This window comes from Eriocheir sinensis, chromosome 41 (assembly GCF_024679095.1).
Source record: "Eriocheir sinensis breed Jianghai 21 chromosome 41, ASM2467909v1, whole genome shotgun sequence".
NCBI classification, from domain to species: domain Eukaryota; kingdom Metazoa; phylum Arthropoda; class Malacostraca; order Decapoda; family Varunidae; genus Eriocheir; species Eriocheir sinensis.
Window position 1 is genome coordinate 300,043 of NC_066549.1, and position 70,000 is coordinate 370,042.

Consider the following 70,000-nt stretch of genomic DNA (forward strand, 5'->3'; position numbering starts at 1 on the left):
GTGCATCTGTTTTGGCATCGTTGACTACCTGAACACGGTCCTTAAGGTAAGGTATACCAGCTGCTGGGGCTGACCAAACACTCCCGGCTCGTAATTACAGCCGATGATTTTACATTTTATTCCTTGTGGGGCAGAATTTTGGTCAGTTCTTTCCTTTTAGCTTCTCAAGCCAAGCTGTCATGTGACTGTATTACCGTGTTAGGGTATAATATTACCGCCGTCTCAAGTTACAGTATATCTTGACATACTGTGTTAATTATTTCGTTAGTTGTAAGTGTTTGAATGATAGTTTGGTGTGAAAGTTAAGTGTGATTGAAATTTAATAAATTTTTTATAACATCCGATTTCTTTCTCTCGTTCCTTTATGTTTTCGTCACGTCAGCCAACTGGACCCCGTTATACTAATCTTTCACCCATACACCAAGGTAAAGAGAATAGAAGGTAGGTTCACCAGGGGGGGGCGACGTACCTAAATTTGTCTCTTCTGCGCATGACGTCACGTGAAATATGACTGAGGGGTCCGGCCATGGAAGAGAAGTCATTCTCGCGCTCACCAGCCTCCTGACTGAGCTCCTCACTCACTCAATGGGAAACTTAGCTAAAGTGTGTTTTCTTTCAATATGCCAACTATTTGTATTATTTTTTTTTAGCTCCAAGTGACGTCATCCCGCTGCTCCGCCCCAAAACCGCCTCCTGCTCGTACCGGTCGCAGTTTTGAAGCAGAGTGACTTGACTTGATATATATAGACTTAGGTCTAGTAGTTACGCGCCTTGGGTGCGCGTATCGGGCGGGTACTGGATAAGGGGGAGAGAGAGGCTCAGAGAGCTGCGGCTGGTCGCTATTGATGTACAAAGACTACCTCTTAAATGATCCAATTCTGGGCCTGGATGATTTACATGATTATGGGCCGCTTTCACAGTCATTTGTTTGCTTTGATCGTTACCAATGGTGGCGATCGCCGATATTTCCACGTAAAACTGGCCGATGGGGTAGTGGCGGCTAAGGGGTTAGCCTAGCCCCGCACCTTACCACACACTCTCACCAGCTCTCGCTTCCTCAACAGCCGCCACTATCCCATAGGCCAGTTTCACGTGAAAAACTATAGCGTCGATCCCCGCCATTGGTAACGATCAAAACAAACAAAGTGACTGTGAAAGCGGCCCTGTGTCCCTGAATTCAAAATGTGATCACGTTGGTCTTCTGTAACTAAAAGCTCCTTGCCAAATACTGTACTTGATACATAAGAGCAGTGCTCACAAAATTATCCTGTTACAAAGAAATTATTACTTATTTATGCCACTTTTCCCATTCCATCTGCTACAGCTGAACAAAGTTTTCTACACTTAAACATATAAAATCAACTATGGGTAAGGAGAGATTGAATGGGCTTGCAAAACTATACATTCACCGTGAACTTACCAGCGGTGATCTAATTGAAAATTTTGTTACGCCTGTCACTGATATATTAAAAAAAGTGCCCCCTCAAAACTATTTTCTAGATCCGCCACTGGTTTCTAACTAGTTAGACATGTCGTAAAAGGAATAAACACTTGCATAAAATTTCATGTTGGTCGCAGACATTAGTTCTCCATCACTGAGTATATACCAGGCTACCTGTCATTCTCTTTAACTTTAAATTACACACGTTTCTTTAGACGTCCGCGCTAATATTTACCGTACCAATATGGCGGCCGGCCGTATAGGCCAGTCAAGCGCGCGGTATCTACTCTACCACAACCATATTTCACGTGACGTCACACCCTGCGCGGAGCGGCCGGTGTAAACCTACTTCCCCTTCTCTTTACCTTGCCATAGACAGCTGTGCAACGTAAATCACTTAACTACTTTTCAGCGCGGGACATAATATTCTTCTTCTTTTTCTTTCCCTTTTTTTCATCTTTTTCTTCTTCTGCTGCCTCTTCTTTTTTTAATTCATGACAGACTTGCTATTTCTCTTTGGAGGAGGAGGAGGAGGTTTGATGAAAGAGCTAGAATATTATTACCTTCCCTTGTCATTATTGGCCATATATTTAGAGTAACAATTTACTTTGTTACTTTCAGGAAGTGGAGCAGGATGCATTCTTGGAAAGTTGGTGTGGAGACTACGGTCAGGTACTCACTTCCGTTCCTCCGATTGGTATCTCCGATTCTGACTCAAGCATTGAGCCTCTTGCTGTCTCTCTAAGCCTTCCATTAAACTACCCATGCAAAGGTACTTGTGGCAGCAATGATGACGGTGGCATACCTACGAGGAAGAATACAAGTTTCAGACTGTTGCGTTGGAATAGCTGTCATGACTTGTCGCCACACCAAAGACACTGGACCCTGAGGCGACAGCTGACAGATCATTCGTTTGAGGGGAGGTCGTCCGCTGGCCTGGTCGAAGTGTACGACGGCAACCTTGGCATATCAGTGGTTCCCGTGTTTATTAGTAACTGCAATCCAGTTAACCCGAGCTGCGGTGACGCTAGTTCCAGGAATGTGTTCAGTGAAATGGGGAAGATCTATCTAAAAGGTCCTGCTTCTTCACCTCCGTCACTGACACATTACAGTAAAAACTATGTGTGCTCCAATACCACTGGAAAGTTTGATAATAATATGTTATGGGTTGGATGCAACGACAAGAGGAAAACATGTTTGGCAGATAGGCGTTCCATGTTGGGAGTTGGCGAGGCAGCAAGTCCTACAAGGAAAAGCAGCGATAAGATCATTCCAGAGGCTCTAAAAAGTAATAAAGCAATTACTACATTATATTATATATCATGATATTATACATTCATAAAATTAAATTTTGTGACAAATATTGACCATATATACATTATAAAATTATAAATTAATAACAATAGCAAAACCACTCGATTTTCATCTTGGGACACACACACACACACACACACACACACACACACACACACACACACACCGCTCAGATACCTCAGTGGATAAGGGATCTGGTCTGTCAGGCTCCGGCCTGGCAGGCTGAGGTAAAGTAACTATATAATATCAAGTCGGATCACTTCATTCCGAAAACTAGAACCAGTGAGCGCAGGGAGCGGGACACAGGAGTCACGTGGATGGGCTTGATTTCCTTCTCCAGTCGGCCCCTAACTATTAGTGGGAGTCAACGCCCGTCCCACCTACCTTCACTATACATCCAAGCGTTCATGGTTACGGAAGGAAATTTCGTCGTGTGCGATGAGTGGCTGCAAATCAAATGATCACAAACGGAAAGGAAGTATTAAGTTTCATCGCCTCCCGAACACTAATTAAAACAAAATAGATTGCAGCACGCAAACAAAATAACATAAACCTTAATTGCGCAAGAATTTGCAGCTTACATTTCAAACAAAGTGATTATGCAAGAAACATGTGAGTGTGAGGGAAGGTGTAGGGGATAGTGAGGATAAGGGGATGTAAAGATATGGGAGTGTGATGAAAGGTGTGGAGCATGAGAGAATTCGGGGGGATGAGTGAGGATATGGGGGTGTGAGGGAAGGTGTGGGTTATGATGGAAAGTGCGTTATTTTGTGACGGTATGGGAGTGTATGGATATGTGTGTACTCAGATGGCAGGATAAAGCATCTCATTCACAAATCCTCCAGAGGGCGGGGACAACCTATATAGAAGTAATGCTAGCTAAAAAAAAAACCCTGAGATGGATTACACATGTATTCCAAAAGCCTGACCATGCACCGTCTGCCCCGCCTGGTATTGTATGGCCAACTCCCTAAGGAACGTCGCAATCCAAGGGACCAGAAGAATAAATAAAAAGTTCAAATAAGAACAACTATAAAGAAATGCAACATTTTGCCTAAAGATTTTGTGACAAATGTCTTGGACAGAAAACATTCGCAAACCCTCTGCAGTGAAGGATGTAGTCATCTTCAAGAAGCATGGAACGTAGCCAGAAAAGAGAGCAGACAGAGGAGGCACATTTAGCCTTCCCGGCAACTCCGGACGTAGCATGCCGACTGTGTGACAAAGTTTAAGGATCCAGGATTAGTCTGCCCAGCCACACACGATGACATCAACGACAGTGATATACACATATATATATATATATATATATATATATATATATATATATATATATATATATATAGAGAGAGAGAGAGAGAGAGAGAGAGAGAGAGAGAGAGAGAGAGAGAGAGAGAGAGAGAGAGAGAGAGAGAGAGAGAGAGAGAGAGAGAGAGAGAGAGAGAGAGAGAGAGAGAGAGAGAGAGAGAGAGAGAGAGAGAGAGAGAGAGAGAGAGAGAGAGAGAGAGAGAGAGAGAGAGAGAGAGAGAGAGAGAGAGAGAGAGAGAGAGAGAGAGAGAGAGAGAGAGAGAGAGAGAGAGAGAGTATCATCTCTGTACCACTCCATGTCAAAACTCTGTCAATCACTAACTCGGTGGTTTTCCAGAGAATTCTGGAGAGAAGTCGAAGCAAGAGGACCATTTAGTCGAAATGGATTCCTTGCTGGGGATTCAAGAGGACGATGGGAGTGGCCCGGGATTGAGCGAGGATGAGCTGCAAGGTGAGGCCCCAAGACAAAGTTGACAAAGAATCATGTGGAGGAGAAAGATATTAAAGGTGGACAAAGAATGCATAGCTTCTCAAAAAGAGCGATGGCCTTATATGTATGTATAATATATATATATATATATATATATATATATATATATATATATATATATATATATATATATATATATATATATATATATATATATATATATCCTGACCGCAACGATCTAGAGCAGTTGGTTCAGCACCCTACTCGTATTCCCTACCGTCTTGGAGACAGGCCCAACATTCTAGACCTCTTCCTTACCTCTAATCCTTCTGCTTACTCTATCAAACTGTTCTCTCCGTTGGGCTCCTCCGATCACAACCTTATTTCTGTATCCTGTCCTATCGCTCCTGTTCATCCTCGGGACCCACCGAAGAGGCGATGCTTCTGACATTTTGCCTGAGCTCGGTGGGACGATCTGAAGAAGTACTTTTCCGTTTTCCCGTGGAATGATTACTGCTTCCAGGAGAGAGAGCCCTCTGTGTGTGCCCAGCGCATCACAGAGGTGATTGTCTTTGGAATGGAGGCATACATTCCACGTTCTTTCTCTACTCCTCATGCTAAAAAGCCTTGGTTTAATCATGCTTGTTCTCGAGCTATTAAAGATAGAGAGGCAGCTCACAAAAGGTTCCAGAGCCTTCGCACACCTTCTAACCATGAACTTTACATTTCAGCCCGGAATCGTGCCAAATCTATTCTCCGACTTACCAAAACCTCTTTCATCAATAGAAAATGTCAACACCTTGCTTCTTCTAATTCTTCCCGTGACTTCTGGCATCTAGCCAAAAATATCTCCGTCAATTTCACTTCTTCCTCTTTCCCACCTCCCCTTTACCCTGACGGGAGTACTGCCGTCTCATCTATCTCTACGACTGAACTCTTCGCTCAAACTTTCTGTAAGAACTCCACCCTGGACGATTCTGGGCATATTCCTCCTACTCATCCCCCCTCTGACTCTTTCATGCCTGTTATTAAGATTCTTAAGAATGATGTCTTCTATGCCCTCTCTGGCCTCAACTCTCAGAAGGCTTATGGACCGGATGGAGTGCCTCCTATTGTCCTTAAAAACTGTGCTTCCGTGCCGACACCCTGCCTGGTCAAACTCTTTCGTCTCTGCCTATCAACATCTATCTTTCCTTACTGCTGAAAGTATGCCTTTGTACAGCCTGTGGGTAAGAAGGGTGACCGCTCCAATCCCTCAAACTACCGCCCTATAGTTTTACTTTCCTGTCTATCTAAAGCTTTTGAATCAATGCTTATCAGAAAGAGTCAAAAGCACCTTTCCACTTCTAACCTTCTATCTGATCGCCAGTATGGGTTCCGCAATGGGCGTTCTACTGGCGATCTTCTTGCTCTCTCTTAACTGACTCTTGGTCATCCTCTCTTAGCCGTTTTGGTGAAAGTTTCTCAGATGCTCTAGACATATCGAAAGCCTTCGATAGAGTCTGGCACAAGTCTTTGCTTTCTAAACTGCCCTCTTTCGGATTCTATCCCTCTCTCTGTTCCTTTATCTCCAGTTTCCTTTCCGGCCGTTCTATCTCTGCGGTGGTAGACGGTCACTGCTCTTCCCCTAAACCTATCAACAGTGGCGTTCCACAGGGCTCTGTCCTATCACCCACTCTCTTCCTGTTATTCATCAATGATCTTTCAATAACAAACTGTCCTGTCCACTCATACGCCGACGACTCCACTCTGCATTATTCAACTTCTTTCAATAGAAGACCCTCTCAACAAGAAGTACACAACTCCAGACTGGAGGCTGCAGAACGCTTAACCTCAGACCTTGCTATCATTTCCGATTGGGGCAGAAGGAACCTTATGTCCTTCAATGCCTCAAAAACTCAATTTCTCCACCTATCAACTCGACACAATCTTTCAAACACCTATCCCCTATTCTTCGACAACACTCAGCTGTCACCTTCTTCAACACTAAACATCCTCGGTCTATCCTTAACTCAAAATCTCAACTGGAAACTTCATATCTCCTCTCTCGCCAAAAGAGAGGTCAATTTCGGATGGAGAGGTGTCTTGCTACACTCCTCTTGAAAGAGGTCAAGTCATAGGCAGGATGGAATACAGACGAAGGAAGGCTGTTCCAGAGTTTACCAGTGAAGAGGATTAATTAAAGAATGGAGATGCTGGTTAAGTCTTGCATAAGGGGCTTGGACAGTATAGGGATAAGCTTGAGTAGAAAGTCGTGTGCAGTGGGGCCGGGGCGGGGTGGGGGGGGGGGGGGTGGGGGGCATGCAGTTAGCAAGTTCAGAAGAGCAGTCAGCATGAAATTATCGATAGACGATAGAAAGAGATATAACATGGGGGCGGAATTTAAGAGGAAGAAGACTGTCAGTAAGAGGAGAGCTGATGAGACGAAGAGCGTTAGACTCCACTCTGTCCAAGAGAGCTGTGTGAGTGGAGCCCCCCCACACGTGAGATGCATACTTCCTGCGAGGGCAGACAAGGCCCTTATAATTATATGGAAAGCATCTGTGCGGGGGAGAAGAACTGGCGGAGACGATACAGAACGCCCAACCTCGAGGAAGCTGATTTAGTAAGAGAGGAGATGTGAAGTTTCTAGTTGAGATTTTAAGTTATGGATAGACCGAGGATGTTTAGTGTAGAAGGTGACAGTTGAGTGTTGTCGAAGAATAGGGGATTGGTGTTTAGAAGATTGTGTTGAGTTGACAGGTGGAGAAATTTAGTTTTTAAGACATTGAAGGACACAAGGTTCCTTTTATCCCAATCGGAAATAATAACAAGGTCTGAGTTTAAGCGTTCTGCATCCTCCAGTTTGGATTCTAGAAATTCCTGTGGAGAGGGTCTTCTGTTGAAAGAAGTTTAATAATGCAGAGTGGAGTCGTCAGCGTATGGGTAGATAGGACAGTTTGTTATGGAAAAAAGATCATTGATGAATAACAGGAAGAGAGTGGGTGATAGGACAGAGCCCTGTGGCACACTACTGTTGATTGGTTTAGGGGAAGAACAGTGACCGTCTACCACAGCAGAGATAGAACGGTCGGAAAGGAAGCTGGAGATAAAGGAACAAAGAGAAGGATAGAATCCGTATGAGGGCAGTTTAGAAAGCAAAGAGTTGTGTCAGACTCTATTGAAAGCTTTCGATATGTCTAGCGCAACTGAGAAAGTTTCACCGAAACGGCTAAGAGAGGATGACCAAGAGTCAGTTAAGAGAGCAAGATCACCAGTAGAACGCTCCTTGCGGAACCCATACTGGCGATCAGATAGAAGGTCAGAAGTGGAATGATGCTTCTGAATCATCCGGTTAAGGATTGATTCAAAAGCTTTAGATAGACAGGAAAGTAAAGCTATAGGGCGGTAGTTTGAGGGACTGGAACGGTCACCCTTCTTAGGCACAGGCTGTATAAAGGCGTATTTCCAGCAGGAAGGAAAGGTAGATGTTGACAGGCAGAGACGAAAGAGTTTGACCAGGCAGGGTGTTAGCACAGACGCACAGTTTTTGAGGACAATAGGAGGCACTCCATCAGGTCCATAATCCTTCTGAGAGTTGAGGCCAGAGAGGGCATAGAAAACATAATTCTTAAGAATCTTAATAACAGACATAAAGGAGTCAGAGGGGGGATGAGTAGGAGAAATATGTCCAGAATCGTCCAGAGTGGAGTTTTTACAGAAAGTTTGATAGAAGAGTTCAGCCATAAAGACAGATGAAACGGCGATGCGATGCTGCCGTCAGGGTAAAGGAGAGGAGGGAAAGATAAAGAAGTGAAATTGGAGGAGATATTTTTTGCTACGTGCCAGAAGTCTCTGGAAGAATTAAAAAAAAGGAAGGTTTTGACATTTCCTATGGATGAAAGAGCTTGGTATGTCGAAGAATAAATTTGGCACGATTCCAGGTAGAAATGTAAAGATCATGGTTAGCAGGAGTTCGAAGGTTCTGGTACCTTTTGTGAGCTGCCTCTCTATCTTTGATAGCACGAGAACAAGCGTGATTAAACCATATATATATATATATATATATATATATATATATATATATATATATATATATATATATATATATATATATATATGAACATCAATGTTGAAAATTATATAAACTACAATGTTCATGAATTATTTTTGATATTAAAGTTTTATTAGTTTCAACATATGAATTTCCCGCTGGCGGGCAGCTAGTATACCGTACCGTGCCCGCAAGCAGAACCGTGGACTGAAGGGATCAGGAAAACACAAACATTTGTTATCCGAGACTCTACGTTACCCAAAATAACATTGTGTATATATAATATAACAATTATATCATCGCATTGCTGGTGGTTGAGTTTTGCCATCGACAGGTTGTATGTCATCTTATGGAAAGGATTGATAAGCATGGGTCTTCTCCACACATGCAAACACACATACTTGTATCGATCACAATCACATAGACATTGAAGCTCATGAATACGTTTTACACTGCACAAACAAACAGCGTACGTTCTCGCAACACACATACAGGAATACTTAACATCCCTTACCAACACTGACGCATACACACACTAATACCTTTAATGCAACATTTATGACTGGAACAGGGTTCCTAAAAAAATATTTTATATTGCAGCACAATAAACTCATTCATAAAATAACTACACACTTCTCAACACAACTCCCTAATACTAACAATAGGCTTGATTCCATGCACACTTGCTTCCTCTTACCCTCATCAGTACACTCATTTATATTCGTGTTATGCACTAACTCTGTTGCTCTGTGCATTATTCTTCAGAATTAGTCTTTCTTTCATCCAGAAGAGTGGCCACTGGGTGCACGTGAAGGCAGTACCAACAAGCCTTTGTGGATGCCCACCAAAGAATGCTTCCACCGCGCAACGAATGAAATGGCTGTCCGGAAACTCCATCCACTACTGTCTGACGCTGGAAAGACCGCAAGCAAGGTTGTCTTGATCGCTCCGCCTGACTACCGCCTCCGTAGCTCTAGCGATGACTATCGGGGCCCAAGACATTTATCAGGAGCCTCACGTCAGTCCAGTACTCGCAGTCGTCTATCGCACATATATTCTCCGTCGTCCCAGGGCAACAGTAGTGCGGAGGACGACAGTGACACGGGAGGAGCTGAACTGTCTGAGATGGAGCGGAGTGTCCTGAGCCTCTCCCACCGAAGGAGGCAACTCAGAAAGCAAGACACTAATGCATGTCTCATCGCACCCCCAGAATTTAAAATCTCAGAAAATTTATCTAGCTACCCAAGAGCACCACATGGCATGCCCCCTTAAATATTTCCTTCATTTGAAGCGCCCAGCCCTTTGATTACTATTTCTATTTAATTAACCGGCCCCATTCCGCTCACTCGAAATGACCAAATGGAAGAAAAAAAGTTTATGACAACGATACGATACTGGCAAGGATATCTTGCCAATGTTGCTGCTGCTGCCGACGATGATAACGACATTAGTTATGATATTTTTATCATCGATGGTGTTACTGGTTATGGTGATGGGAATGGTGATAATGGTGTTAGTTATGGTGGTAAATGTGATGGTGTTAATGGTAGAGTTGGTGGCAATAAAAATGCTGGGTGTCTGTGGTGATGATTACAGCAGTGGTAGTGGTAGTGCCTGATTGTTGTGGAAGTATTGATAAAAATGATGGTAATGGTGGAGGTAAAAGTTGGCGGTGGTCACACACTGCAGACCGGGAATGACATGGTGGACAAAAGGTGGTGCGTGTTTGCCGTCCTTGGCAACGGCATTTGTATTATCCAACTGGTATCTTTTGAAATTAATTATTAGAAAATTGGCTGACACCACGCACTGTTGTTTTTGTTAATCGCCTATTTTTTGTTATCAAATGTAAATACATGTACACAAGGCAATAAAATATCAGTGCACAATTTGTGTGAAACATTAGACACAACGCAGACACACACCAGTCCTCGTCGACAGACCGACTTGGTCGGCTAGATTTCGATCGCCGATAGAGTCGGTCTGTACGCTACGAAAGAGTTTGACCAGGCAGGGCGTCAACACGGAAGCACAGTTGTTAAAGACATTAAGCGCTTCATCGGGTCCATAAGCCTTCTAACGATTGAGGTCAGACAAGGCAAAAAAAATATCATTCTTAAGAATTTTAATAACAGGCATAGTGGAGTCAGAGGGGGGATACACTGGAGGGATATGCCAATATGATTTGGCTATTCAATGTAGTGTCCATTTTTTTATTCACCCGTAGAGTACTGCAGTATTTCCTTTTGTCTGATTATGATATTATTTAAAACTTGTTTAAGTGTTTTTGATTCTAAAAGTTAGATAATTAATTCAGATATTTAAGAATGTCATATATATAAAATATGTGAACCTAAGCAAAGGTTTAAGGCATGTAATTTCTCTATATAATTACCAAACTCTTGAATGATGATGTAGGTTTTACTTGAAAGTATTGCACATCCCTTGATTACACAACAGCGTGATAACCTTAAAAGGGGGCAAGAAAACATCGTGTCAAAAGCATAGTTTTATTATATTCATCTGGTTTCATTTATGACAGGCTGAGTGGCGATGAGTCAGTTCAGATTTTTCACAAGGGAACAGAACCTTGAAGGGAGGAACGTGTACAATCCTTACACTACAGTTACACATTCCTTGATTAATGAAACAATATCCCACACCAGTTACATAGTAAATACGTGCACTAAAATACATAATACACTTAATTCGTACATATATTTCGTATATGTCGCCAAGTACAAAAAAAAAACAGGTTACTCTTAAATATCATAAACGCTTACTTCAGGTAATAACGTTGCATGGGTGTCTTTACAAAATGTTCATTGATCTCATTCTTCATGTATCACATTGATGCTTATTATCTCGTGCATTTTCCGAAAAAGGCAAATAACAAGTAGGAAGTGAAGTTATTATTTGCCGCTCTCTCGACTGGCGCACTGATTTCACCATTATTAACCTGACAACTTACATGGTATCTGGGAGTAGGCTAAGTGGAAGCCGCGGTTCATATAATCTGACAACAAACTGTGTTCGTCCGAGTCCGTCACCAAGCGTACATGGAAGGGCTTGGAGTAACCTGAGAGAGAGAGAGAGAGAGAGAGAGAGAGAGAGAGAGAGAGAGACACACACACACACACACACACACACAGAGAGAGAGAGAGAGAGAGAGAGAGAGAGAGAGAGAGAGAGAGAGAGAGAGAGAGAGAGAGAGAGAGAGAGAGAGAGAGAGAGAGAGAGAGAGAGAGAGAGAGAGAGAGAGAGACACACACACACACACACACACACACAGAGAGAGAGAGAGAGAGAGAGAGAGAGAGAGAGAGAGAGAGAGAGACAAATAAATGCATTATAAGAGCCTCTCTCTCTCTCTCTCTGACTCTCTCTGTCTCAAACTCACACACACACACACACACACTCTCTCTCTCTCTCTCTCTCTCTCTCTCTCTCTCTCTCTCTCTCTCTCTCTCTCTCTCTCTCTCTCTCTCTCTCTCTCTCTCTCTCTCTCTCTCTCTCTCTCTCTCTCTCTCTCTCTCTCTCTCTCTCTCTCTCTCTCTCTCTCTCAGGTTTCTCCAATTTATACTCAATATTCCAATCAGAAATAATAGCCCGGTCAGAGGTTAAGCGATCTGTGACATCCAAACTTGACTTGTATTGGCATATGAGTGTATACAAACAGTTTGTTTAAGATCATTAATGAACTATGTAGAGTGAGAGACAGAGCCGTGCAGGACACCATTTTCAGGTTAAGGATAGTGATCGTCTGATGGGGCTGAAAGGAAACTGAAGAAAGGGCTCCTCATCTACAACGGTTACCCGCAACAAGATATCGACGAACTGATCAGACGCCGACTCGACACCTTAAATCACCAACCACAGAAGCAAGAAACACCGAGCTTCACCCTATGCTACAAGAACATCATCCTCAACGAACATGGAATCATCATCAAGAGACAATATATGGATAAAAACACAACAATAATGACAAGAGGAGTAGTAGTAGCTGTAGTAGTATAGTTGTATAGCTGGGAGTCCGAACTGCAGAGACTGAGCGAGATCGCCAAAACAGAACCGCAGGCAGCCTACGCAGCATTTACGTACGGTGTCAAGCATAAATGGAACTACCTCATGAGGACAGTTCCTGATGTTGCTCCTTTACTAAAACCTCTGGAAGATGCTATCAGAAACACCTTCATACCGGCGATAGCAAATGGGAGATGTCCCAGTGACCAGGAGAGAAGATTGCTGGAGTTGCCGCCAAGAATGGGTGGGCTCGGCATCACCAACCCGCAAAATCTGGCTGAGTCTGAATTCGGTAACTCAATCCGAATCACAGCCTCCTTGACCGGATATATTACCAATCAAAATGAAAGGGGAGAAGACAACCCTCAAGATATTAGGTCACTAAGGAATGAAATCTCCATAAACAGAGAAGGAAAACAGAGAGACACTCTGAGTGACCTAATGAGAGAACTCCCAGAAGACACAAGGAGGAGGACAGATATTGCACAGGAAGTGGGCGCTTCAAACTGGCTAACCACACTACCTATCAGGGCAAAAGGCTTCAACTTAAACAAAATAGAATTTACTGATGCCCTTGCCCTCAGGTATGGCTGGCCAGTGGATGGGCTCCCAAACATGTGTAACTGTGGCTCACCCTTCAACCAAAATCATGCCATGACATGCAAGAGAGGAGGTTTCGTCTGCATGAGACATGATGAAGTAAGAGACGTAACAGCTCAGATGCTGAAAGAAGTATGCCACGACGTGACTGTGGAACCCATGCTGCTCCCTCTGCAAGGCGAACACCTCGCCAGACGCACCGCTAATGTTTCGAACGAAGCACGAGTGGATGTTAGCGCCAGAGGATTTTGGACTCGTGGACAAGGGCATACTTTGACATAAGGATCTTTGATCCCATGGCCCATTGCCACAGAGACCTGACCCTTGATGCAGCCCACAGAAGAAACGAACAAGAGAAGAACAGAGCATATGAAGAAAGAATACAGAATGTGGACCAGGGCTCCTTCACCCCGGTAGTATTCACGACGGCAGGAGGGATGGGACCAAGGGCGCAGAGCTTCTACGCTAATGTCACTCTCCACCACTGTGGCTTCATAGTCCATATTGGAGATGTTGGTGGCTTTTGGGCAAGAGTGTCTGGTGCCCCTGAGACATAGGATGGCCGACCTGAGCAGGGAGAACGAGAGGCGACACCTCATCCAGGCGACAACGTGGCTCCTTGGCTGATGCTTCTTTTCTGAGATTAGTTCCTCGAGGCGTGCGTAGAAGCATTGGGCCCTGGGACCCATCCCGCCGGATGTGGTGAAGACGAGGGGGGTGAAGCTGCCCTGATCCACATGTTGGATTCTTTCACCGTATGGCCTTGTCTTCTCCTGCTCGTTCCTGTGGTGGGCGGCTTCCAGGGGCAGCTCACGGTGACAGGCAGCCATCGGGTCAAATATGCGGATGTCCATGAACGCCCGCTGTCCGCGCACCCAGAATCCGCGGGTACTTACATCAATCCGTGCCTCCTGTGAGGTATTGGCCATCCTGTATCGAAGGTGTTCGCCGTCCAGGGGAAGCAGTGCCGGCTCGGTAGTGACGTCTTGGCATACCTCCCCGAGCATGCTGGCTGTCAGATCCCTCACTTCATCATGTCGAATACAGACGAAGCCTCCTTTTTTACATGTCAAGGTGTGGGTGACATCATTTGGTAATCCACATGCACAGAGATCAGGCAGTCCCCCAATCGGCCAGCCATATCTCAGAGCACTGGCGTCGACAAATTCTTGTTTGTTGAGGCTGAAGCCCTTTGCTCTGATTGGTAATGATGTTAGCCAGTTAGAGGCGCCTGCCTCCTGTGCTGTGTGTATTTTTCTACCCATTTCTGTGGACAGGTGGTGTGTAAGGCGGTCCAGCTCGTCTTTTTGGGCCTGTTGCCTTTCTTCTGAGATTTTTCTTTTAATATCTCTTATTTCTGTTTGGTCTATCTCGCCCTCTGCCTCCTGAGCGATGATCCTGTTGATGAGTGACCTGGTAAGGCTGATGGAGTTTTGGTTCTCCTTATCAGCCAGCTTCTCAGGGTTGGTGATCCCCATCCCACCCAGTCTTGGGGGAAGTGCTAGCATATCCCTCTCCTCCTCCCCAAAGCATGAGATTTCACTAGCGCCGGCAAGAATACATTCTTGACGGCATTTTCCAGTGGTCGAAGGAGTGGACTGATGTCGGGGACGGTGCGTATCAGGAACGTCCACCGATGTTGGATGCCGTGGGTGTACGCTGAATAGGCAGCGTGTGGCTCAGTCTTGGCAATGGCAGACAAAGCTTCTATTTCCTTCACCCATTCAGCTACTTTGTCTCCTACGTACTCCTTCTTATATACCTCTGTCCCGATCACTGCACCTAAGTGTCGTTGTCCGTCTTTTGTCACAATGACGCCACTTCCTCTAAAAGTTTCTGCGGCATGGTCATAATGTTCAGGTTTGACAATAAGGCCAGACTTGGTGGCGTTAGGGATGTATCCTATCTCAGGGCCGGCGGTGTTCACAGTGTCCCACCACTCTTTTAAGTCTGAGATTTTACCAGCACCTGAGAGGTCATCCGCATAAGCCACCTGTTTCACCCGTGTTTCTGCGAACGCGATTTCATTTTGGAGGACTGATAGGCCCAGGGCGTACATAGCCATGGCTATTGGATCACCCTGTGTTGTTCCCTCAGATGATTTTAACATTTTCACTTTTCCACTGTGACTATTTATGTATAAGTCGGTCGGGTATGTATAGGTGTTACTACATCTACTACTACTACTACTACTACTACTACTGCTACTACTACAACTACTACTACTACTACTACTACAACTACTATTATAGTCTGCTTCATTTCATCTGTCCACCAACAAAGCGGGAATTTTGATGGATGTGCCACCTGCGCATTTCTAGTTCGTGAATACGTGAAAATCAACTGTTGTGATAGACATTCAAGCTTATTTTTCAATAATATATTTGAATGTTTATGTATACATGAAACAACTCAGGCATTTGCATCCATAATCTAACGTACAAGCACACGAAAAGACAAGCTTGTATCAAATAACATAGTTACATCATACTCGAACGATCTATGATTTTTCAAATTTATTGATTGTGAGGGCAACTACCAACTTAGCGGGCGAACGACCGGGGCACTCCTGCCGCCCGCCCGCATCCTGCCGTTCGAAGCTGTTCAGCTACCGAGGCACAGCGAACCACCTGCTTCACTCCCGCTGCTCGTTCGCCTGACGCCGTTCGACGCCTCGGTCGACTGAACCACCGAGGCTTTTCAACCCGCTATGGGAGGCGACTTGGTGGGGGAAGTTACTGCAGTAGTAGCCATTTTTTCTTCCTCCGTATTGTCTCGCCCATTTCTTTCCGTTTAGCCTCAGTCTTTTTTTGCTTAACTTTACACGCTGTTTGTCGCATATCTTTTGGCTTTCACTTGCTTTCAAAGACGTGATGAAGGCGAGAAAACACGGCTGCATATTGAGATGTCTAACGGGAATATATATATGTATATATATATATATATATATATATATATATATATATATATATATATATATATATATATATATTTTTTTTTACAGCTAAGGAGACAGCTCAAGGGCGCAAAGAAAAAAAAAAAGAAAAAAGGCCCGCAACTCACTGCTCCCGAACAGAGGTTAAAGGAGTGTCCAAAATCAGAGGTTAATTTCGGGAGGTGTCCTGATACCCTCCTCTTGAAAGAGTTCAAGTCGTAGGCAGGAGGAAATACAGATGAAGGAAGATTGTTCCAGAGTTTACCAGCGTGAGGGATGAAAGAGTGAAGATGCTGGTTAACTCTTGCATAAGGGGTTTGGACAGTATAGGGATGAGCATGAGTAGAAAGTCGAGTGCAGCGGGGCCGCGGTAGGGGGGGAGGCATGCAGTTAGCAAGTTCAGAAGAGCAGTCAGCGTGGAAATATCGATAGAAGATAGAAAGAGAGGCAACATTGCGGCGGAATTTAAGAGGTAGAAGACTATCAGTATGAGGAGGAGAGCTGATGAGACGAAGAGCATGATTTTGAACTGAGCTGTAAGCTCAGTTATATATATATATATATATATATATATATATATATATATATATATATATATATATATATATATATATATATATATATATATATATATATATATATAACTGAGCTTACAGCTCAGTTCAAAATCATGCTAAAATTCAAAGACGTTCCTGAACGTCAGATGTCCTCAAAGGGTTAAGGACAGATCCTCTGGTATGTCCTGGTCTAATTCAGGTCTGTGTGGTCTTACATTCATGTAAAGCTCTCTCTCTCTCTCTCTCTCTCTCTCTCTCTCTCTCTCTCTCTCTCTCTCTCTCTCTCTCTCTCTCTCTCTCTCTCTCTCTCTCTCTCTCTCACCTCGGCCAAGGAGGAGGCGTCCTCATTCTTGAAATGGGTGACGTTAGTAAGCGAGAAGCCATTCCGGTCAATCTGCTGGTACTGGATGCCGCAGAAGCCTGACTCGGGCTCCACACAGATGCTGTAGTCCAAGTTGTTAAAATGTCCTACATCCAAGGGGAGGGAAAAGCTTACTCACAAAGAAAGTCATCATATTATAATCAAGTGATTCTCATTATTTTTCTTTTACAATTAATACGAAAAAAGTGAACAGTGAAGAAAAAGATGATTATGATGATAATCATAATGATGAATAAATAAATTAAGATATAGATAGAAAAATAGATATAGATATAAATAGATAAATTTACAGACAGAGATAAAGGTATATAATGTTTATAATATATATATATATATATATATATATATATATATATATATATATATATATATATATATATATATATATATACATATATATATATATATATATTTATATACCTCTTCTTGAATGTATCAATGGTATTGGCACCCACAACATAACTGTCAAGCCTATTCCATTCATCCACCACTCTATTGGTGAGCCAATTCTTGCCTATGTCTTTGTTGAATCTGAATTTGCCTAATATAAAATCATTGCTACGTGTCCTATCTGGCTCTTTTACTACCAAAACCCTATTGACATCCCCTTTATCAAAGCCCTTCATCCATTTATAGACTTCGATAAGGTCTCCTCGCAACCTGCGTCTTTCTAGAGCAATGGTTCTTAACCTTTTCAGAGGCGTCGAACCCTAACGAAAACCTCCGCACAGTAGGTGAACCCCTCGAGTATGAAGAAAAAAAATCATACAAAAATGCAGAAAAATGGCTTCAAAATTCGCGTATATTTAGATAATACAAAAAATAAATATTTTAATTAATACAAAAATGAAAGAAAAACTGGCTTAAAATTCAATTGCAAAAAAATTGCAGTGTGTTTCAGAGAGCTTTCGCCGAACCCCTGATACTGGCTCACCGAACCCCTGGGGTTCGGTCGAACCCAGGTTAAGAACCGCTGTTCTAGAGAGTGTAGATTTGAATGCTCAAGTCTATCCTCATAAGGGAAGTGTCTCACACCTTGAACCATGCTTTTTAGCATGAGGAGTAGAGAAAGAATGTGGAATGTATGCCTCCATTCCAAAGACAATCACCTCTGTGATGCGCTGGGCACACACAGAGGGGTCTCTCTCCTGGAAGCAGTAATCATTCCACGGGAAATCGGGAATGACATCCTCAGGTCGTTCCACCGAGCTGAAGCAAAATGCCAGAAACATCGCCTCTTCGGTGGGTCCAGAGGATGTACAGGAGCAATAGGACAGGATATATACTTACCTGTATAATACAGGATATATGCTTACCTGTATAACCAACTCTGATGTCACAGTCTGAGGCGTGGCTGATGGTGGAGAAGTCACACCAACGGTCTTCTGAGTAGCATCCCACGCCATCAAAATTAAAGCTTTTAAACTCATCAGTGATGCCTTGGTAATACTGCAAACAACCCACAGGTGCTGATGGGAGAAGGAGATTTAGAGTTAGAGTGGCGTGGAGGAGCATGAGAAGGAAGACGTCATCACCAGAATCCCAAGCGACTCCGCAATGATTACTACGTCAGCATAAACAAGGTCAGTGACCTTGATATTGCCAGCAGATGCCGCACAATGACTCTGATCCACAACTCTGCCTAATAAGGAGTGCCTATACGCGTTAAAAAGTGACTGGACAGAGAAACAGCCTTGCCTCACTCCCGCTGTCACTGAAAAGAAGCTGGGTATATAGTATGGATTCCTTCATATTTCACAGCACCCTCATTCCGAAATCATAGGCGAGTATATAGATTGAAAGTCCTTGCAGGAATCCCACGGACTTGCAGGAGATAGCAGAGTGACTATCGATGCACAGATTCAAGCGCTCTCTTGAGATCGACAAAGGCTGTAGGCATCCCATGTTGAAACTCGTCGGCGCTCCACGAATACGCAAAGCGGTAGGATACAGTCAGCTGTCGACTTACCAGTCATGAATCTAAAATGATCAGGTGTCTCCAGCCAGGATGCTGGTTAGGCATGTGCATGAACAGCTGATGGGCACTCCAGGTCATTCCAAGAGTATGTGAGATTCCTGCAAGGATAATTGACCTAACGACTGCCTTTTGCTCTGGGACTGAGAGTACTATAAACTGTGGAGGACGCGTTTCCAGCTTCTCCTTTTTAATTCAAGTTTGAAGCAAGGGGTGCATCCTTGCTTTATCAATTTTCAACACTTGTATACCCTGGGTATTGGGCAAGCGTTGATGAAAGTCGGTGCTGCGCATCTGTCGGCAACATTAAATCACTGACCTTGTTTTTACTGATGATGCTGTATTTCTCGCAGAATCGCAGTAGGTCCTGACAAATGGATCTCGAAATGTTGCTTGAGGAGGTGAACCCAATGGGATTGAAGCTCTTTTGGGCCAAAACGAAGGTCCAGTCGTTTGGAGGCTTGTTGGATGACTCGGATCAGTCTGTTCATGCATGTGGTGAGGATGTCGAGGTCACTAAAAGTTTCACATACTTTTTTACAGCAAGGGAGGTAGCTCAAGGGCAATAAACAAACAAAAAAAAAGCCCGCTAGACGCTGCTCAATCAAAAGAAAATAGAACGAGAGGCAAGAAGAAAAGTCAATGTCGGTAGGAGAGGAGTTTTGATATTCTCCTCCAGAAGGAGTTCAAGTCGTAGGCAGGGGGAAATACAGACGAAGGAAGGCTGTTCCAGACTGTATCAGTGGAAGGGATGGAAGAACGAAGATGCTGGTTAACTCTTGCATAAGGGATCTGGATAGTATAGGAGTGAGCAAGAGTATAAAGTCGTGTGCACCGGGGCCGTGTGTGGGGAGGGAAGGCATGATATTTTTAAGGACAGTAAAAGGCCTGCCATCAGGCCCATAAGCCTTATAATGATTGAGACCAAAGAGGGCATAGAAAACATCGCTCCTAAGAACTTTAATAACAGGCATGGTGAAGTCAGACTGGGGATGAGTGGGAGGAATATGCCCTGAATCGTCTAGAGTTAAATAGTTTGAGCGAAGAGTTCAGTCTTTGAGACAGATGTGACAGCAGTGCTGCCATCGGGACTAAGAAAAGGTGGAAAAAGATGAAAAAGTAAAACTATTAGAGATATTTTTTGACTAGATGCCAGAAGTCTCTGGAAGAATTAATGAAAGCAAGGTTATGACACTTTCTATCGATGACAGAATTTTTGGTAAGTCGGAGAAAAGATATCGCACGATTCCGGGCAGATATGTAAAGATCTTGATTAGCAGAAGTACAACGGCTCAGGTACCTTTCGTGAGCTGCCTCATTATTTTTGACAGCATTAGAACAAGCGTGATTAAACCATTTTTTTTAGCGTAAGGAGTAGAGAAAGTGTTTGAAATGTGTGCCTTCATTCCAGAGACAATCCTCAGTAAATACGCTGGGCACACACAGAAGGGTCTCTCTCCTGGAAGCAGTAATCATCGGAATAGTAGATCCTCAGGTCGTCCCAACGAGCTGAAGCAAAACCAGAGCACCACCTCTTCGGTGGGTCCAGATGCCGCGTGATAGGAGAGAATACAGAAATAAGGTTGTGATCAAAGGAGCCCAATGTAAAGAACAGTTTCACAGAGTAAGCCAAAGGTTTAGAGGCTAGGATAAGGTCAAGAATATTGCGCGTGTCCCCAAGACGGTAGGGGATACTTTTAGGGTACTGAATCAACTACTCCAAATCATTGAGAAGAGCAAAGTTGTAGGTTTGTTCACGACAGTGGTCAGTGAAAGTGGATGAAAGCCAAAGCCGGTGGTGAACGTTGTTATCTCCTAAAATGGAGATTTCAGCGAAAGGAGAATGAGTCATGATGTGATCTACTTTGAAATTCATATCGTCAAAGAATTTTACAGTTGGTAAAATTAGATGAGGGATAAATAATACAGATGTACTTAGTAATATTCAATTAAGACAATTAAGTTTTAGCCAGATGGTGAAGAATTGTAAAGGTGGGCACGAAATCAAGTGATGTCGTTGCGTACAAAGATGCAACATTCAGCTTTGGATTGAAATTTAGGATAGAGACAATAGGATGGAATAGAGTAGATATTACTGTCCGGGGACCTGAGTTTCGATGATGATGAGGTGAGGTTTAGAGGAGGAGAGAAGATATTCCATAGAATGGAAATTATATTGAAGATCGCTAATGCTACAGAAATTAAAGAAAAGTTTAGAAGAGCTAACAAGACAGACCTGGTATTCAGAGGCATCATTTTTGTAAGCCAATGTGGTGTGGAAATTAAAATAATTTGTTTGATCTTCCTATCTACTCCCTGTAGTAACGTAGTGCATAGTACTGGTAGGTCTTTCCAGGAAGTCACTTGACGGTGTTATGGACTCTCTCATCACGATATCTATGCTATGCAGGTGGGCAAATATTAGAATTTTCAAGTCACTTGTGCTGCCCATCTTACTGTATGGCGATGAGAGATGGGCACTGAATAGTGACTTGGAGATGTGTGTCGAGGCCTTTAATACCAATTGTCATTTGCAGCATCATGGGGTCTCGCTGGAATGGCCTCGTGTCGAATCAGCGAATATGTTGTGAAACTGAGACGAGGGCTGTTACCAACTAAGTCCTTGAACGCCAACTCTGGATGTACGGGCACGTGGGACGTTTTATCCACTGTGCATAATGGCTACACACACACACACACACACACACACACACACACACACACACACACACACACACACTCCGGTGGCTCAATCGGTAGAGCGTTGCGCTGCGAGGCTTAACGGCCAAACAGGCGGCGGTTCGAGTCCCGCTCAGGCCGGATTCTTTCGGTTGAGTAAGAGTGGTTACTGTCCCCCTTGAGCAAGGGGGATGGGGTGTGTGGTGTGTGAGGTCCTGGCAGTACCCAGAGATCGACGATACTGAGCACTTGCCCTCGTCGGGAGGGTACCTGCTGGCTAAAGCGAGTCCAACTCGTGATCAGGCCGTGGTGAATTACACACACACACACACACACACACACACACACACACACACACACAGCGACTCACCTTGTGGCACGCGGGCTTTGGGACACTCGCAGGGGATTTGCGTGACTTTAATCCTCCATGCCCGCCTTGTAGGGAACGAGACAACCTTGGCATCCCTGGATAGTAGCAGACAAAAAGAATGTAAATGTGTATATGCTAATTTGTTCTTTACTTCTTGCTTTCTTACAGGCCTAAGCGAAGCAAAAGGAGTCCCATATCTTAACACGATTTAGTCATGTATATAAAACCTCAAAGTTTTGCATTATTTTTGCACACTCTTTCCGTAGAGTATTCCATTCATCTATTTTTATTTTGTTCTAGTAACTAACTAATGGGGAGCATTGTTCTAAAAATTTTACTTGAACTCTATTCATATCATCTGATTTCATAAATCTCTTTTCAATGTTCTCATTATGTTCATGATATTAAATTACTTTTTCCCCTTTCCGTAATACAATCGTGAGACATAACAATCAGGAAAGCCTACAGGCCCACCAGGAAAGCCTACCAGAGCTACAGGCCGATCTTGAAGAAAAATAAACAAGGTCTTTGCGTGCAGCTCACCCGACTGTTCATCCTCTCTTTCGGGCTGATCAATAAATAAGTACCTGGGGAAACCTGGAGAAGCTGAACTGTGGTAACCAGCATGACACACTAACCTTGTGTTCTGATGTAATGTGTTCTTACCCAACACAAGCTCAAGGACCAATGCGACGGAGATGAATACCGTATGTCCCCAACTTTCTTTTACCTTTGCTCATCCATGACTGACACGTGGCAACCATTTGTTCGGATAGAGGTCACCTGAGATGGAGGCTCGAAGCGGAGCTGCTTCTGGGCTCGGTAAGCATGCCAGATGTCATTTGCACTGAGATGGTCCTTGGCATCCTCAAGGAAATCCTTGACATACCTCCCCTTGTCTCTCCTTAGGAGAGCTCTAGTACTACGCGACAGAGACCTACAATGGTCCCGATTCCCAGCAAGTTTGGCAGAGCAACTCTATATTCCCCAGCGTCTCCACCACTATATAGGTAGGAAGACACCGGAGGGTGCTGAAGCCCTCCAAAGACCCTTCCCATGTCCTCTCTAACCGTTTCCCTATTGTCTCATCAACACCAGAGAGTAAATCAGCCTGCTCTCTAAAGACAGATCCTCTCTGTATCCACATCACACTACATTCACATAACATACACACCTTTTCCCAAAATTCAAAATTCAAAATGACGTATCAATAATGCCTGCCTCTCGGCCCCGCCTGGGGACCACACCCCCCCCCAGGGACTCCCCCTTCTGGGTGCCGACCTGAGAGGTGTCTTGATAACTCCTCGAACCTCTTTCTTATCAATTTCTGCAACATTCGCGGTCTTCGTTCTAATTTTCATTCTGTAGAACACCATCTCAACTCCTCTAAACCTCACCTTCTTTTGAGGCTACATCTCTATCCTAAATTTAAATCCAAGCTTCAGATGTTGCGTCTACGTGCGCAACGACATCACTTGACCTTGACTCTTCAGAATTTTCCACCATTGACTTTATTGTCATTCTATTACTAAATACATCTGTGCTGTTTATCTCGAAAATTATTTGACTATTTGAAGTGGATCACATCTTGACCTCGCTGAAATCTCCATGCTAGATTTCAATGTGCTTTCATCCTCTTTCACTGACCAGCGCTCTCCTCAGCGATCTAGAGCAGTTGGGTATCTTTGTCCTATCACCTGTATATCCTCTGACCCAATTTAAGAGGCGATGCTTCTGGCATTTTGCTTCAGCTCGGGACGGACGTGACCTTGAGGATGTATTCGATTTCATACTGCTTCCTACGCTTCCTGAGAGAGACCCCTGTGCTCTTAGCGCATTAGGGCAGTGATTGTCTCTGAATGGAGGTATTCCACTACGTACTTTCTATACTCCTATAAAAAAAGCCTGGTTTTATCCGCTGCTTGTTCTCGTGCTGGGTCAAAGATAGAGAGGCTACAAAACAAAAGTATACCAGAGCCTTGAACTCCTGCATGACATGATCTTTACTCTGCTCGGAATCGTGCCAAATCTATTTTTCAACAAACTCAAAATCCCATCCATGTAAATGTCAACACCTTGCTTTCTAATTCTCCAGAGACTTCTGGCACTTTGCCAAAAATATCTTCATGCCCTTCAGTCTTCAACTTATGACCTTGATGGAGTGCCCCATTGTCCTGTAAATATGTGCCCTGTGTTGACACCCTGCCTGGTCAAACTCGTCTCGCTTCATCAACATCTACCTTCCTTCCTGCTTCACCTTCGCTTAGAAGTGTGCCTAAGATGGGTGACCGTTCCAATCCCTCAAACCACCGCCCCATAGCTTTACTTTCCTGTCTATTCAAAGTTTCTTTGAATCAATCTCAACCGAAGATTCAGCACCTTCCACTTCTAAACCTCTATCTGATCGCTAGGTTTGGGTTCCAAGGGCGCTCATGGCGATCTTCTTGCTCTCTGAACTGATTCTTGGTCATCCTCTCTTAGCCGTTTCGGTGAAACTTTCTCAGTTGCGCTAGACATTTCGAAAGCCTTCGATAGAGTCTAGCACAAGTCTTTGCTTTCTAAACTGCCCTCTTTCGGATTCTATCCCTCTCTCTGTTCCTTTATCTCCAGTTTCCTTTCCGGCCGTTCTATTTCTGCTGTGGTAGACGGTCACTGTTCTTCCCCTAAACCTATCAACAGTGGTGTTCCATAGCGCTCTTTTCTATGATGACTCCACCTGCATTATTCATCTTTCTTCTTTAGACATCTCTAACAGGGAAGGAATTACATGATCAAGGGGAGGCTGCAGAATGCTTAACTTCAGACCGTATCATCATCATTTCCGATTGGGGTAAAGAGCTCAGTCCTCCAATGCCTCCCCACCACTCCACTCCACCCACCAACACGACACAATCTTCCAAACACCCATCCATTCTTCTTCGACAACACTCAGCTGTCACCATCTTCAACAAACAACATCCTCGGTTTATCCTTAACTCAAAATCTTAACTGAAAAACAAAGGATTGGGGGGAGTGAAAATATCTTAGAAATCAATAGGGGACATCATGTAAAAAAGTCTGGGAACAACTGCTGAAGAGAATAAACTATACAACTTACTTGTAATTGTAAAGAGCCACTGTGACGTCTCCCTCCGTGGTAGTGGTACTGGTGGAAGAGGTTGTGGTGGTCGTGGTTGTGGTGGTCGGGGCTGCACTGGAGGCTGCGGTAGAGGGGGCCTGCGGAAGATTGGGATGAAAATATAATCCTATAGTTCGTAAAGCTTAACTCTACCAAGAAGATAGTACAAAGAGAGAGAGAGAGAGAGAGAGAGAGAGAGAGAGAGAGAGAGAGAGAGAGAGAGAGAGAGAGAGAGAGAGAGAGAGAGAGAGAGAGAGAGAGAGAGAGAGAGAGAGAGAGAGAGAGAGAGAGAGAGAGAGAGAGAGAGAGAGAGAGAGAGAGAGAGAGAGAGAGAGAGAGAGAGAGAGAGAGAGAGAGAGAGAGAGAGAGAGAGAGAGAGAGAGAGAGAGAGAGAGAGAGAGATTATCTTGTCTCCTCTTATAGAGTCTGGACTCAGGCGTTAAGGGCATGGGTCGCAGCTGCGGCCGTGCTGTCTGTTGCGGAGATTGGAGTCGGCAGACGGAACTTGTAGTTGATTCCGAGCTGGCCTCCTGTCATATTTGTAACAATATATATATATATATATCTATATATATATATATATATATATATATATATATATATATATATATATATATATATATTTATATATATATATATTCAACTCCTTTTAACACAGGACGCTCCCAACAGGAATTACAAGACACAAGACTGGAGGCTGCAGAACGCTTAACCTCAGACCCTGCTATCATTTTTGACTGGGGTAGGAGAAAACTGGTGTCGTTCAACGCCTCAAAAACTCAACTTCTCCACCTGTCAACTTAATACAATCTTCCAAACTCCAATCCCCTATTCTTCGAAAACGCTCAGCTGTCACCTTCTACACTAAACATCCTCGGTCTATCCTTAACTCAAAATCTTAACTCATTCATATATTCTCTCTTTCTAAGTCAGCTTCCTCGAGGTTAGGCGTTCTGTATCGCCTCCGCCAGTTCTTCTCCCTCGCACAGATGCTGTCCATATACAAGGGCCTTGTCCGCCCTCGTTTGGAGTATGCATCTCACGTGTGGGGCGGCTCCACAATCACAGCTCTCTTGGACAGAGTGGAGTAGGCCGAGTACACACACGCGAGCCGAACATCGTAACGTAACTCCGTCGTGTAAAAAAAAAAAAAAAACGCCAGTGTGGATGGGACCACGTAACGTCACAACGTAACACCCGAGTGAACTTATATGTTACGCGTCGGTGTTCGCTCCCGTTCCACCAATTATCGGTTTCTCCGCGTTGTATCAAAGGATGTTACAGGGTGAGGTCACGCAGTGTGTGGATGGGACTTGTGTTCGATGCGTATCAAATGACTGCACCGAATCTGCTCAACTCGCTGACAGCTCAGTGGTCAGATCCTGCTGATCCACCTCTTGTGAACTACTTATATGAAGTGTGTGCCAATGCAAAACACTCAAGCCATTTTAATGAAATGTTTCGCAATGAGGCGTGGAAAGAAATGGCTCAGGAAACAGGGAAGATAGTGGAAGATTGCAAGAAAATGATGACTTCCTTGCAGTGGTGGGCACGGTTCCGCTAATCCGCTAACCGCTAATAAGCTAAGCTAACTTTTTGGTTAGCTAATTAGCGTTTTCGGTAACTTTGGAAACAGTTAGCGGACCAATTAGCTTTCGCTCCACTAACTTGAAGTCCACTATAAATTCATACAGGTTTGTTCTTGTCCGTTGTGGGCAGACACAGCACCAGTTGAGCCACATGGCGCAATAATTCCGGGGCTTCCACTTTTGGGTAAAGTACGCCTTAAAGTAGGGTAATTAGACAATTATTAGGGAAACTTTTTGGTATTTTAGGATTATGCATTTTCCATTTCTAACTCTTTGAACTCGGGATTTAATAACAAGAATTCGACTAAACCGAAGCTAAATCCATATATAAAAAGTTAGCAGCGATTAGCGTTAGCTTCCACTAATTTCTTTGTCAGTTTAGCGGTTTAGCATAAGCGAAGCTAACTTTTCGGTTAGCGGTGCTCACCACTGCTTCCTTGTTAGCGGCCATGAAGGGAGGAGGCGAAGATGAAAAAGAGTACTGGAACAGGCAAAGGTAAAGGTATCCCTTACTCTATACACACACACACACACACACACACACACACACACACACACACACACACACAAACAAACAAATATTTGTCAATACAATAAATAATTTTCGTTGTTACCTGACGGATAATTCTTTCCTCCTGCAGGGCTTCTCTTCCCACATTGTTCTCCGGGTCTGTATAGTCAACATTGCTGTCTTCCTGTCTGAAATCTCCAGATTCTCTTTTCTTCCTATTTTTTGGTGCTTCAACTTGGACGTTTTCATCTGATTCTTCTTCATCTTTCAACTTTTCTTCATTTGAGATGCTTCCGTAAAGGTCGTAGCAATGGTACAGGTAATACTCCAGTTCCTGAAGCATGAACGTCAACTCCGTCTTGCCTCTGCCCTCCACGTTCACATACACTGAAGGGAAATTCAATAAAGAGGGTTTTCTCAATTCCAACTCTCTCTCTCTCTCTCTCTCTCTCTCTCTCTCTCTCTCTATATATATATATATATATATATATATATATATATATATATATATATATATATATATATATATATATATATATATATATATATATATATATATATATATATATATATATATATATATATATATATATATATATATATATATATATATATATATATATATATATATATATATATATATATATATATATATATATATATATATATATATATATATATATATATATATATATATATATATATATATATATATATATATATATATATATATATATATATATATATATATATATATATATACTTTTTTTTATTAAAAATAATGCCGTGTTGACAGTTTACCAGTTCTTTGTTTAACTCCTCATATTTTTTTATTAGTTGCTGTAAGTGAGGTTCTACCATGTAAATAAGTTATCCCAGACTAAATGCATGTAAATGCGACGTGTTTCGCTCGACCTCGAGCGTCTTCAGGGTAAAATAATTTAAATGAGCTAATAATAATTATTATTAGCACACACACACACACACACACACACACACACACACACACACACACACACACACACACACACACACACATGAGATGCATGCTCCATACGAGGGCGGACAAGGCCCCTTTATATGGACAGCATCTGTGAGGGAAAAAAGACGATACAGAACGCCCAACCTCGAGGAAACTGATTTAGCAAGAGAGGAGATATAAAGTTTCATGTTAAGAATTTCAGTCAAGGAAAGACCGAGAATGTTTATTGTAAAAGAAGGGGACAGCTCTTGAATCGTTGAGCGACAATTTTACACTATGGCCAAAGGTGTATTTCCATATCGTCAGATATAACCCCGTAATGATAAATATATCCCATAAGACCCCCTATACTTACTATGAGAGCCGTTGTTGACACCACAGAGAAAAGGAAGAGGCGTAGCGCTTTCCGCGTAGAAGCGATCGTACTTACACTCCCCCCAGTATGGCGGCTGAAGCAAGAACTCGTCGAAGTCCAGCCTGTAACAGGGACAGAAAAGATATATCTTTGTCATAATTTTCCAACGTGCTCGGTAGAGAAAAAAAGACACTGAAATACTGTATTGAAATATTGGAATGCTTGCGTATTCGCATTTACTTCCTCTTACTTACTCTCACTCTCAAGACATTAAAATAACCTTGGACTTATTATTTTGAAATGACCATATACCAAAGGGGCAAAATAGGTTTTAATAGACACAATTTTATTATGGGTTGTGATTCAGAAATGGTATGTAGGACTTTCTAGGTTTATAAACTGGATGCATAACGTGCTGAAAATCTACAAGCAGCGATAATTTGTGATATGATCATCAAATAAAACAGTCTTGGAGAAAAATATTCTCTTCTATAATACCAGGGCGGACACTGATTCTGTTTACTAACTTCAAATTGACTTTTCTGCTCACCAAATATATGACAGTATTGACACGAGTTAAACACAAAATACTCCACCACTTGGTAGGAACTAAAAAACAGAATTGCCTTTCTAAACACGTAACATACAATGTTTTACATATTCTGGACGTGACATATCAGCTAACTCAAGTTTTGCATGTAGTAGCCAGTTCCTGGCAACTACATGCACCTGATAAGTACATGGCACTTCTTCTTTGCACACTGGCAGCCTTTGCTACATCCGACAACTGAGAGGCGGTGGCCGAGTGGTCAACGTGCGGGCGTGGTGAGCCCGTGGACCTAGGTTCGAGTCCCACCGAAACACGCTGATTTTTCAAACCGTCGCTGAGTGGCAGAAGATTGTCCACATGCTACTCAGATCTACAATCAATCTTACCTTCAATGACTTCAGTCAAATAAGAACATAAGAGCGTTGGAGTCTGCAAGAGGCCGGTAGGCCTATACAAGGCAGCTCCTTTGACCCTAAGCTCCCGTGTATCTAACCCCACCTAATATCGCTGTCCATGAATTTATCTAATCTATTTTTGAATGTGACAATTGTATTGGCACTCACCACATGACTGCTAAGCCTATTCCACTCATCCACAACCCTGTTAGTAAACCAATTTTTGCCTATGTCCCTGTTGAATCAGAATTTATCCAGTTTAAACCCATTACTTCGTGTCCTACCCGGTTCTCTTACTAACAAAACCTTATGAATCTCTCCCTAATTAAAGCCCTTCATCCATTTATAAACCTCGATCATGTCTCCACGCACCCTTCGCCTTTCTAAAGAATGCAAGTTTAACTGTTTGAGTCTTTCCTCGTATGGCAAGTTTCTCAAACCCTGAATCATCTTAGTCATCCTCCTCTGCACTGATTCTAACATTTTGATATCCATTCTATAGTAAGGTGATCAGAACTGAACCGCATAGTCAAGATGAGGTCTAACTAATGCTAAATATAGTTTGAGGAAGACTTCGGCGCTTCTGTTGCTTACGCTCCTTGAAATAAATCCCAGTACCCTATTTGCTCGATTTCTAGCTTGAATGCATTGTGCCCTTGGACGGAGATCAGAGCTCATTAAGACCCCTAAATCTCTCTCGCACCCAGACCTGCTTATGAGAGTGTCATTTAAGCAAAAGTTGTGGGAGGGGTTGTTCCTACCTACACTCAGAATACTGCACTTCCCTACATTGAACTCCATCTGCCATTTATCCGCCCAGTCATACAATCTATTTAGTTCATCCTGGAGAATACTAGTGTCCTGATCCGACTCAATTACTCTACCGATCTTGGTATCATCTGCAAACTTACTGACATAATTACTAATTCATGTATCTAAGTCATTGATATAAATAATAAACAAAAGTGGACCTAATACCGAACCTTGTGGGACCCACTCGGAACACATCCCCAGTCAGATCTTTTACCATTGATTTGCACTATTTGCTTCCTCTTGCTTAGCCACGCCTTGACCCAGTTCAAAACTTTACCCTCTACTCCGTGAGCCTATAATTTAAGCAACAGTCGTTATTGAGGAACTTTGTCAAACGCTTTACTAAAATCAAGATAGATTACATCATAATTTTTATCTGTCTACCGCCTCAAATACTTTATTGTAGAAGGACAAGAGATTGGTGAGGCATGACCTACCTTTCGTGAACCCATGCTGCGAGTCGTGAATTAAGCTGTGTTTCTCTAGATGCTCCCGAATGTTCCTGGCTATTATGGACTCCAGCATCTTGCCTATGTTGGGCGATAGTTTGAAGCAGCTGACCTGTCCCCTTTTTTAAAATCGGCGTCACATTAGCTACTTTCCTTAGGCTGGGCACATAACCAGTATTTACCGACATCTTAAAGATGTCGGTTAGTGGGTCACTGAGTACATCACCTAATTCCTTTAATACCCTCGGAAATATCCCGTCAGTAAGCTTGTTTAAATATAATTCCCATCCTGTTGCAAGGATTCTGTTCTGACAATAACGGGTACGCGACGCGAGTGTCTGCTGTTTGCCATGCTTCAAGTGTTGATAACATATTCTAACTAAGAACGCGATGTAACTTGAGGAGTCAAGATGGCTTTCTAAACAACCCTCAATGAGCAGTTCATTCATGCAAAATATTCCTACCCTTACCGAAGCTGGCATATCGGAGAGTCGCAGCCGTGGTCCACCGTAATGGAACACTGAAGTGGGTCAGCGGGCAAGGAAGCGGGATAGTCGGGTGAGCTGAAGGTGAATTCCTGAGCTTGTGTGAAGGAACCACAGGTGACCCATTCTGGAGAGAGAGAGAGAGAGAGAGAGAGAGAGAGAGAGAGAGAGAGAGAGAGAGAGAGAGAGAGAGAGAGAGAGAGAGAGAGAGAGAGAGAGAGAGAGAGAGAGAGAGAGAGAATTTACTATAAAATGTGATCAGTTATAAATAATCCCCCTGTTTAGGGGGTAAATCTTATGAATGAAAAAAAAAATAATGTAAGCGATATATATATATATATATATATATATATATATATATATATATATATATATATATATATATATATATATATATATATATATATATATATATATATATATATCGATTTTTTTCACGGAATTATGCACACACACACACACACACACACACACACACACACACACACACACACACACACACACACACACACACACACACACACCTCACCTTCCCTCACGCTGTATGTAGCATTGAATCCCCGGCAAGATCCTTTTGCATTTGAGACAAAAGTCACCACAAGTGTGTCACCTTTTGAAGTTATGATATCTGGTCCTTTGGCACCGCAATATCTCACTTCGTCCCCCTTTGGCTCCTCCGCTTTTACTCTATGTTTTACTTTCTCTTGCTGCTTTGAACTTGGAGAGGAGATGCTGACGTAGTCTCCGTGACACCCAACAGACCCAGTTACGTCAAAGTCATGGAATTCGATCCGAATTTTTTCATGCAACGGAGCCTATGAAAACCAAAGGAAAGAAGGAATAAAATTAAAGAAATATATAAAAAAAAGTAAGGAAGCAACTCAATGGTAAAAGCCAAATGAAAAAATAAATAATCCCGCTGAACAAAGCTCTTAAAAAGTAAACAGAATGAGTGGTCAAAAAAGTGGGTCAACCTTGGATGAAGAGGTGTCTTGATATTCCCCTCTTGAAAGAGTTCAAATCGTAGGCAAGAGGAAATACAGACAAAGGAAGGCTGTTCCAGAGTTTGCCATTGAAACTGATGAAATAATAGAGATGCTGGTTAACTTTGTCATAAGGGGTTTGTATAGCAACTGGATGAGCAAGAGTGTTCAACGGGACCGCGAAATGGGTAGAGGTATGCAGTTAGCAAGACAGAAGAGCAGTCAGCATAAACATGTCGAAGGGGGATAAAAACAGAGGCAACACTGCAGTGGAATTTGAAAGGCAGAACACCGTCAGGAAGAGGAAGGAAGTTTTTGAGACGAGGAGCCTTTGGTTCCACTGTACAGAATAGCTACGATAAGACGGCGGACAAGGCCCTTATATATGTAGCTATATCATGTGGGAAGGGAAAGCTGGTGGAGACGATACATAACGCCTAACCCGAAGAAGATGTTTTAGCAAGAGAGGGGATATGAAGTTTCCAATTTAGATTTTTAGTTAAATAAGGATGGGCAGAAAATGTTTATTTTGGAAGGAGGGGAGATTTGCATGGGTGTTATCGAAGAACAGGAGATAGGTGAAAGAGTTATTAACATAGGTCCTTTTTCCTTCACCTGAATGAACCATGTGCAGGTCGTGTCCTCAGGGTAGTGGTCAGGGTAGCCAGGGGACGTAAGGAAGCCGCTGTGATGTTCTCGGGTGTCCACAGTGCCGCCACAGCCGTCTGCAAGGACACGAATCAAAGTTTATGTCATGTCTTCTATAATCGATCCGACGTTGTATTATCATTAATTAAAAAATTATGTCGTTTCTTTTGTCGATCGAGTCGGATACTGTAAGTGGCTATAAAGATACGCTAATGAAGTGTAGGAAATAAATTTTAAACAAAGAAGAACAGTGACTGGGCTAAATAACTACATTTACCCATGTAATGCGGCGCAATTTAAGTAAAGTAGAATGGAGAAGTGTAGAAAGAAATAAAGTTGTTTCTTGATCCCTTTTTCTATCTATAGCTTTGTTACCGTCCTATAGCCTTGATTCCTCGTCTTTCTTAAGCTTTTAAACCAGATATGAAAGTTCTTAAGCATATATCAACTTCTAACCTTCTATCTGATTACTAATATTGGTTCCGCATGGGGCGTTCAGCAGGTGATCTTTTTACTTTCTAAACTTACTTCCTAACTGACTGGTCATTCTCTTTTATTAGTTTCTGTGAAGCTTTTTTTGTTGCCTTTAACATTTCGAAAGCTTTTGACAGAGTCTGGCACAAATCTTTGCTTTCTGAACCATCCTTCTACGAATTTTGACCCTCTCTCTGTACTTTAGTCTCCAGTTTCTTTACCGGCCGATACATCTCTACTGTGATAGACGGTCACTGTTTCCCTTTTACCTATTAACATTGGTGTCCCACAGGGCTCTGTCCTATCTCCCACTCTCTGTTGTTCATTAATTATCTTCTTTCCAAGACGAACTGTCCTATCAACTCATACACTGATGACTACTCTGCATCACTCAACATCTTTTAACATAAGGTCCTCCTTACTGGATACAAAACTTTAGGCTAGACGCTACAGAACCTTGCTAATATTTCTGAATGGAGCAGATGGAACTTGGTATCCTTCACTGCCATGTAACTTATTTGTCGCTTACTGATGGTTGCAGCAGATGGTAAGAGGGGAAGTAGGCCTAAGATTGAGATGAGGAGTCCCTCAGCCATGGTGTTGCTAGTTTTAGGGTGACAGGTGAAATGACACGGCCGTGCACATTTTCCGCCTTTTCATCATCTAAATAGGGACCCCAATCTCTCCCCCCACCTAGTCTCGTCAAGCAGGTGTTTCAATTATTTAATTAAAGGGATTTCCGTGTTATCAGGTTTTAGACGTTGCCTCGAGGCGATATGATTCATATAATTTAACATTTATTACATTTTTGAAGAAATTAAGTATGACTAGCAATGCTTGATCTTTTTTATTAGTTATTTAGTGCAGTAGTAAGTATTGAAATCATAAACATTCCATCACAGCTGTAGACTGCTTTCTCATCACCTTTCTCACCACACGTCTGTCAGGATTTCTACTGTCAGTCTGCAGGCCTCTTTTTCACGACTTCTCTCCAGGCAGCAGCGATTAACGGGCTTTTTTTATTGTTCTTTTGTGTGTGCCCTTGAGCTGCCTTCTTTGTTGTAAAAAAAAAAAAAAAAAAGGCATCCCGGTCCATATGTCTCGTTCCTCTCTACATCGCGCAGGTATTTGCTTCTCTTCTCTAGCGCTTCTTTCACCCCGTCCAACCATCTCTTTCTTGGCCTCACGACTGGTCTACTATTTCTGGGTTTCCAAGAAAGCGCTCATTTTGGTATTCTTTCTTGCACCATCCTTTGAACGTGTCCATACCATCGCATTCTGTTCTGTTCTATTAGTTCTAATATTCCCATGATCTCTAGTTCTGCCCTCATGCCTTTATTTCCTATCCTGTCTCTTCTCGTCGTTCCTTTGACTTTTCTTGGTACCTTCATTTATACTGCCTGAAGTTTGGATTTCATTTTTGATGTAAGTGACCATGTTTCTGCCCCATAAATCTGTATAGGGCTAAATATTACTGTATATATAGTTGTCTTACATTTACTGGGGATGTTTTTATCATTAATAAGTGGGTACATCATGCTGTAATTCTTGTTGAATTTGTTGATTCTACTATTTATTTCATCTTCTTTATTATTGTTACATATTATAAATACATTTTAAGCAAACGTTGCTAACGAAACAAGTACAAAAAGAAGGGGGGTAGGGGACGGGGGTCTGACGTAGGCTATCTGTTGGAAAACTGGATTGATGGTGTTTGAGAGGGGAGGTGGGTGGTGCGGGGCTGGAGTGCAGTGTGGTGGTGCCGGGAGAGGGGAAGGGGCGGACTCTTCCAGATATTCAAAGCTGTTCACTTGCTTTGATTGATCTTGTCCTGTTGTCACATTGAGTTGTTTATTTTCTCTGCTGATATTCATAACTTCTGTTTTACCTACGTTTATTTTCATTCCGTTTTCCGTCATCACCGTGTTCCATTTTTCGGTAGTTTCTTGTAGTTCTCTTTCATTGTTGCATACCACTGCCACATCATCGGCATAAGCTAAAGTTATTTTTGTCATTTTCATAATTTCTTTCTTTCATACATCTGTCCATGAAAATTATAAACAGCAAAGGGGATATATAACCCCTCCTTGTCTAACACCCGATCTGACTTCAAACCATTCTGTATCTCCATTCTTTAATTTTACTTTACTTATGCATTTTTTTTTTTATAGATTTTTAATAGCTCTCTTCAAGTTTGAGTCGATGTTGTATTCAGCCTGTTAAAATGGTGCCCATAGTTTTGCTCTGGTACCTTGTCAAAAGATTTTTCCATGCCTATGAGGATTGCATTTTTATCTACATTCCATTCCCAGCTCTTTTCAAGTATCATCTTCACTGTAAATATCATATCAACTGTACTTCCCGGTCTGAATCCATATTGACATTCTCCAAGTTTTCTTTCAATCTTTGTTCTTAGCCTCCTCACGAGTACTCTCGCATAACTTACCCACATGTAATAATAATGATATTCCTCGATAATGATTGCAGACTGCTTTATCGAAACCCGTAACTGATACCTGTAGTCATTGAAGCTCATACCATAACAAGCAAATACTTTTGTTTAACATGCAAATATTTTTGTGTGCCATTTTTTCCTACGTCAAACTTTGTGACATTTTCCAGTGCCATTTTTCCAGTCATTTATTCCTGTGCCATTTTTTCCGAGTACCTCCCCACTTAACAAGACTTTCTATTCTAGCTGATCCTTTTGCTATCTAAATTTCCCTGAAGAAAGAGTTCACCAGAATCTTCATAATATAAACTCTTTCGGTGGTAAACTCTGGAACTGGCTTCTTTCGTCTGTATATCCTCCTCACTAGGGCATGAACCCTTTTAAAAGGGGAGTGTCAAGACACATAGGAACCCAAATGTTATAGCCTCTTTGAACATTTCGGGTATTTCCTTTTCTGAGTAGAGCAATAGCTCTACTCAGCCCTTGCCCTTGAGCTGCCTTCTTTATTGTAGAGAAAAAACTTAACTGTTCAAGATCGCATATTATCACGCTTCCACCGCAAAGGAAATTTCCTATCCGAAAAAAATATCGTCTAATTTCTTAGTTGGGAACAAAACAGCCATGACAGAGGAAAGGAGGAAGTAGAGAGAAAAGAAAAAAATGTGTTGTCATTTTATTGGATGGACGTTACGGGGGACGGGGCTTAATTAGGTTGTAATTAGCCGCTCACCTGGCTAGCGGAAGTGGTGCAGGGGTGCGTAAAAGGTTGCACATGTCGCAGCGGTGTGTGTGTGTGTGTGTGTGTGTGTGTGTGTGTGTGTGTGTGTGTGTGTGTGTGTGTGTAATAATAATAATAATAATAATAATAATAATAATAATAAACGGTTTATTCAGTTACGGCAGCCGTTAGGCTGAAAATTTACATATTATAAATACATTTTAAGCAAACGTTGCTAACGAAACAGGTACAAAAAGAAGGAGAGTGGGGGACGGGGGCCTGACGTAGGCTATCTGTTGGAAAATTGGAATGATGGTGTTTGGGAGGGGAGGTGTGGAGTGCGGGGCTGGAGTGCAGTGTGGTGGTGCCGGGATGGGGAAGGGGCGGACTCTTCCAGATGACGGTGAGGTGTTAATATTAAGGTCAGACGCTGGGTTCAGGTGACAGCTGAGGAATGATGCCGGTGGCCAGTATCTGGGAGGTCACTCAGATACCGAGGCTTAGTAATTAGGTGCTAAGCTCCCGGGCCGGCGAGACACAGGTGACGGTTGTAACTGATTACTGCAGTAACTCAATGTTCAGCTTTTGATAAACTATATGTGGCTATATATTAAATGCAAAACTCAGACACAAACTCGTAAACAACGTCACTCTTCCCCTTGTCAACAAATTCCTCCTCCTCTCCCCGTTACCAGCAGCAAACCTTTTACGACGATCAAGTGTGTTTTGGATCATGTTTTCTGCACTGATTGGATGGAGAGGGTATCGATCTTAGCACATAATTGATAACTGTGAACCAATATCCCTTTTTCCTCTTCCTCCCGATGTTTTTTTTTCTGCGCAACTATGGGTTGCGGGCAGTGTGGCCTTGGTGTGGCTTGGGTCAGGATATTATACCTTGTCAAGCTTCCGACGCCAGATCTCGTGCCTGTAGTCCACCTCACGCAGCCTATGTGCTGAGTTCGTCACGTACTGCAAAGAAATCAAACTGGTGATATCTTCAAAGAAGCAAAATCATAATATATACTACAACTGAAAAGAGTTAAAGAACACTGACGAAATCAGAATCACTAGTTACCCATTCATCACAAGGAGGATATTAATAATACCTGAAAATGATAAAAAGTACGCCCCAAAACTCTACCAAGGCATTCAGTAATAAAGGAACGACAAGGCTATTGCGATGTTTAACTGTGCTCCTGAGGGTGTTGGGAGGTTTTCCATACTCTGAAGCAAAGGAGAGTAAAAATGTCGAAAAGGGTAGAACTGAAAGATTCCCTTTAGTTGGCTGTGGGTTGGGTCCTTACGAGATGAAGCCGTTGGCTTTTTTATGGTCGGTCGCGATGGTGCTCATCCACGTAGGAACTGTTGTGATGATGTATATTGAAAAACCTGATTCGACCGTATTCTTCGGCACCTCCAAATTATTCGGATTTCTGCAAACCCTGACAATGAAGGCGGAAGCAGCAGTAACTTTCGTCATGCTGATTCTATTAATATGTTTGAGTCCTCGACTCTCACACCTATTAAGTCTTCTTCACCATGTGTGGAAAGACGTAAACTGCCTCTGGAAACCTAGTAAAGATGCCAGGTTCCTGATGCTTTTGAGTATTATCGTTGTGTCACATTTATCTACTATTGTGGCCATGTTACTGGTTTACCCACACATAAATGAGGCTTTAGATTTGAACCCTTACTTGTCACTGCTGTCATGGATAGGGTTATGCTGTAAGCTAATTACCAGATATGTTATCGTCATTCTGCTGTACTCTATGGGACACATATTAGCCTCATTGTACTCTTTGTGCGTATCTGGCTTTCTCCTGCCCGTAAAAGTGACCACGAACACGTGTGACTACAGAGCACGTGAAGATTCAATCACAAACATACACCTGGAACCCGGATGTGAGAAAGACAATAGGCAACACATCATTCCCGTGACGGATGAACGCATGAATGACGATCGTAAGAGAGGAAAACATTGTGGCAGAGCTAAATGGAAAGGTGGTAGTGAAGAGGAGGCGAGGATCTCATGTGAAAAACTTTACCGTCTTAATGAATGCCAACAAGCACTCAATAACTACTTCTCTTGGTTTGTCACTCTGCTAGCTGCCCACTCTACTTTTGTTGTTGCGGAGCAGGTCTTTTTCCTGTCCACTGGGCAAGCGCCTTTCCCATACATGCGGGTGATATGTGGACTACTGGTTCTGGACAATCTTGCAGTCTTGAGTTTCGTCTTCTGTTCCCCGGGCGACGTCCTCGATCAGGTGAGGTGTCAATGAAGGAAACACAGATTAATGATTTTAATGAATAAATACAAGCAAGTATGTGATACGAAGCCATTATAATAATCCAAAACATCAATTTCACCGTTCCTCTATAAAACCAACCACGAGTGAAACACTGTACGTAGTATATGAACCGTTTTGATTCTAACTCCTAAAGGTAAAGGTAAAGTTGGGGTCATACGCTGTAGCAGCGCGTGGCCTCAGTGCTCATCTCCGTAACATTGGCCCTTGAGCCTGTGGTGGGTGGGAGCCCATTACCCCGGGACACAGGGCCAGTGTGACATCCGGGTTACCACAGTTTACCTTCCCCAGGTACCCATTTATCGACCAGCCCGAGAGGGAGGATGAACAGCTGGGTGAGCTGCACGCCGACTGCCCGGGCCGGGATTCGAACCCGGGCCCGCGGAGTAGAAGCCAAGCACGCTGACCACTAGACCACGGATAGTAAAATACGAAGGACAATGAAATCGGTTATAGAAGTGTCATGCAAACTGTTTAAATAGTTAGGATAATGGAATAAGACGGTGGTTGTTGGAATTTGCAAAAGTGATGGTTAAAACCTAACACCCACACACACCCAGGAGGATGACAATTTACTGGTGGGTGGAGGGGAGACAACATATAAAAGACTGTCCATCCGTCTCCACTCCTCCCGGGGATCAAACCCGGAGCCTCAGAACAGTGTGTATTTACCTATTTGGATTTACCCATTTGTGGTGTATAGGGTCTGAGCTAAGATAGTCCTGTCTCCTTGTCTATATTTGTCGAACCTCTCCTTCATTTGATGGACACTCCCCGCTTCCACAATCTCCTCCTTTAGATCATTCTACTCATCTACACTTCTGTATGGAAAACTGTACTTCTTTGTATCCCTCAGACATGTTCCAATTTTCAGCTTCTTATTGTGTCCTCTCAGCCCCCTCCTCCCCTCTGTCACAACCAGGTCGCTTCTATCCAATTTTTCCTGTCCACTAGTAAATTTATGCAAAGCTATTAATTCTCCTCTTCGTCTCCTCTCCTCAAGCATCGTCAATTTCATTTCTTCAAAATCTGTTCTCATATGGCAGACTCGATAATTCCGGTACCATTTTGGTCGCTATCATCTGTATCCCTTGAATTCTTTTCTAGCTTCCTCATATATTTTTTTACTCTGGGGGAACTAAACCAATGCTGCATAGTCCAGTCTTGCTCTTATCATTGTCGTTATGATTTTTTTTCATCATATCCTTATCTATATAATGAAATGCCATTTTTTGCAATAAATTATGTCTCCAAATATTTTATTTATGTGTTTATCAGGGGTCAATGTATCTTGAACAATCACTCCAAGGTCCCTTTTGTTGTTTACTGCATATATTACTATCTCAACCATCTTTCATTTTGCCATGGGTCTGTTCTTACTCTTTCCCATTCTCATTATATGACATTTATTTTTGTTGAATTCCATTTCCCAATGCTTACTCCATTCATGTATCTCATTTAAGTCATTTTGTAGCCTCTCATAATCTTTTTCCTTATCCTTCTCAGGAGTCTGGCATCATCTGCAAACATACTCATATAGCTGGACACTTCCTCCGGCCTATCATTAATGTATATATTATTGGAAGAACATTACTAGTGCCAGCACCGAGCCCTGTGGCACTCCACTCGTCGCTGTTCTCCACTTTGACTTTTCATCCCTCACCACCGTTTTTATTTCTCTGTTCATCAAGTAATCCCCCATCCAGTTTCTCATGCTTCCCCCCACTCCCCCTCTATGTTCCAATTTCTATAGTAGTCTATTATGTGGTACTTTGTCAAATGCTTTTTTTTTTTTTTAATTCAGATATACGCAATCCGCCCATCCATCTCTCTTTTGTACTATGTAACTATGTCAATTACTCTTGAGTAAAAACAGACCAAGTTTGTAACACATGATCTTCCTTGTCGAAAACCAAATTGGCTGTCAATTATTATATTTTTCCTATCCAGATGGTCGACCCATTTCTTTTCCTCTTTTACATAATTTACAAACACTTGTGAGTGAGACCGGTGTCTCTCTCTCTCTCTCTCTCTCTCTCTCTCTCTCTCTCTCTCTCTCTCTCTCTCTCTCTCTCTCTCTCTCTCTCTCTCTCTCTCTCTCTCTCTCTCTCTCTCTCTCTCTCTCTCTCTCTCTCTCTCTCTCTCTCTCTCTCTCTCTCTCTCTCTCTCTCTAATATATATATATATATATATATATATATATATATATATATATATATATATATATATATATATATATATATCCTCCTCATCTTCACTGAAATCGGGGGGGCACACCTCCCCCACTCTGAGCCATGTCAGAAAAACTTAAGTACCTTGTACTTACTTTTCTACTGTCCAACGTCTTCCATTGCTCTACCCGGTCTCCCACCCACGTCTCTCCTACCAGTTCACCCTATATTGGAGAGAAGACACCATCATTATGGCTCAGGCCCCTTAAAACCAAACCAAAATAGGCAAAATAATCCTTTGTCTGGGCTATCCTGGGCGATTGGGAGCGAGGGGCCGTGCGTATTGTCTGCTTGACGGCTGCTGTGTGTGTGTGTGTGTGTGTGAGTGTGTGTGTGTGTGTGTTGTTGTTGTTGTTGTTGACTTGTAACCTTACTAAATCAGCTTCCTCGAGGCTGGGCGTTCTGTACCGTCTCCGTCAGTTCTTCTCCCCTGCACAGTTACTATCCATTTACAGGGGCCTTGTCCGCCCTCGTATGGAGTATGCATCTCATGTGTGGGGGAGTCCACTCACACAGTTCTCCTTGACAGAGTGGAGTCAAAGGCTCTTCGTCTCATCAGCTCTCCTCCTCATACTGATTGTCTTCTACCTTTCAAATTCCGCCGCCATGTTGCCTCTCTTTCTATCTTCTATCGATATTTTCATGCTGACTGCTCTTCTGAACTTGCTAACTGCATGCCTCCTCCCCTCCCGCGGCCCCGCTGCACACGACTTTCTACTCATGCTCATCCCTATACTGTCCAAACCCCTTATGCAAGAGCAAACCAGCATCTTCACCCTTTCATCCCTCACACTGGTAAACTCTGGAACAATCTTTCTTCATCTGTATTTCTTTGTGCCTACGACTTAAACTCTTTCAAGAGGAGGGTATCAGGACACCTCTCCTCCCGAAATTGACCTATCTTTTTGGACACTCCTTTGACCTCTGTTCAGGAGCAGTAAGTAGCGGGCTTTTTTTTTTTCTTTACGCCCTTGAATTGTCTCCTTAGCTCTAAAAAAAAAAAAAAAAAAAGTTTCTTGAAGAACGGGTGTATCTCTTCTAAAACAGTGGAGATTTTTTCCTAATACAGCGTGTGTCGTACCACAGATGGAGAAGCTGTCGTGCTCCATCATACTGCGTCAGGCGTATGTTGACGACATCCACGTCAAACTTCAGGTAATTATTCTCAAATTATCTCTAAAACTGAACTTGACTGAAATACCCCACAGCCCAGAAGTGGTAAAACGACTTTTCTTACTGATGTTACAGACCGACCGTTGCAAAGGCATTCCTGATTTACGGATGCTCACCGATGGCTAGGCTATTGGTTCAACTGTTATTGCTTGTGCGTTGCTACTGCCCTAAATACTACTACGACTATTTATACCATGCCTTTCCGTTCAACCATTATTTAAATTATTCTCTTTTTTGTTGTTGTTGTTCGATTAGGGGTAAAAGAACCTAGTGTTTTGAGGCCATCCCCACCCAGTTTTATTTTTGTCTTTGTTTTATTTTATTGTAACTTTTTTCCAAAACCTCCTGACCACCCAGTGGCGACACTGGGGACGTAACAATCTGTATGTATGTATGTATGTATGTATGTATGTATGTATATGGTAGGGTGACCAGATGTCCCCGGTTTACGGGGACAGTCCCCGTTTTCAGCGACCTGTCCCCGGCTACTGCTGTCCCCGGAAATGTCCCCGGTTTTCACACGGTTTTTCACTATACGTATAGTTGCGCACCGTACTACTCGCACTGTACAGTGTACAGTGTATATAGCTAAGGAAATGATAAACAGCTTTGCACGGCATAATTTGCGAGACTGCCTTCCAAGAACATACAAATTATTAATCAATTGAATTTTTATTCAGTTCCTTTGCAATTTAGGATAAATATGGTGAGAGAAACTTTTGAATGCTGCTTTATATGAATGGTAAGGGCAGTGTCCCCGTTTTAGTTTTTTAATGACAAAAACACTACATGTTTTGAAAGTTTTTACGCCTCTGAACCGAAAATGTCCCCGGATTTTGTCTCAGAAATCTGGTCACCTTAGTATATGGATGTGTTTGTACGGGTGTATGTGTTTGTATATGTATGTTGGTATATAAAGTTTTGCTAACCTCTGTGGCTATTTAATACCATGAATATCAGAATATATTTTCTTGTATCGTCAGAATGCCGAGATGTGTTCATTATGTCTACTAAGGAGCCATCTATGGCTCTGCAGACTAGGCCATTTATAATGGATATGTAATACGCACCTTATGGTATGATTTTCTATAATGGCAATAAATATCAGTCAATCAATCAACTAATATTTACATTGACAATGAACTCACCCGTGTCTGCTTTCATAGGAACCATTCTCTCCCTGTATATTTTTTTTTATCCTATACATCTTATACCGTCTGATACTCTTAGCCTATTTAGCTATCATAATATCAAGTTCCTTTTAGCTACGCTGGTGTTTTTAGCAATCTGGCTAATTCAATACACTTCACACTGGTTTCGCCATTTTCTATATTCGTAGAAACTCCCTTCATTAACCCTTTCTCGTCTTTAAGCCTGCACTTAGGATAATTATATGAATTCTTTAATGTATGGTAAGTGATTTGTTCTCTAGCCCCTCAACTATTACCCATTAACTAAATGATAGTAAGTCATATCGACATGGCTTCTCCGGACTGTGCGTTCCATCCAGCCTCCAGGTCCTTCGAGATCAGCAGGCCCTCATGTAATTCCCAATTAGCTTCCTCAAGGTGTATTCAAAGCCGTTCGTAACTAACTTCTAAATATGGAACCTACTCTCCCCACAGCTGGGACATGTGCTGGACATGGCTCAAAGATATCCGGGCTTCAACATGGCGCACATTTTCACCGTAAGAAATGAGAATCTTGTCGAGGTAAGTAAAATTATCTGTTGGAGCACGTGCAGCAAAACGCCTTGTTGCCTCTAAAATAATATTCCTTCATTAGTAAATTTCCAAACAGAATTTCCATTTAAATAATTAAAAAAAATATTTTTCCTCATACACACACACACACACACACACACACACACACACACACACACATATATATATATATATATATATATATATATATATATATATATATATATATATATATATATATATATATATATATATATACTAAATCAGCTTCCTCGAGGCTGGGCGTTCTGTACCGTCTCCGCCAGTTCTTCTCCCCCGCACAGTTGCTGTCCATATACAGGGGCCTTGTCCGCCCTCGTATGGAGTATGCATCTCATGTATGGGGGGGCTCCACTCACACAGCTCTTCTGGACAGAGTGGAGGCTAAGGCTCTTCGTCTCATCAGCTCTCCTCCTCATACTGATAGTCTTCTACCTCTTAAATTCCGCCACCATGTTGCCTCTCTTTCTATCTTCTATCGATATTTCCACGCTGACTGCTCTTCTGAACTTGCTAACTGCATGCCTCCCCCCCTCCCGCGGCCCCGCTGCATTCGACTTTCTACTCATGCTCATCCCTATACTGTCCAAACCCCTTATGCAAGAGTTAACCAGCATCTTCACTCTTTCATCCCTCACGCTGGTAAACTCTGGAACAATCTTCCTTCATCTGTATTTCCTCCTGCCTACGACTTGAACTCTTTCAAGAGGAGGATATCAGGACATCTCTCCTCTCGTATTTGACCTTGCTTTCGGCCACCTCTTTTGTTTCTTTTTTAGGAGCAGCGAGTAGCGGGCCTCTTTTTTATTATTGTTTTCTTTTTTTGTGTGCCCTTGAACTGCCTCCTTTCGTATTCCCATATCAGGAGTCGTAAGAAAGGGACTGTCCTGGCCCGCCTTAGGGTGGCTTCCTCATGTCCCGGGGAGTTCAGCCGTACCGTGATGACTGCTTAGTCCCCCTGACTGTTCGGCACTTGCCCCAGTCTTAGGGACCAGCGAGAGCGATACCTCTCCCGGTGTCAGTGTGGAGATGGGAGTTTCTCTCTCTCTCTCTCTCTCTCTCTCTCTCTCTCTCTCTCTCTCTCTCTCTCTCTCTCTCTCTCTCTCTCTCTCTCTCTCTCTCTCTCTCTCTCTCTCTCTCTCTCTCTCTCTCTCTCTCTCTCTCTCTCTCTCTCTCTCTCTCTCTCTCTGGTGCTTGGGGAGAAGGCATTCTCCCCGGGGCATGAGGTCATAGACTACCACCAGGAGGCTGGTATCCTCGATATGCTGTAGGTTTACAGCAAATGGTGGTTGCTTTTATATTGTTTTTAAAATTTCTATTATGCACTTATGTTTAACTTTTTATGATTTTATGCGAGGTTATTTTATTCGGCGCCATATGACCGGTGCAGTTGCGGCGCCATGATTCTAGTACAATCAATCAATCTTGATCAATCAAATATAATTAACTCAAGAAAAGAGGTTTTATATTACATTGCTCTGAGCGTTACCGAACACCAAACAGTAATTAAGAGTCCTAACTATAAATCTCAATAGGGTTAAGCTAATATTGTGACAGGAGATCTGTCTCTCCCACTGGTACCTACAGCAGCGATACACTCATAACCATCGTATTCTTGAAACATCGGAATAATTGTCGATTCAGTACTTTCCAAAGTTCAGTAACGCCTAATTCCGTGCTTTCACTGCACATATTTTTATGAATTGCAAAAAAAAAAAGTCATAATAATAAAATAAAATTCAATGTGTTGCCGCAACACTACGTACTAACAAATTATATTTCATCCCACAGATCCTACGGTTCGTGGTCATGTATGTCGTCATTTTCCACCAGTTCTGGACGACTGAGGACTGACTGAAAAGTGGCATGGTACGAATAACGAAAAGAGATAATTTAGCAAGAAAAAGAAAAAAACAGGCAATCACGACCATGAGCATTACTCTTATGACTGGCAGACATTTGCAGATACAGTAAAACTAGTAAAGGACGAACATTAACCAGCAATAACAAAACCAGCAACAGCATCAATAGTAATACCACAACCATCTATGTATGATCAACCTATTTGGTATTGTGAAAATCGGTAATTTTCTATAATATAATATAATAAAATATAATAATATAATGTAATATAATATTAATGAATAAGAGTACCAAAAATTATGATGATATAAAATAATCATAATTGTAACTAGAATAGTATATTAATGATGATATTATTAATAATCCTCATTAATAGCACTGTCATAATCAGTATATTTCATTCACTGCAGCTTATATGCCTCTCCTAAACATTTATATTAGTTTTTTTTATAAGTTTATTCTTTACAATTTCGATGTAAACGTTCCGTAAACTTCTTAAATTTATCACACCATACACAAAGATACACAACGATATAGGGAGAATACAAGAGGCCAGAGAGTGGATTATTTACCACATTACCTTACCTTCGATAAATATATCTAACGTTCATATACAGTTTCAAAGCTCAACTACCACAACCTCAAAAACTTCAACTACATTATCTGCTCAGTCTATTCCACTCATTAGCCGCCCTGCTCGTGAACCAGTTGCCATTTATTTCCTCCCTGAACCTAACTTTATCCAACTCATGCCCGTTTTTTCGTGCTCGCATATGTCTTTTTGTGGTTTCTGGTGATCATACAGTGATTTTGGGGTTGAAGGTCAAAGCCCACACACAAACCCAAATCCCTTACTCAGCTAGTGATCAAGAACTGTTTTGTTTTTATTATGTAATTACTTAGGGGTTATTCTTTTCTTATACTTAAGAGGTTGTATTTGTTTGTTCATGTTGAGCTGCACCATCTATTTATTGGCATAAGCATACAAACCATTCAGTTTCTACTGTTGCACTGGTGTTGTCTAAACTTCCTAATGTCACTAGTTATACAACAGTTGAGATCACTTATTATGTAATAGATAATAATGGACCCAAAACGGATCCTTCTGGGACGTCAATAGCAACTCGACCCTAATAAAATTTAGACTAGTTTACCCGGACTCTATGTATCCTTTCGCTGTCCCACGCGTTCTGAGAATAATCAGCTGGTCTACAAGAAATGTAATCAAGGTTTTCATTGTCTTCGTGTTCTGAGGAATTTGCATGTGGATAATGATTATGTTATTACAATGTTTTATAAATCTGTGATAGAGTCTCCCATCAGTTTCAAATATTATTTGGTATGCCCTTTTGACCAAGAAAAATAAAAACAAACTGAACAAAATTGTTAAGTCGGCAAGTGGGGAGGCGGTGGCTGAACAGATAGCGAGACGGCCCCGCGTTCAGGAGGACGCGAGTTCAATCCCCGACCGGTGCCACCAAGCTGGGATTTTTCAGCCGCCGCCGAGTGGCTTAAAACTACCCACATGCTGTTCAGAAGACCATCTATCAACCCGGACTCAGATTCTAGGATTAAAGATGAGCTCCGGGAGGGCAGCATGAGCCAATGCAAGATGGCGCCACTATAAACACTCGCCTGCGCCAGAACGGGCTGGGTCGACCATCAGGCATGCCTTGGACCGACCATCACGATCCACCGGGAAGAAGCCTACCGGCGCAATAGGCCAAGACGTAAAAAGAAAGAAAAAAAAGTAAAACGGGTACTTAATGTATGTCACTTTAGGACATGTATAAAACTCTATTGTAATGAAGCAAGCTGATAAAATAGTGAATGATGTGAATCATCCCCTATATGCAAACTATACTTTTTCGAGGTCTGGCGGGAGGCTGTTACTCTCTATAATTACAAGAGAGATGGACTCATTTATACCAAAAAGTATAAAGTTTTAAAACCATTATGTATCATTACGGAAATAGAAAGCAGTGACCACCAGATGATTATTAGATGTTGATTACTGGGATTTTTTTTTTCTCTTTTTTTAATACCTGTATTGTTTTTGTTTCTTTACTACTTTTTATTGTTTTTAGATTGCTTTGTATCTTTTTAGATTTGGTTCTTAATACTTTTAGATTGAAATCTTTTTATTTTTATTGCTATGTCCTCGAGTAAAACTGTGCTTTCTTCTTTTAACTTACTCTTTGACCACCCAAGAAAAATTTCTGACTGTATTTGTATACAATTGGACAATAAATGTTATCTTATCTTATCCTATCTTATCTTATGTCGGGAGCCATTGATTACGTTGTTTTTCTAGATGGTCTTTAATATATTTAGTTATAATAAATTATAACAATATTCCCAAAACCGACGACAATTTAATTAGATGTAATTAGACAACACTGAGTTATTCCCCTTCACAAATATCGGCACATTATCCTTTTTCCATATTGCCAATACTACTCTGATGTCGAGAGACGTCCTACAGTTATCGTCAGTGGTTCAGAAACTGTAATTAGCTTCATTTAAAGCACGCAGGAGAACATCATCTGGTCCAGGTGACGTAATTTTCTTAAGTTTATCCATCCCTTTCATAACTGCCTCTATTTATAATATATATTATATGGTATTTCTTCTTCCCTGCCTATGAACTGACCGGCTTCAGGTAATGACGACAAATCTTCCTGAGTAAACCCTGACAAGAAGTAATCATTCAACGTTATGCTAGTAACTTTGTTTGCGAGTGGTCCGTCATTCGTTGACTTATATCCATGGTCCAAATTTATCCCATGATTGTATTCTGTATAACTGAATGAAAAAGAAACTTGGGGCCATTTTTCGCTTACCTTGCTATTCTGATTTCATAATATTAGTTTGCATTCCTTATAACACTTTTCACTTCCCGTGTTAGTTGAATCTATCTATCTCTGAGTTTCTCCTTTTGCATCCTTTTTTTATAAACTCCTCACTTTAGTCAAATTTTGTGATTAGTCAAGTTTGGGGTTTGGGTCTCCATTTTCAAGATTTCGTTATCAAAAAGAGAATAAATTGATTTTGAGCCGATTTAACCTTTGCTGAATTCAATGTAAGGGGAATCAGTTAAAATCCTTTCGCATGCCGTTAGGATACCTGCTTTAGTACTTAACTCTATTCTTCAAGCAGCCCAGTGACCTGAAGAACATATTTTTGTACTCTCTGGATGTAGATACAGCGAAATCACATTCACTCCTTTTATGTTGCAGCGAAGTAGCGACTGATATGATTTTCAATGAAAGAGATGGTTTTCGCTTTGACACTATATGCAAGAAATATATTTCAATGACATGAGATTCGAGATCAAGTTCCTGCCAATGTCTGTGTAAATAACTTTGCAATCTTTTTTTTTTAATTAGTTTGCAGGAAGAATATAGAATCGGAATAATTGACGGCACTGAACTCATTCAGGCCGCTGAATAGGCCACCTCCATTGAATCTCGTCGTAGTCGTCTCTTTTCCGATGTAAAGAGGATGAGAATCTCGTAATTTTCATAAGGGTTTGAAATAACAATATTATCAATTTTGTGTTGTCACTACACTTTTATTAAATGGAGAAGGAACTATAGAATAACGAAGATAACGGATGGCGAAAAAAGGAAAAGGATGAGGAGAAAATATGTGCTTCTAGGATTATAAGCTTATAAAGAGGGTATTAAGGAGTAGGAGATACATAACAAATCAACCATACCAACTAAAACAAAGGAGGGGAGAAAAGACTTGGGAAAGGGTGAGTAGAGAGAGAGAAGAAATCTGTATCTTCATGAGAAGAAGAGGAATAAGGAAGAAGAGAAGGAAAAGAACGAAACGACGTTAAAATAGAGGCAGTGGTTTACACAGTAACTGACAGTTGACGTCTACGAGGCACAAATTGCCCGGTGTCGTCCCGCTCTACGCGGTCCCAATGCAGCAAAATCCCATTCATGGTCACCCATACTCCAGGGCCGACCGCCTGCACCGCCCCAATGGCTACCCCGATGTTGAAGTCTGCATCTGAGTCCCTGGAGAGAGAGAGAGAGAGAGAGTTTAACAATAGGTTACATGGTCAAACATATTCGTTAGAAGTAAAATAACTAATAGACATTTTAATCACACACACACACACACACACACACACACACACACACACACACACACACACACACACACACACACACACACATGCTAAGGATCTCTCCAAAACAAACTCCTATGCACTCCTACACTGATGACTTTACTCTGCATTACACAACATATATTAACAGAAGACCCTCTCTACAAGAGTTACGTGATTCTAGGCTGGACGCTGCAGAACGCTTAACCTCAGATCTTGCTATCATTTCTGAATGGGGCAGAAGGAACTTGGTGGCCTTCAATGCCTCAAAAACTCAGTTTCTCCACCTGTCAACTCGACACATTCTTCCAAAAACTTCTCATTCCTCGATAACACACAGCTGTCACCGTTTTCTACAATAAACGATTCTTGGTTTATCCTGAACTCAAAATCTTAACTGGAAACTGCATATCTCCTCTCTCGCTAAATCAGCTTCCTCGAGGTCAGGCAGGTTCTTTTCCCTCTTCCAGAATCTGTCCATATACAGGGGCCTTGTCCACCCTCGTATGGATTATGCATTTCATGTGTGGGGGGACTCCACACACACACACACACACACAGCTCTCTTGGATAGAGAGGAGTCAAAGGCCCTTCACCTCATCAACTCCTCTTCAGTCTTCTACCTCTTAAATTCCGCCGCAATGTTGCATCTCTTTCTGTCATCTATCGTTCATCCTTACTGCTCTTTTGACAGTAACCGCTCCTCTGTCAGTGGAAAAATCAGCCTGATCAGGGCTGAAACCTCCGCCTGCCAGACCATTGAGCCTGGCACCGCAGCGCTCTACCAATGAGCTACCGGAGCGGTGTGTGTGTGTGTGTGTGTGTGTGTGTGTGTGTGTGTGTGTGTGTGTGTGTGTGTGTGTGTGTGTGTGTGTGTGTGTGTATGTGTGTGTGTCCAAACACGGGAATTTATTCCAGATATACGTACCGTATTTTTCTTTTATTTTCTTAAATTAGTCACACAAAAAATATTTTCAGTACCATTGACTCTGCTGGTAAAAGCATATCACCCGTCCAACATCTTTTATTTGGTTCAGCGCTAGCACGCTGTTAGGTGTCACTGTGCCGAGGCTTAACCAGGGTCATCGCGCTCACCTGAACTTCTCCGGGGTGTGTGCTCCCGTGAACACAATAGTCTTGGCATTGACGTCACGTTGCGGCAAGTGCTTGGCCAGATGCGTAGCTGTGTCGATGAGGGAGTCAGTGCCATGAGTCACCACCACTCGCGTCTGATTGGCCTCCGTCACCCGAGCAACCAGTGAGTGTCTGAGAAAACATAAGAACATAAGAACATAGGGAGACTGCAAGAGGCCAAATGGCCTATACAGGGCAGCTCCAGATTCCCTCCCACTACCACCTGTCATCCTCGTCCATGTAGCTATCACGTCTACTCTTAAAACAAGCTATCGTCCCTGCACTCACTATGTGATTACTGAGTCTATTCCATTTCCCCACCACCCTATTACTAAACCAATGCCTGCCTATTTCCCTCCTGAATCTATACTTTTCTAATTTAAATCCATTACTGCGTGTTCTATCCTGCTGGCTAATTCTCAGTACTTTACTTATATCGCCTTTGTTGTAACCCTTGACCTATTTGAATACTTCTATCAGATCTCCCCGCACTCTTCGCCTTTCTAGTGAATGTAAGTTGATGATGTTTCAGCCTATCTTGATATGGGAGGTTCCTCAGCCCCTGAATCATCTTGGTCATCCTCCTCTGAACTGATTCAAGCAAGTTGATGTCCATTCTGTAGCGTGGGCACCAAAACTGAACTTCATAATCTAAGTGTGGCCTAACTAACGCTAAATAGAGTCTGAGGATGACCTCTGCACTTTTGTTGGTTACCGTCCTGTTAATAAAGCTTAATGCCCTGTTAGCCCTATTCCTCGCATTAATACATTGCTTCCTTAGTTTTAGGTCAGAGTTCACTAACACTCCCAAATCCCTTTCACACTCTACTCTACCTATCGCTGTGGAGTCCAAACTATACCCGTGTAATGGGTTGCAAGTTCTTACACTAAGTACGCTACACTTGGTAATGTTAAAATTCATCTGCCATTTCTCTGACCAGGCTGACAGTTTGTTGAGATCTTCCTGTAGTGCTCTAGCACTACATAGTGCGTCCTATTTTGGTGTCATCCTCAAATTTACCCATGTCACTAGTTATCCCATTGTCTATGTCATTGATGATAGATAATGAATAAAAGCAGGCCTAAGACTGAACCTTGAGGAACCCCACTGGTAACATTACCCCATTCGGATGTTTTTTACCGTTAATGGTAATCATCTGTTTCCTGTCGCAAATCCACGCCCTAATCCAATCATAAACCTTCCCTCCTATTCCATGAGCCCTGACTTTATTTAACAGTCTCTGGTGAGGTACCTTATCGAAGGCCTTACTAAAATCAAGAATTTCAGCCTTAATTAATAACCGCCTTAGGACACCGCAGGAAACCCCACTCAGGTTTCTTTGATTCCTGGGAACATTTCTACGACCAGGGCATCTGTTTTAGTATAAAGGGACTGTTTGCACCTATCCTCTGTTGGAGCAGCTAGGTTTGGAAGGCTCCTAAGCGAAATAGTTTGAAAGGCTTTGGCGAAGGTCGGTCACCTGAGCGTCGACTGTGCTCGGGAGAATCTATATGCGTTCTCTAATCTTAAAATGCTTTCCAAGTGGCAGATGATTGTTTTCAGCAATAACGGTGTCAGTCAGCGCCCACCGACAAAAATTATGCTGAGTATTGTGGGTCTTGGATTATTGATTTGGACAAAACTCCTATTCAAGGCGGCCGGAATGGTCATATGTTTGGTTCTGTGCGGGGCGTTTTCGTTTTTGCCGAGGGTGAGGTAAAATTCTTATGGACAAGATGACAAAATTAAACTTTTCTGTACCTGTCGTCCTCGGTGAGGTCGAGGCTGTCCTTCCTGCACACGGTATCAAGGGAGGTGATGATGGAGCGGGCTGGACGCAGACGGGCCAGCACTCGCCGCACCGAAGGCTCGCCAACTTCGAAGGCGCGCCCTCCCTTCGTCTTCGGATAGTCCTTATCGATGGTGCCTGGAGGAAGCCTCGTAACAGTAAGTCCCACACAGTAAAAGAAAAGAGGGAAGAGAGCTGAATGTCATGACAGATAATGTCGCTCATACTGATCAGTTTTCAAAGGTGATAAAACAACAATAAATACAACCACCTATTTCAATAACGACAGCACCGTAATAAGTAAGAAAAGAGGAAAAGCTCCCGAATAAGAAGATATTACTGTAAAGCTTTTAAGGGTCCGGATAAAATGTCGTCATATAAATAGAAATAAAAAATACCAAAAATCTTGAAAAATTCAACCCGGTAGCAGCGACGGGCCAAATTTGTGCCATGATATAAACCCCCAAAAATAGAGGATGCATAAACTGATTACAAATGCTTTGATATGTACTATGAAATGGTTTGTGTGAGTGATGATTTTTACTCATTTTTTCGTTTAGAGGGACCAGATAGTAGCATTTCTAGAGAGGCAGGGAGATCGAGCTGAAGGATTTTGTACTTTCAACCTAGGTGCCAGACTTTGTCGAACGCTTTCGTGATGTCTCTCATGACAACGTGGCACTGCCCCTTGTCAGCCTTCCTCTGCGCTATTGTCTCTGCTGTTATGGCGAGAGCGTGCGATGTTCCTCGGCTCTGCCTGAACCCAAATTGCAGGGGGTAGTGGGACTTGTTTTCCTCTAGGTGTAGTCTTAACCGGAAGTTCAGATTTTTTTCGAAGATTTTACCGGGCACCTCTAGTACTGTAATGAGATTGGTCTGTAGTTTGTTACCAGGTATGGGGATTTTCCGGATTTGGGAATTAAAGTCAGTGTGGCTTCTTTAAATCTGTTCGGAAGTAGCCTAGTTTGAGTGTTGTGTTCAAGATGTGACGGAGTTTGGTGACTGCGCTGTCTGGGAGCTGTTTTAATATCCTTTTACTAATCCCACTGCTTCCTGGGCTGGTGTTTTTCATCGATTTTATTATGTTGTGGATATCTTCGTTAGTGATGTCTTGTTCCAGAAAGTGTACGATATGGTCTACCTGTTGATGATCGGCCTGCGGGTATGTTCTATGGACGTTTTTTCAACAGAGTGTTGGTGTTGGCGTCCCCCTCCTGTTCGTCTTTTCGTCGGTCCCTGTGAAAAAGGTCCTTCTTTCTGTCTTTTTCGGGATGCTTTTTTTTTTTCTTGTTTCTTTGTTTTTGTGGTTATGCTGCTTTAGGTATGATGACGCGTTCGTGTGTTTTCATATTTTGTTAGAATGCCATGGATTCTATTGATGATTTGTGATTGAGAGAGGCAGTTTTGGAGATGAGTGTGGCAGTGAACATGTTGTGTTTGGAGGAGAGGTTTTTTAGAGTATTTTTGTGTGTTTTTGTATTCATATATAGGGTAGGTGCTGATGTACATCTCCAAAAGAGCGATGTAGGAGGAGCATAGGCATACCCCTATCTGGTGGTGGTTGATGTTGATGGTGATGAGAGAGAGAGAGAGAGAGAGGTGAAGAGAGAGAGAGGAGAGACGGACAACAGAGAGAGAGAGAGAGAGAGAGAGAGAGAGAGAGAGAGAGAGTGAGAGAGAGAGAGAGAGAAGAGAAGAGAGAGAATAAATAGAGAGAGAGAGAGAGAGAGAGAGAATGCAACACTTTTTTTTTCACATCATACTTATGATGATTATTGATCAAAACATTTAGGCGCGGCGGCTTCCAATCAATCCTGGGCGTTGGCCAGGCGCAAACAAACTTCACTTCTTCCTGTCACACCCTCGTGATAACCCAGCGCGCGCCGCCGCCTCTTAATCCTACCTATTTGGTTAATACCAACGAGCTATCCCGTGGATATTTAAATCCGCGGATGATGAATCTGTGGATGTTAGTCACGAATATATCTCAGGTAAATGTGAGAATCTCTAACTAAGTATTAGTGACGCAAAATGTGTGAGTAAACTTTCTTTAAACATTATTTTTTCCCCAAAAGTAAGCAAAAGAGAACGTCATTAAAAAGTGTGCATTTCCCTGATATTGACATTTTTCGTTTGGCTATGTAAGTGCAAACTATATATTATAACTTTTATCTAAACTACGTTTTCTTTACTTAGTTATGTTTATTGTAAGAACGTCTTGTATAACTTCTGTTGTTTAATCAAGTTAACTGTTGTATGCATTTTGCTGTTGATGTTTCAATGTGTTTGCGTTTCTTTCTCTCTTATTGCGTAATCATATACTGTTTAACAAATTCCACTCCTTAAAAAAAATCAAAAAGCTTACCTCCCATTTGTAAGATTAGAATCTCCTCCATCTTGGATCCACCTCTATTTCTTTACTTCCGTCTTAGCCTTCGATACTTTAAGATAATCTGAAAGAGAAATCAAGCGGGCTTAAAGAGGACTTTAATCTGTGCTTATCTGGCATTGCATTGAATAAGGTATTACATGAATAATTTCCTGATGTATCTACTATCCTATTTATTATATTATGCATTCATTGCTTTTTCGAATAATGCAGAGTATATATATATATATATATATATATATATATATATATATATATATATATATATATATATATATATATATATATATATACACACACACACACACACACACACACACACACACACACACACACACACACACACACACACACACACACACACACACACACACACACACACAAACAAAAAAACGTTCACTCAGTGTTTCCCATTCTGAATGGGAAAAAATAAACGTTGAAACTGTTTCCCAACTGTTTCTCAAATGTTTGGAAAAAGTTTGGAAACATTGCTTCCCAGTAGTTTCCCAAATATTTCCACACAGTTTACAGTTGGGAAACCGTTTAATTAAAACACTTGGGATACAGTTGGAAACAATGTTTCCATACCAGAAGAAAATAATAATAATTATTTTACACTTAATGCCCTTGAGTGTAATATTCTATTATATTTTCTTGTGGTCTAAATGGAGCTGTAGCTACAATTCTTGAGGATAATAGTTAGCTCAGTAGTAACCCAACAAGTTGGAAAGCTACGACGTCATATTAATTAAACTCTAAATACGGCTGTCAGTTTAGTGGCAAAGATTTTTCTAATGACTGAAAAGACAACAGAGGGGAAAAGTCAATATCATCAGGATCGGTATCACCATAAGAGGCTTAAATTCTTGGAGTAATTTTTCAACTTTAAATGCTAGAAAAGCATGAACTAATCTTAATTTCGGAGGAAAGTGTGGCGCAATATAACCTCAGCATCACTTTGTATGCTGTTAAACACAACGACAAAATAGTTACTCTTTCTGCTATAGAGCATATATATACGCTACAGAGCCCTCAGACTCATAACAGAGAGAGAGGAAACAACACAAAGTTAGGACTGCTTCAGAACAAAACACTATTAGCTAAGTAGGTAGCACCAGGAAGAACATTATTCAAATAACTTTTATATTCTAACTCCTCCATGTGAATTATCATCAGCCATCTTCAATATATACATCTCTCAGCAGCATGACCACAGATAGAAGCCTACACTTTGAAGATTCACCACTACCAACGCATCTTTTACCATTAGTCGCCAAAACTGTCCGCAACCATTATCACCATTAATCGCCATCATCACTATCATTATAATCTCCTTTATAATGAAGCAACACCATCGAAACTGCCATCCTATCACCTGTCACAAACACTCAGCACTGCCAGATTTGGTCCCAACACTCACAACTGTCATTATTGTTATCGCCAACACTGTCATACAACACGATTACCATGCCCAGGTCACACCACCAGAACTTGCATATAATCACTAACCCTGGGTCAAATTTCTATCACCACCACCACCGCAGCCACGTCCACCGTTAGTAGGCTACATCTGCTGCTATGTCATCTGTCTATCGTTATCGTCTCTTCTTATCTCTTTATTTTATCCGTGCATTGATAAGACATTACATTACTGATATCCTCCCTCTTTTTCTCCACCACCGATGATATGTGTATACTCGCTTCCATTAACACCTTGTCTTTTTCTTTGTCTTTCTGTCTCTGTCTGTCTCCATGTCTTTCTGTCTATATGTCTGTTTGTCCGTGCATGTATGTATGTATGTATGTTTGTATCTCTCTCTCTCTCTCTCTCTCTCTCTCTCTCTCTCTCTCTCTCTCTCTCTCTCTCTCTCTATCTACAACTCTCTCTCTCTCTCTCTCTCTCTCTCTCTCTCTCATTTATGCTAAATTTTAATACAAATTAAATTTAAATAATTTAACTTTTTATAATTATAATAATGCATATCAACTCCCACACACACACACACACACACACACACACACACACACACACACACACACACACACACACACACACACACACATACTTCCCTTCCCTTCCCTTGTAGAAATTAATAAAAAAGATAATGCACCCAAATTGATCTAGTTTCTTTTTCCCTTAATCTAAACCTTTTTTTCTCTTTTCTTTCTATCGTAAACCAGCGTGTGTGTACTTGGTGGAGGGGGGGGGGGGGAGCTGTGTGTGTGTGTGTGTGTGTGTGTGTGTGTGTGTGTGTGTGTGTGTGTGTGAGGACGAGGACGAAAAGGAAGAGGAGGAGGAGGAGGAAGAAGAAAAGGAGAGGGAAGAGGAGGAAAAGGGAAGAGGATGCAGGAGAGAAAGAAGGAGAAGAAGGAGGAGAGAGGGGAGGAGCAAGAAGAGGAAATAAGGCACAGAAAACGGGGAGGAGGAAGGGAGGAGGAGAAAGGAGGAGGAGGAGAGAAGGAGGAGGAGGAAGGAAAGAGGAGGAGGAGGAGAGAAGAGGAAAAATGGAGAGAGAGAGAGAGAGAGAGAGAGAGAGAGAGAGAGAGAGAGAGAGAGAGAGAGAGAGAGAGAGAGAGAGAGAGATTGTTAAAGGTCCCTGAGGTGTGCATGTGTGTGTGTGTGTGTGTGTGTGTGTGTGTGTGTGTGTGTGTGTGTGTGTGTGTGTGTGTGTGTGATAATGATTCCTAATACCAAACCAAAAGAAGGGAGGAGGAGAGGAAGCAAGGATGAAAGGAAGGAAGGAAGACAGAAAGGAAGGAGGGAGGGACGGAAGGAAGGCAGGATGAAAGGAAGGAAGGAAGGAAGAAAGAAAGAAAGGAAGGAAGGAAGGAAAGGAAGGAGGGAGGTAGGGAAGGAAGGCAAGTGAAGAAGAACGCGTTATGTAAGGACCAAAGGGAATGATTTATGATCGCGTGGACAATTAGCGCCATGCAGATTATGTTATTTATGTGTTTTGTGTGGCAGGGAAACGTGTAGCATTGGCGGAGTATATAAATAATGAAGTAGTAGTAGTAGTAGTAGTAGTAGTAGTAGTAGTAGTAGTAGTAGCCCCCCCCACACACCCACACACCCACACCCACCCACACACACACACACACGTTAATTCAATCAGGCAGCAGACCGGACAGACGTAATGAGAGGCGTTGGGCTCGTCAATTATGTATTTCAATTTGGATGATAATATAACACTGATGACAGAACACACACACACACACACACACACACACACACACACACACACACACAAGTTGTATATATCTTGATGAGTATGATAATTTTTTGCTCACTAGGATTAAAATATGAAAGAGACAAATATTGGAATAGTTACCCCTTGAAAATAATTCCAGAGTAGTTAGCCTTAAAATAATATCCAGGAGCTCTAGCCATCACAGAAAACGGGACTCTTCTTGCCTCCTTCCTTCCCTCCTTCCTTCCTTCCTTCCTTCCCTAAAGTCTTTTTCTTTTTTTTGTTTCTTTGTTTATATCTTTCTTCCTTTCTCTCTTCCTTTCTTTTTCTCTCTTTCCATTCTTCCCTCCTTCCTTCCTTCCTTTCTTATTTTTTTTCCTTCCTTCATTTCTTTCTTTCTTCCTTTTTTTCTTTCTGCCTTCCTTCCTTCCTTCCTTCCATACATTATATATTCATTCATTTCTTTCTTTTCTTCCTTTCCTTCCTTCCATTCTTTCTCTCCTTCCTTCCCTCTACTACTACTACTACTACTACTACTACCTTCATTCCTTTCATCCTCCACTATACCACACCCTTAATACTAATAACCATGGGAAAGTCAAACAAGGCTCTATATTATTGTCAAGTCTTTACTAGCGCGTTACTATAGAAAGGTCACAGCGTCACAACACCAAAACTTCCTCCACTCACTCACTGCCTTTACCTGGAGAAGGGGGGGAGGTGGTGGTGGTGGTGGTGGTGGTGGTTAGGGAATGGAGTTGAAGGAGATGGAAGGAGGAATGGTATAGAGTAGTATGGCTTTCTTCATCTCCTTTTTTTCTCCTCTTTATCTCCTTTTGGTCATCTCCTTCCTTCCTTCTCTTTATCTCCCATTTCTCCTTCCTTCCGCTCCAGAGAGGGAGAGAGGAGAAGAGATAAAAAGGAAGAAATGGGAGGAATAGGAGAGTTAAAATCACGCCTTTTTCTCATTTTCCTTCTCTTCCTCCTTTATCTCCTTTCTTTTTTTCATCTCCCTTTTCTCCTCCTCCTCCATCCATCACCACCAACCCGGCCACTTTCTCACCCTCCACCTGCTCCTCCTTCTCCTCCCGTCCCTTCCCCTTCCTCCTCCTTCTCCTCCTCATCCAATTCTCTGTTCACGTCCTTCCTTGATGACAGACTATCAGAGGAGTGGACGATTAGAACCTAAACATTCGTCTCCTGGAATCGACTTTATCGTTCAGCGTCGCGGCCGTTCGAAAACACATGAACATCGTAACGTAGCATTGGGTCGCGCGATATAGCGAGACGTTACGAAGAAGGCGAGGTCCCCACTATTCCGTTCTGGCGCTGTTTTTTTTATATAATTAACTAACTGTCTCTTCCTGTTCCCTGTTACTCCAAACGAATGACTAGTTTTATCTCGTTTTCTCTTTCTCTGGTTTCTTTTCTTGAGTTATTCCTTGTTTTTTTTCTTCAAATCTTCATCTCGTCCCTAATTCACTCTGATCTTATGTTCTCTCAATCAAATGACTCGTCTTAGTTTTCTCTGTACGGGTATGTGGCACCCACTCTTGAACAGGTCAGATAAGATTAGAAACAGTTATACCGATTGTCCCTTAAAAAAACATTGTCGGGAAATCACAATGAGAGTATCTTCCAGAATGTTCTATGTTTAGTTTCGGAGCTACAGCCCATCGCCTTCACTTGGGGGCCACATATCCATAGAGAGAATGAGAATATGCCGCTCAGTTCCCGCTGTCGTCGCTCATACGGGGAGGTTCATGACGCCAAAACGGGATAGTGGGAACCCCGCCTAAGACTCTTCATGAAACTTCTCCCTACTTGTCTCTCCTCTCTGCATCTCTTTGTCGCTCATACGGTGAGGTTCGTGACGCCAAAACAGGATAGTAGGAACCCCGCCTCAGACTCTTCATGACACTTCTCCCTACTTGTCTCTCCTTCTCCCCTCTTCTCTTCTCTGACAGCGATAGATAACACACCATCGAGCGAGACGTTACTATTAAAACTCTCCTCCCCCCCCCTCTCTCTCTCTCTCTCTCTCTCTCTCTCTCCTTCCCTCTTCTCCTCTGACAGTATAAGATAACACACGAGATAATGATAAGTAGAAGTATAGCATTGAGTCGTATTAATTTTAAGTTTAGTTTTTTTACAATATATTATTCTGTATACGATATAATAATATAGATATATGTATATACTTTACCGTACGCACTTAGTAATAATAATAATAATAATAATAATAATAATAATAATAATAATAATAATAATAATAATAATAATAATAATAATAATAATAATAATAATAATAATAATAATATCTGTTTCTCTGTTTTTTGGTCGCTATGTAGAAAATGGGATATATTTATTAGAGTAGCAATGTTAGTTTGCTATTCTCTCTCTCTCTCTCTCTCTCTCTCTCTCTCTCTCTCTCTCTCTCTCTCTCTCTCTCTCTCTCTCTCTCTCTCTCTCTCTCTCTCTCTCTCTCTCTCTCTCTCTCTCTCTCAAGTGTGTGTGTGTGTGTGTGTGTGTGTGTGTGTGTGTGTGTGTGTGTATAATAACACTATTCATAACCACACACCCACACACACACACACACACACACACACCATTCAGATACATCCTACAGCCAAACAGAGAATCAAATACATCTTAGACACACACACACACACACACACACACACACACACACACACACACACACACACACACACAATACGTATAATGCATAGAATATAATACACCGTTGAACGTATACATTCTATATGCTATACATTACGTGTATTACGAGAGGGACACAGAGAATACATAGATAGATAGACCGCTTCAAATGATAATAATAATAATAATAATAATAGAGATAATAGCGATAAGGTTTGATTAGAGATGATGGTTGGGCTCACACACACACACACACACACACACACACACACACACACACACACACACCGTCCTGTATGAGTCCTCCCAACACTCTCCCATCTGATATATATATATATTTTTTTCTCTTGGATAAGACGAGATATTCCGTCCAGCAGCCCCCCTCCTCCTTCCCCCCTTCCCCCCCTCCCCGGCTGGACGCACCACCTCCCCCACCCCTCCCCGTTCCCCTACTGAGCACCGGGGCCAGAGGAAGATGCCACGCCTCACTCATAAGCTTCACTACGTCTTTTTAACGGGATTCCTTTTCAGTAGCAACCTTATCATAGGCGTACGAAATCACATGAATCCTCTGTTTTATACTGCAGTGATTTCTTGGGGAGCTTTTTTTTTGTCTTGCCAAGTCTTTTAACTGTCTTTCTTAGTTACGAGATGGCTTCTAAAGATTTCTATTGTAGTGTTTGAACTCTTTATGTATTCTCTATTTCTTCTCTCTGTTTTCACTGACGGGAGAAGACGCGAACTTCTTAACTGTGTATTAGTTACGAGACGACTTCTAAGATTTTGACTAATAGCACTTCAACTCTTTTTTTATATTTCTCTTTTTCTTTATTTATTCGCACTGACTGACGGGCGAAAACGCGAACTTCTTAACTGTATTTTCTTTAGCTATGAAATGACTCCTAAGATAATATTATTTCTTCAGTATTTTCACTCAACTATCTATTTCTCTATCTTTTTATCCGTATGTAGTGAAGGGCAAACGAGTGAGGCAAAGCTTCTGTCTTCCTCTCGCTCTGGCAAAAGAAATACCCAATAGCAATAAATAGTTAATCAATACGTCAATACTTCACACAGTAATTGTCTCCGGGTTAACTCAGAGTGTACACAAACCTCTCCACCGCGCTAGTCTATGTACAGCAACAGCTCCGCTCACACGAGTAATAGTATATGCAGCTATGTATAGGTACGTGCCGGGCGCCTCGACCTGCCCCCGAGCACGACTTGCAATTCATCGGACTAAGAGGAAAAGGAAGAAAAATCTGAGTTGCAAGTGAAAGATTGAGTTATAATGGCAAAATGCGACGTTTGTTTTGACTCCGAGTATGAGAACGGAAGAAAAAAATGAAGATAGTATGCGAGGAATCCCGGATAGGACTTCTAAATAGCGTTTGGTGGTCAGTTCGTGTTTACAATGAAGGAAACGTAAACAATGTACTTAGATGTGGTAAATAAGTACCCAGATGTGAAAAAAGTACCCAGAGGTGGAGAAAAATAAAATAAAATCAGTCAAACCCTTCAGCCTGATAACCAACGTCAACTAATAACAGAGGAGACTGAACGGAAGCTACACTCATTAATTAATACTGCAAAATTCGTGGCCGCCAGGGAGGGAAGACCAACGGGCAGGGAAGAAAACGTCGACTGTCTTCCAAAAATAGATACGGAGCTAAACATCTGAGGCCTGGATCCCTCCCTCCCGCGGCCACCACACCAAGAGGAGGCGGACTGACCTTCCCTCCTTCCTTCCTTAATTCCTTGCGGCGGGGAAGTAAGAAGTCGTCAGTCCGGTAAATAGCTTTGGGTGAGGACTTGGTGTACGCAGTCTGGCTTTCGTGACTGCAGCTCCTTACTTTGTTCTTAGTTTTGATGCGAGAATTGATATGAGGTTAGTCTTTTTAGGAAAATCTTGTTGCTTTATTTATACGTGGAGTTGTTTTTTCTTGAGTGTTGAGGTGTTCCAGCTGATATGACGTTAGTTTTATGGTGTCAGCTCCTTCACTTGTCTTGTCTTCTCCTCCCTCCTTCCTCTTGCCTTTTTCTTTTCTCTTCCACTCTCTATCTCTATCTCTCTCAATCCCGTAGTATTTGCAGTAAGTTACGATTCAATGGCGACAAGCTTCTACGTATATCTCTAAGGTCATTAATCATCGAGGTAGTCAGTATATTTGATTGGTCTCACGGGAAACTACTTTCTTATCATCACCAGGAAGAAGTGGAGAGAAGAAAAGGTGACGAATATTTGTTGTTTAAGGATTGGTCCCTCCTAAAAGGGGCGAGCACGGGACTTTGCCATTTTATGGCGGCCCGTAGCAGGGTGCCGGCAGACCGACTCTATCGGCTGGCGACAGCCGAGTCGACCAAGTTGGTCTGTCGACGAGGACTGTCGCGACTCTGAGAGATACGAATAGGACGTCACATCAATTTATATTAAAAACTGAGCATCCCAGCACCCAGAGCAAGCCGGGAGTCAACAGAACAAAGAGCAGGTACACCCGCGAGAGCCAGATTGAAGTTACACACCAGCCCTGAGTCACCCATCTTTGATTCGCACACTTCGCCTCCTGGGATACGAGAACAAACGAGCCAGCAAAAGAATGGCCCACAACTCGCTGCAGGAGGCTGTTATGATACTCCCTCTCCTCTTCCCTTTTCTCCTCCATCGAACTAACTACGTACTAGCTACTGTTCTGCAGGCCGGCAAAGAAATGGCCTAACACTCGATTCAGGAGGCAAATTATAATTTTCCTCCTCCTCCTTCTCTCTATATCTCCTTCTCCTCCTCCTCCTTCCCCTCCTCCTCCCCCTCTTCCTTCTCCATCTAATTTATGGCTACGTCCTATTCTGTAACATCAAACACGGACTACGGTTGTTGAAATCATAATATCGTAACAACACTGGCGCATGGCGATTCGATATGGCGAACTAAGGTTTACTCACTCGAGGGTTGGTGGCTGGTTGGGTTAGATTGGTTGACTGGCTGGTCCGTGTGGTTGCCTGCTAACTACCCTCTGACCGGTTGGGTGGTTGGCACAAGTTCTCGTTTCACATTTTTCCTTTCCTGATTCTCTCTTTCATTTTCTCATTTATTTTCCTTTTAATTTTCAAGTTTTTCAGGTTTTCTTTTTTTCCACTTTCCGTTCTTGATTTCCTTTTCTTTCTTCATTTCTTTCCTTTTCCTTTTCAGTTTCTGGTTTTCCTCACCACCGCATAGCTTTTCATCACCACTCGGGTCACCACCACCACCTTCCTGCCCTCACCGCCATCACAAAGATTCAACACCACTTCTACCTTCCTACCACGATCACTATCATCACCAACACCACCAATTTCCTACCTTCACCACCAAAGCTCCATCAACACCATCCATCCATCTATCACCAGCTTCACTATCACCACCACCACCACCACCACCACCAGACACACACGCACACACGCAGCACAGAGATCGAAGCACATACAACGGGTGAACTCAAACTCAAACTCGTGGCGTCTACAGACTTCTAAAATATATATATACGGGTGGACGTGTTCCTCTGTCTTCGGCGACGCTGTCTGTACGAAGCAGCGCGCGCGGGTTTGTCAAGTTTCAAGCGAGGAGAGAAGACGATGAAACAGCTAGACGGAGGAAACCCTTGGAAACCTTTTTGACAGACACTTGACTTCACTCCACTTGACTTCACTTGGCTTCATTTGACTTCACTTGACCTCACTTGACTTCACTTGACTTCACGTGACTTCATTTTACTTGACTTGACTTCACGTGACTTCATTTGACTTGGCTTCACTTGGCTTCACTTGACTTCACTTGACTCACCTTGACTTCTGCGTTCTTGCATACGTCTGACAACCACTATGAAAGGCTTAAACCAGTAGCGTTCTTGTATACTTGACATCGCTTCACTTGACTTCACTTGACTTCACTTCTGTACGTAACTAGTGAAGGCTTAAACCAGTAGCGTTCTTGTATACTTGACATCGCTTCGATTGACTTCACTTGACTTCACTTCTGTACGTAACTAGTGAAGGCTTAAACCATTAGCGTTCTTGTAGACGTTTCCCAGACAAGTATAGCAAAGGAAAACGTTTTTGTCTTTATAAGGAACTATATAACTCACTGCCTCATATCGGTAATACATATCTCTGCTACTTCTTCTTCTTTTAATTAACCTATCGCTAAGTGGTGGAACTCATCGTATGTAAGGAATACAGTCAAGCTACTAACTAAGTGTCTACGTTTAAAGCCGTCACTAACTGCTTTCCTCTCCATTCTTCCCTCTCTCTCCCTCTTTCTTTTAATTAATCTATCGCTATATGTTGGTTATGATCGGACGTGAGGAACATTGTCAAGCTGCTAAGTCTCTAATGTTTAAAACTGTCACTAATTTCTTTCCTTTCCCTTCTTCTTTTTCCCTTTTCTCTTCACTCTTTCTTTTATTAATCTATCGCTGTGTTGGAAATGATTATATGTAAGGAATATTGTCAAGCTGCTAAGTCTCTATATGTTAAAAACTGTCTAATTCCTTTCCTTTCCCTTCTTCTTTCTCCCTTTTTTCTTCTCTCTCTCTCTCTCTCTCTCTCTCTCTCTCTCTCTCTCTCTCTCTCTCTCTCTCTCTCTCTCTCTCTCTCTCTCTCTCTCTCTCTCTCTCTCTCTCTCTCTCTCTCTCTCTCTCTCTCTCTCTCTCTTTTATTAATCTATCGCTATGTGTTGGAAATATTATATATAAGGTCAAGCTGCTAAGTCTCTATATGTCTAAAATCGTCACTAACTCCTTTCCTTTCCCTGCTCCTCTCTCTCTCCCTCCTCTTTCTCCCTCTCTTTCTCCTTCGCCTCCTAAGTTGAGCTAGTCTTTCTTGAGGTATTCTTTCTGTGAGTCTGTCTGTCTGTCTGTAGCCTCTTAGCACCACAGACGGACTGACGGACTGACTGACTGGACGTTTCTTTGCGGTTGAAAAAAGAAAGGAAAAAGATGATTCACACACCTTGACAAGCCTCCACGGAAAACAACGATAGATTATGCCCTTCCCTCCTTCCTTCCTTCCTCCCTTTACCATGACACACACACGATAGAGTAGAAAGCCTTACACTCCTTCCTTCCCTACCACCTTCCTTCCTTCCCCTCCCATTCCATCACACACCCACAACCACGAAATATTAGCGTCCATATACATAGCAATAAGTCGAGACAATACAGAAACGAGAGAATGCTTGGCGGATATTCACAGCGTACAGGCAGACCACTTATGTTCCCTAGAGACAGCAGGCTTGGTCCGTTCGAAGGCCAGACCAGGATAAGATACAAATACCGAGAAGGAAGAAAAATATAGCTGATCCCATGATATAAACATTGCCAGAGGTCACCGGAGGAAGTTTGTGTTGAAATAGACGAGTTTTTTGAGGAGGAGGTCAAGACGGGAGTGGTACAGTGTTTTCCCGTCTCTTCCACGCTGGTGCCTTCCTCGGGTGATCTCCGAGCGGCGGTAATACTGATGACGGCGCGAGGGAGGAGTGGCGCAGAGGCCGTGGCGTGAGGCGTGTGTGAGGGCCACGGAGATACTAGAGCAGGGCAGCGGAAGAGTGAATCCAGCGTCATCAAACTGTCATACTCAAAATATCGTATCTTTCGGCACATAAATATAATACATAACTTAGTGTAACAACAGAGGCGTGAGGTCGGCAAAGACTGCAACCAATAAACTACTAATACATATACATTATCCCTTATTAGAACTAAAATAACAAGGGAATTGAAGCTGGGTTAACGGAAATGCCACTTGTGTTACCCTGACTAACTTATCATGACATTTTTTCGAAGATTTGTGACTTGGAACAACAGATAAGATGCCCAGTGGCTGTCATGGGTTGTAAACAGAAGAGCAATTTCTTGAAACCACTAAACACAATACAAGTACTTTCTGCAGTTCTCTTTCATGATATAAGTAAAACGAATATATATAAGACGTATACAGTGTCACTACGGTACCGATTATCAGGTCAGGATCCACCTCTACCCTCGGCCACACCCTCGCTGCCCTAAGCTAACACGTCCACTCACACTTAAGGGGCTATTACACAGGGCAAATTTTCCGTGGATCTTCAGTCAAACCACGATTTCCGCTGGGATGGTTCTCCTATTTCCGTGGTTTTGTTTGTCACGATCTTCAAAAGTACAGTAGATTTTCACATGACGACGACGAATAACTCACATCAGCAGCAGCAGCAATAACAAAAACAAAAGATGAACGCCAGCGGAAATCGTGGTTTGACTGAAGATCCACGGAAAATTTGCCCAGTGTAATAACCCCTTACACACACACACACACACACACACACACGCCACAAAGTAACCACCCCTCGCTCCATTCCCCCTTGCCGCCACAGTCTAGAAAATAGTGATATATGTAGTGTTGGAGCAGGCCTTTATGGCACATTGTCAAACCCCACACTACTACAGGTTTGCAGGACAGCCTCTCACACCATGCGAAAAATGGCACGGTGAAACTAACGAGCCATACCATATATTAAATCATCCTTGTTAATGCGTTCGTTTTACAGTATAATCTTAGTGACACGGTGAAACTAACTTGCCATCATACCATACATATATATATCATCTGAGAAAAAATCTTTGTTGACTCGAATTTCTTTTACAATACAAACGTTTCTACAATACATCAAATACATCTTCAGTTTTTTTTCAATACTATCATTTTCTTTGCGATATAAACTTAATAGCATCGTTAAAATTAACGTGTCATATAAATCATCCGAGTAAAAATCTTTGTTGACTCGAAATTCTTTTACAATACAAACGTTTCTACATCAATACAACATCTTTAGTCCTACTTTTCTCTCGTTTTTTCTTCTTATATTACAAAGTTTGTGGCATCATGAAACAAACGTGCCATCATTGACTTAAACATTAGCCGCAAAAAATCTTTGTTGACTCGAATTTCTTTTACAATATAAACGTTTCTACCTCAGTACAACATCCTTAGTCCTACTTTTCTCTCGTTTTTTCTTATATTACAAAGTTAGTGGCAACATGAAACTAACATGCCATTTCGTTAGTCGCGAAAAATCTTTGTTTATTCGAATTTCTTTTACAATACAAACGTTTCTACATTAAATACATCATCATTAGTATTGTCTTTTCTAGTTTTTTTTCTTACAATATAAATTCAACAGCATCGTAAAACTAGCGTGCCATATACATTATCTAAGTAAAAATTCTTTGTTTATTCGAATTCATAATACAATACAAACTTCTCTACATCAAATACAACACCAACATCTTAAGTCTTGCATATCTTTGGCGTGGCATAAGAAAGTCCATGTTGTCTATATATTTTGTGTGGGATTTCTTTGTCTATATTTACAAAGACTCGCAAGAAACAGAAGAGTCATTATAGGTGTTTTGTCTTATTTTCTGTGGGTTTCAAAGTGTAGCAAAGAAAAAGAAGAGGCATTTTAAGTGTTTTGTCTCATTTTCTGTGGGTTGCAAAGTGTCATAATAAAAAGAAGAGGCATTTTAAGTGTTTTGTCTCATTTTCTGTGGGTTACAAAGTGTAGCAAAGAAATAGAAGAGGCATTTTAAGTGTTTTGTCTCATTTTCTGTGGGTTGCAAAGTGTCATATGAGAAAGAAGAGGCATTTTAAGTGTTTTGTCTCATTTTCTGTGGGTTTCAAAGTGTAGCAAAGAAATAGAAGAGGCATTTTAAGTGTTTTGTCTCATTTTCTGTGGGTTGCAAAGTGTCATAATAAAAAAGAAGAGGCATTTTGGGTATTTTGTCTCATTTTCTGTGGGTTTCAAAGTGTAGCAAATAAATAGAAGAGGCATTTTAAGTGTTTTGTCTCATTTTCTGTGTGGGTTACAAAGTGTCATATGAAAAAGAAGAGGCATTTTGAGTGTTTTGTCTCCTTTTTTCTGTGGGTTACAATGATTCGCAGAGATATGAAAGATACATTTTGTGATTTTCTTTGCCTATACTTTCCGTGGGTTACAAAGAAAGTCTCACCAAGAAATAGAAGAGAAATTTTGAGGGGTTTCTCTGCTTCATTTTTTCTCTGGGTTACATAAGTTAATATTCTCATAAGCTCCCGCCTCTCACAAAGCAACCATTACCAAAGCCCGACAAAGCGAGATCAATCGGGTTCTAATGAGTCTTTTTTTAGGTTCATGTTACAGAAGAAGAGTCTGCCTACCACCAGGGTCATAAAACTACCCCTGGAGAGGCACACCACCCTACGAAAGCCTTGTCAAATATGTGTGTGCTTGGGCGGCGAAATATTTAAAGGAATAATGATGGGTAATGGGAAAGAGTAAGGTCGGTATTATGACACTTTGGCTTCTCACATCAGCTATTTCTAAAGGTCAAAGAGGGGGTCAGTCAGGTTTTGATGAGTGTTTCTTTAGGTTTTAAAGGAATAAAGTCTGTATTCTTAGATGTATGGGGACTTCTGTTCGCCTGTTTGAAAAGCCTCTACTAGAAGTTGCTGGGGTTCTCTTTGACTGTTTTGTGATACCGGTGATAGTTTGACACAGCTTCTGCACATTGAACGGGAAACACACACCCATTAAATACCGGTTAATTTTCTCTGAGCCCTTGGGTAAGATTCGTAATTAGAAGCTGCCTGGGGTATTCATGGAGTGTTTTGTGATACCGGTGATAGCTTGACACGACTTCTGCACAATGAACGGGAAACACACACCCATTAAAGCCCGGTTACTCTTCTCTGAGGCCTAGGGTAAGATTCGTAATTAGAAGCTGCCTGGGGTATTCATGGACTGTTTTGTGTTTCCAGTGATGGTTTGACACGACTTCTGC

General features: G+C 42.1%; 2 protein-coding genes and 1 long non-coding RNA gene across 4 annotated transcripts; 1 reads left to right on the forward strand and 2 right to left on the reverse strand.

Annotated features, from left to right (window-relative positions):
- Positions 1-16,764: 16,764 nt before the first annotated feature.
- LOC127009763 (neuropilin-2-like) lies at positions 16,765-34,064 on the reverse strand. The gene is made up of 11 exons (XM_050883140.1): positions 33,929-34,064; positions 32,893-33,002; positions 31,824-32,109; positions 31,280-31,421; positions 28,603-28,724; positions 27,369-27,652; positions 25,145-25,263; positions 22,048-22,142; positions 18,340-18,492; positions 16,964-17,109; positions 16,765-16,776 (listed from the first exon to the last, which is right to left on the reverse strand). Exons 1-11 carry the CDS (start codon positions 33,993-33,995, stop codon positions 16,765-16,767), a joined length of 1,536 nt encoding a protein of 511 aa, XP_050739097.1. The 5' UTR covers positions 33,996-34,064.
- An 8,060-nt stretch (positions 34,065-42,124) lies between these two features.
- On the forward strand, positions 42,125-46,207 carry LOC127009468 (uncharacterized). Its single transcript, XR_007762002.1, has 3 exons — positions 42,125-42,264; positions 43,908-43,994; positions 45,816-46,207. It is a non-coding gene; the product is annotated as an uncharacterized LOC127009468 (long non-coding RNA).
- A 3,233-nt stretch (positions 46,208-49,440) lies between these two features.
- On the reverse strand, positions 49,441-56,912 carry LOC127009467 (uncharacterized). Of its 2 annotated transcripts, none has more exons than XM_050882562.1 (5): positions 56,833-56,912; positions 55,300-55,387; positions 52,907-53,072; positions 51,106-51,276; positions 49,441-49,918 (listed from the first exon to the last, which is right to left on the reverse strand). In XM_050882562.1, exons 2-5 carry the CDS (start codon positions 55,328-55,330, stop codon positions 49,750-49,752), a joined length of 537 nt encoding a protein of 178 aa, XP_050738519.1. In that variant the 5' UTR covers positions 55,331-55,387; positions 56,833-56,912; the 3' UTR covers positions 49,441-49,749. The 2 variants fall into 2 exon arrangements, with proteins under 2 accessions (XP_050738519.1, XP_050738520.1); XM_050882563.1 differs by lacking the exon at positions 56,833-56,912 and adding an exon at positions 56,790-56,813.
- Between the last annotated feature and the right edge of the window lie 13,088 nt (positions 56,913-70,000).

Excerpts from the sequence above, each read along its gene's own strand:
- LOC127009763 (XM_050883140.1), bottom strand. The coding sequence starts at position 33,995 with ATGGCTGAGGGACTCCTCATCTCAATCTTAGGCCTACTTCCCCTCTTA. Across the intron at positions 28,725-31,279 it reads TCTCCGATATGCCAGCTTCG|GCTGGACTTCGACGAGTTCT; the intron begins GTAAGGGTAGGA and ends TCCCTGTTACAG. Across the intron at positions 27,653-28,602 it reads TGTCAACAACGGCTCTCATA|TGTATGTGAACGTGGAGGGC; the intron begins GTAAGTATAGGG and ends ATTTCCCTTCAG.
- LOC127009467 (XM_050882562.1), bottom strand. The coding sequence starts at position 55,330 with ATGGAGGAGATTCTAATCTTACAAATGGGAG. Across the intron at positions 53,073-55,299 it reads TCTAATCTTACAAATGGGAG|GCACCATCGATAAGGACTAT; the intron begins GTAAGCTTTTTG and ends GGCTTCCTCCAG. Across the intron at positions 49,919-51,105 it reads CACACCCCGGAGAAGTTCAG|GGACTCAGATGCAGACTTCA; the intron begins GTGAGCGCGATG and ends CTCTCTCTCCAG.